The 72089-nt window shown below is 47.0% G+C and overlaps 2 long non-coding RNA genes across 3 annotated transcripts; both read right to left on the reverse strand.

The window, feature by feature from the left end:
• Window positions 1-23393: 23393 nt before the first annotated feature.
• On the reverse strand, window positions 23394-31927 carry LOC132022287 (uncharacterized). 2 transcript variants are annotated; one of them, XR_009405576.1, is made up of 3 exons: window positions 31839-31927; window positions 26945-27054; window positions 23394-25208 (listed from the first exon to the last, which is right to left on the reverse strand). It is a non-coding gene; the product is annotated as an uncharacterized LOC132022287 (long non-coding RNA). The 2 variants fall into 2 exon arrangements; XR_009405577.1 differs by lacking the exon at window positions 31839-31927 and adding an exon at window positions 27152-27507.
• Window positions 31928-50688: 18761 nt separating this feature from the next.
• On the reverse strand, window positions 50689-57422 carry LOC132022288 (uncharacterized). Its single transcript, XR_009405578.1, has 2 exons — window positions 57145-57422; window positions 50689-51216 (listed from the first exon to the last, which is right to left on the reverse strand). It is a non-coding gene; the product is annotated as an uncharacterized LOC132022288 (long non-coding RNA).
• Window positions 57423-72089: the final 14667 nt, after the last annotated feature.

The following is a 72089-nucleotide window of genomic DNA, read 5'->3' on the forward strand; positions in this document are numbered from 1 at the left end:
ACATTCACTTTTTCTCCTCTGTGAGACCCCATGAAACCAAATTTTTTAAAGATATAAATGCTTAATAAAGAAAAAAACAGGAGGGGTCCTTCAGTGGTTGAAGAATTTCAGCCCATCCCTGGAAATGTTAACAACAACAGAAAGGAATTCACTGATGAAGCAAAGCAGGTGGCAGTGTAGGAGTTCTGACCTCTAGAGCCTTCCTGGCCACATTCTGGGAAGGGTCAAGACTTGGAAACATCAGAGAAGGTGGGTGATTAAAATAAAAAGTGAGAAATTAACTTATATCCGTCTACAGAATGGTGACTGACACGCGGCTGACAGAATGGCCTGCAACCAAGGCCAGAGAGAGGGGAAAGGGGGAGGGGCCGGGGGTTGCGGGTGAAGAACAGAGGAGAGAAGAGTTGAGGAGAGCTCTTCTCTAGGGAAATTTCACTGTCTAGGAGAATAAGAGTAGCAAGGGTTGTTGGTGATACCTCAGAGTAAAGAAAGTTCCACTGTCCTAGGATTTCAGAAACCCACAGCATAATGGCCGGCGCCCATCCCCAGCCTCTATTCTCACTCTGACTAAAGCCTTCCAGTGGCCTCAGGCATACTGCTTAGTCCCTCATTCTGTGATTAAGTGACAACCAAGGATCCCCAGATACTGAGGAAAGCCTGCAACATGAAAGAAAATTAATAGACAGCTAGATCCTCATCCACCATAACCAGAAGTCAAAAGATAATGTCTGAAGTTGATAAATCAAGGAAGAACGGTATAAGCATATTATTTAGAACTAAAAGCAGAAACAGATAAAAGTAGTTTTCTCAGTAGCAGGAAGGAGATAGGGCAGTGAAGTGGGAAGGTTAGGCATCTGTTGCTTTTTATCATAAGCCCTTTGATACTATTTGGCTTGGTTTTTTTTTTTTTTTTAACTTTTAAAATATTTTTAAGAAAGGGTCAGATTGTGAAGCTATTACCATAAAAGGAACCATCAAAATAATTCATCGCTATGTAACTTAACTTTTTGCTCCTAAAGTTTTCATTTTTGCTCGTGAATTTATTTTAAGCAACCAATGCAAATGGAGATTCTCCAGCAGTTATTTCATACACTGTCCATATCAGGTAGTAAGTACTTTAGGTTTCAGGGAATTGTTACAGAGAAGGAACCAGATTATATTACCCCTAAGTAATTTAATGGAGGGATTTTGTTTGCTGGTTTGTTTGCCAATTAAATCAAGAAGAAAGAAGAAATAAAGATTTAAAGAATCAGGTCAGAGTCTTCAACCACTCCCAATATTTCTTGAGCACATACTATGTGCCAGGCAATGCTCTAGATGATAGATATGGCATAATGACTGGACAGACAAGGTACTGTCCTAAAACTAACATCCTAGTAGGAGATGGGAGACAAACCACAAAGAAACAAATAAATAAATGGAGATCTCATTAGATACTGTGTAGAACTATGAAGAGGATTCAAATGGTTTGATGATAAAAAGTGGTTCAGTAGCTACCTTACTGTGGATGATCAGAATGTCATTACCCATATTTGAGGGATGACATTTAAGCTGAAATCTAAATAAAAAGCCTTGTAAAGACTGGGGTTGGGGATGGAGGAAAGGAGAACAACATTCCAAGTAGAAAAGCTCTAAGTGGGAAAGGGACAGAGCTTTAAGATGGCATATGTATACATTCTAAGAACAGAGAGAAGGCCATTCTAGCTGAACTTCGTAGACAAGAAGGATGAGAAGAAAATAACAGGATGATGTAGGAAATGCAGGAACCAGATCATGTTGGCTTTCTAAGCCATAGTAAGGAGTTAGGATGTTACTATAGTGATAACATTGCATAAGGAGAGCCTTAAGCAAAGAGAGACTTGATCTGATCCCGGTTTTCAAACCACTTCTGGACCCTAACTGCCCAGCCTACCCACAGAATAGTGAGAAAGAATACTTCGTTATTTTTAAATAAGTCAGGAGGCTTTGGGAGTGGTTTGTTATACAGCAAAAGCTAGCTGATACAAGAATACAGGAAAATCAGTCTACCTCTCACAAGGAAAATATTCTCAAATCACATACTTCAAGGCTCAGGGCTGTCTCCCTCACTAACTTCTGAAAAGTTTCCATCTTTTTCTGCCTAACACATCATACATCTGTTGATTCTCCCTTTGGACCCTCACCTATCCCAGGAGACAAAATATTAATGGCCCTGTTCAAGGTAAGAGCTGATCCTGTCAGAGGTGTGTAAAAGGGATCTGAGCAGGCGACAACGGAACCCAAGTTAAGCACGGGATGACAAAAAGTAGATGCATTGCAAATGCTGGGTGAGACGGACAGGAGTATTAGCTCAGAAGACACCAGGGAGGAAATCTTGAGCAGCTCTGCTCTGAACCCTGCCCTATCCAAGAACTCTTCACCCAGCCAAGAGATCCACCACCCAGTGGAGAGTCCATGGGCTTGGTAAGAAAGAGTTTACAGCTTCCTTCCTCAAAAGTCTCCAAGATAAACAGAACAAACACCAGTTGGTCTCAGCTGGTCGCATGTTGGCCTGCCTGGAGGAGGGGGATGCCAGAGATAGCTTCTTGAGGTTGCTTCCAGCCCTGCGTTTCTAGGAAATAGACAATTATGAACAACATGGATTTTATTATCGTGACATCTCTAAGGTCTCTGCATAAAGCCTATATTTAAAAATATAAACATGTAAGTGAAAAAAAAAATGTCAGGGGAATAAATATTTGTCTTAAAAGAGACCATCTGTTTCAAATTTTTATTTAAAAAAAAAAGCAACATGTGTTTTATTTTAAATTTGTATGTGTGTTGTTATCCTTGGGTTAAGTATTAGGTAAATAGACAGAAGCATTGAGAATCCATTTTCCAGCAAATTTTGGTTAGAAATCCTTGCACACGTGATGCAGGAGATAATTTGGGGGCTAATTGGAGCTTTGTGGGCAGCCAACCCTTTGCAGCCCTCTCTCCCACTCAGTCCCTGTATGATGGGGACGAGGGTTTCTCTGGCACGGCTGTTTGTTTTGGACAAAATGACATTTTACACCTCAGCTGACACAACACATTGCTGGCTGCTCCGGGGACAGCCGGGAGCTTCCAAATGTGGGTGCGGCCGGCATGGCAGAACCGCACAGCTCACTTTTGTTTGGACCTCAGATGCAGCCTCAAATCTCAGTCAATTTGGACGCAAATCCTTTTTGGTTGCTGTAACCAGGCTGGCTTGGTGGGAGAGTGGAGTGTCAAAATGACTGACAGCCAGTCCTGCCAGGCAGATGGGTGGAAACACGAGAGAGGTCATTTCAGAAAGGGGGTACAGCATAGACCTGTGATGGAGTCTGGTATGGCATCCATTTGGGGGTGGGGGGTGCTGCAGGGTAAGGAGTGCAGGGAGATGAAACTGGAGTGGTGGCTGGCAACCGTGAATGTTCACTTTTTGTCCGTGCCTCGTTAGGAGCTTCCCCTTCCCCCGTTCATTCCGGATGGTTCTGGGGATGCTGCCGAGGTCTCCATTCAGAAGATACCATCACCACCACCATTCCCGGACACAGCCATTTGCTGTAGAGTGCTCATGGGACCCAGTGAGGGCCAAACAAGGTCCTTTTCGGGGGAAATCATATAGGTCCATGAGAAAAAGCTCTTTCCTCCTAAGATGCTGGGCCGAAAGGAAGCAAGGCATCTTTCTCGTTTCCCTTGTACAGAGACCTCCTGCTCCTGAATTGAGACCAGCAGAGTGAAAAGGAAAGAGGAGAGAGAGGAAGTTGATTGATGTTATTTCAGCTCCTGGATTGTTTCCATTTTTACTAAGAGTGGTCAGTGTTGTGTTTCTGTCTCCTGAAACTAAGAAATTATTGGCTAATCCAGTTGGAATCAGAAGCAAAAATTAAACTGGCAACAAGAAGCAGACAACCCCACCTGATAAAGTCAGGAGTCCAGTGGTTCCCTATGGTAGAGAAAGCCAGCTGCCTACCAAAACATTCACTCCCACTCCACCATAGAGGGCTGTTCCTAGGAACGGAATGCCCAGCTAAGGATTACATTTCCCAGCTCTTGCTCCGGCCTTGTATCTAGACATGGTGTAAGAGGCCCCGGGGGGCTGAAGGCACCACAGCACAGAGGGAGTGTGTACCTCTGACACATCACCCTGAGAACAGTCACCACCAAAAAGGAGCATCCACTCTGGACAGCTAAAGTCAGTGAGAAATAAATTTCCGAATTTGAGCCACTAAGTCGATTGGGATCCTGTTGTTACAGCAGCTCACGTTCCCCTAATTAACATGTCTCCTTCAACATTCTGGAAGTTGCTTGCAGTCCTCAAAGTCTGTGCCCCATTGCTTTACTCAGTGCTACCCAGATCAGCGACTACTGCTGGTGGAATCTGTCACCACCACATCTGTTAGTTTCACAGATTTGCAGAGCACCTACTATGTGCCAGGCCACATACCAGCTGTTCAGAGTTACAAAGGTAAATTAGGCCACATTTCATTGACTCCGAGTCTCCCCTGATTGTGAGACTCATCATTTTTCTAGATACCGCTAAAAGAAAGTCTCCACCACAGAGAAAATACATTGCCAATAAAAATATGACATGTCATCAAAAACTACTCTAATTGCAGAAATGTGATTGATGGAATCACAATCACAGAAATGCGATTGAGTTTTAATGTGCATCTTTAAACTGAAGAAATGCAGTATTTCTCACCTTCGCAAATAGAAGTTTTTGTGGGGGTGGGGGGCAGATAAGTAAATAAACAGGTACCACGTGATACAAATGCATGAACTGGCATGTAGACCACTCAAGTGGAACTCGGAGAAGCAGGTGACGGTAGCCACAGAAATGGGGAAATCTTCACAGAGATGACATTTGAGCTGCATCTTGAAAGAAGAGGAAGGGAAGAGAGTGCCAGGAAAGAGTGTCCCCTGGGCCAGCCGGGCCAGCAGGTCTTCCTTATCCAAGCCTTTGGAGAGGTTTTCATGATTCTTCAGAGACTACAATGGTTTAGCAGAACCTCAAAATACTGTAGCAGTAAATTCCAATCTGACAGCTTTATTTTCTGGATAAATGGAGGCTAATCCTTGAGGTGCCACGGCATAATTTTAAATGGATATTTTTTAGTGGAAATCCTTCCAAAATGTACCATAGTAAACCCCTGGAGTCTGCAAGGGGTACCACAAGGGGTCTTGGTGAATCTCCAAATTCACAAATGCAGCTAAGTCTGGACAGACTCCTGGCTGCTCGAGACTCACATTTATATGAAAAGCCCCAGGCTGTCGTGCAGCCTGGCACAGCACATCACCCACGGGCTCAACCAGGTTTCCTCTTGCTTGATGAGCAATTATATGTAACCAGTACATGGGGCACGCATGACTTATGATGTAATCAAAACACAATCTTATTCTCGTTTCCCATTATCCCTTTAAACCCGATTCCATGTGGGTAATCTTCCTCTACAGCCAAATAAAAACTCCTGTGGGTCCATGACTTTTTAGTTCAGCCTTGGGTGGTTGACACACGAAGTCACTTGAAATGACAGACAAGGTCCTAATTCAATAACTCCAGTTCCCATTTCTATATAATAATTAAAGTTAAGAATGTGCCTTCCTCCTTCCCCCCTTGTTCTACTTTGCTTTAGGCCAGAAGCTGTCTTTGGAAGGAAGGAAGTAGATGGTGTCTCCGTCTGCTTTGTGTGTCTTTTACAGACACACACACACACACACACACACACACACACACACTCTGTGTGGAAAGAGTCCGAGCACTGTAACCACTCTCTCCAGAGAAATCTGCTTCCTGATCCATTCTTCTCTTCACTGCCTCAACCATTTTACATTCTCAAGATGGACAAGATGGTGGCAGCAGTCCTGTTCGCTTTGCACATTCTGCCAGTGATGAGCTAAATAGGTCATTGTGCATCTATTGTTCCTTGATGTCTCTCATTTTTATTTTTAACACCCTATGGGATATATTATTGTTATGGACTGAATGTTTGTGTTTGCCCTCCAAAATTCATGGTTTGAAGCATTACGCTCCAACATAATGGTATTTGGAGATGTGGACTTGGAGAGATAATTAAGGTTTGATGAGGTCATGAAGGCCCTCCCTTCATGGGATTAGTGGCTTTATAAAAAGAGGAAGACCTTTCTCTCTCGTTCTCACTCTCTCGTTGTCCCTCCTCCTCCTCTCTCACTCTTTCCTTCCCCACCCCCCAACAACCACACTCTGCTAGGAGAGGACACAGCAAGATGGTAGCTGTCTACAAACCTGGAAGAGGGTTCTCACCAGAACCCAACCCTGTCAGCACCCTGATCTCAGGTTCCAGCCTCCGGTGAGAAAATAGGTTCCTGTTGTTGAAGCTGCTAGTCTGTGATATTTTGTTACGGTGGCCCAAGATGACCAAAACAGTTACTAATCAGAGGGCTCACTGAAATCATTTTACAGACTGCTTTCTCTAGTTTCTGTGTCAGACACTTAATAGAGCTCAAAAATATTTATAAATGAATGAGTGACAGTCCAGAAGAATAACAGAATCCCTCACTCCAGATGTCCAAGCCACTGTGTCATGTCACATTCCATTCTACAGGTGTGTGATTTTTTTGTCTTTTAAATACACAAATAATACAGGAACACATTCTTGTGTGTGTGTGTGTGTGTGTGTGTGTGCGCGCGCTAAACAACATACAAATAAGTAGAGGAGAAAGTAGACACTGCTCCTCACCAGTCTCAGCCCCTGCCCAGCGCTCTTCCCCACTAAGGCAGCGCGTGCACACCGTCAGCGTGACCGGTCTCTTACGGACCTGCCTCTGTGTCCAACTGCCAGGAAACCCGTATGGCGTGTGGCGTAGTATCACGCACGCAGTGGTGCTGCAACTTTCTTGTGTATCCAGCAGGCCTCCCTCTGCCAGCATATTCCTCACCCTTTTAAATGGTGCATCATGTTCCATAGACATATCCATGAAAGGTCATTTCAGGTGATTCTAAGTCTTTCCTCTTACAATGTTGCCAAATCCATCCTCTGACATGCTCTTTAGGCTCATGTACAAGTGCTTATGTGGGTTAGAGGATTTATGCACTGAAAGTCTGGATTGCCTCTGCCACACTGCTCTCCTCTGGACAGAGTTGACACCCTGGGCCACCAAAAATTTCCCCCACTCTCCCAATGCGGAATATTTTAAGCCCGCCCAAGTTTTTATCAATCTGATGTTAGAAAAAACATCTCGTTGTTAACCTTTTAATGCAAATTGCCTATTCTTATTCTGTGCCCATTTCTCTATAGGGTGGTTTGCCTTTCAATTGTTATTTTGTGGTTATTAACCCTTTGTTATATATTTATATATACAAACCCTCTTTCCTAGGCTGTCATTTGCCCTTTAATTTTGTTCATGGTGTCTTTTTTTTTTTTTTTGACAAAATCTTTTATTTTTAGGGAGTCAAATATAAAAATATCCCTTTTGGCTTTCTTTGCTACTTCCAAGATAAGCAAAATGTTCACTGATATTTTCCTCAAATATTTTGAAAGTTTTTGTTGTTGTTCTTCGGGTTTTTATTTTGCTTAGCTCCTTATTCCATCTAGAATAGATTTTTATATATGATGGGAAAAGGGGGAGCTAATTTTTTCCTAAATTTGCAATGGTCCCAATCTCATTCATTAAGCAATCTGGCCATTCTCCCCATATTGGCAATGTCACATTCCACTGTTCACTAAATTACTACCCAGGGACATGCACACGTGTGTATGACTGATACTCCACACTAACTTTTCCCAAATATCTCTTTTCCTAAACTTCTTCAGTTCCTTCGCTAGCATCAGGAGTGGGCTTTGGGAAACAGCTCCTTGGCTTTTTCTCATGAATACACATACATCAAAGATTTTTTTCATGTCCATGATGAAAAACACAATACAAATGTGTGAGACCATTAGGAAGAGGCTCCTTCCCCAGACCAGGTGTGCACGGTCAGCACACCAAATGCATATTTTGGCAAATACTAAATTCTAACATGTCAGGGAGCATGCAAGCTATGCAAGCCTCAGACACAGTTATTCTGTCCCTGCCCACTGTCACACTGCATCCCTAGGGCAGATCAGATTGTGTTCCACTGTTGTTGACCTGGAGTGTACCCTGGTCTAGGCGGCTATTTAGGATTTGGACTGTTGATACCAATCTAGAACACCTCTGAACAATGAGAATGACCATCCATAGCAGTGGGATTCTATTTCTGGCTGTAGAAAGTACGCAGACATGTCACAGAAGGATGTGCTCTGGAATTGTCTTTTTCTTACTTGTTTCCTAGGGATCTCCTAGATATCCAAGATGCCAATCCCAAACTCCCCTGCTTCCATGCCGAGCAATAAGAGGCATTCTTGTAACTTAAATGACGTTTCACTGTCTCAAATTAGAGGCAACCTGAAAATAAATTTGCCATGCCAGGCAATGATTTCCAGAAAACCCTCAGATCAGCTGTCCTAAAAATTAAACATGTTATCTCTATGAAGCATTCCACATTGTAACCGATTCCCAAATAACAACCCAGTACAAGTTACCTCATTTAGTTACCTTGGCACTAACATAGCATTTGTCTTGGATAGGGTCCTGACAGTAGCGTTGCCCAAAGCCAGGCATGCTCTGGTGTTTTGCCAAGATTCTATTTGGCTGTGGCAAGAGTCTGGTTATACCGGTCTTAAACATTCTTAGCTATGAGCACTACTTCAGCCATGTTCAATGAGGTAGGTTTTGGGGGCCCAGTTTGGCCATTTATTTATGCCCAGGAATGGGCTTAAGGCAACTCCAGAACAGAGTCCTGGTCTTGCTGGTGGCTCGGTTTTCCCAACGGATGCCAACCTCCCCCGACCCATACTCAACTATCAGTTAGGACATGTGGCTAGGTACTCAGAGGATGGCAGAAAGTGCTGCCCTTTAGGTCCAGCTGGGAAGTACAGTGAGGACACCTCACCACTGAATATTTATTTAAAAGCCCTGCTGAGAAAAAACACTATCCAGAGAGGATTGCTGGGAGGATAAGCAGCTCATCCATGCTTCCAGATTTAATAAACCAATCCCAGGATCCCTCCAGAGCAACCGCAAGGCAGAGACCTGGAGCCCATCACACTGGCCCCAGCAGAATTGCCTCTACTGACCTTTCTTGGTGTAATGCCATCTGCATTTCTTAATGTAATTACAAGAGCTGGTCCCATGAAAAGCACCATTATATCTGGGGTAACAAGGCTGCTGAAGACATTGTTCATTACCTCACATGGGTGTTTTCCTTATTAAGTATCCTCAGGGGTAATTCCATCTGAATCTAGTACTCAGAATAGTGTTTCTCCCAAGCAACTGGTTCACTTGTATGTGGCATGATTTTCTAGAGGGTGCTGTCAGGGATACTAGGGCAAGGGGCAGTTAACTAGTATTCCAGGAAAAGAGGGCTCCATAGTTGAAAAAAAAAAAAAAAAGTACAAATTTCTAGGACAAAATTAGTTGTTTTGTCTTTACCACAGAACTCCTCTGAGTCCCTAATAAGCTAATGTGCTTTATATAATGTTACAAAGCATAACATTCACTTGGTGACTGGAGATGATCATAATAACAGGCCAGTCTTGGGTTGGGCTTTGACCATAGAAGCCAATATAGATGTTTAGACACCACAATTACCTTCCCTCACCCACCCCAAGACTTTTGACTCACACTGCCCAGCGTCTTTTCAGCCTGGTAAGTGGTTCTGATGTGTGACATGATGACTCTTGGGGCCTATCTCTTGCTCTCTCTCCCTCCACCCCTCCCCACACCTGACTCCACCCCAACACAGGCACACACGCTGGAGAAACTTCTGGGTCCTTGGACATTCCACTGATGACCTGCAGGGTGGCTGTTTCTCTGCATTCTCACAGATGGTCTCGGTTCTCATGTCACAGGCTGTCTGCTCCTCTCTCCAGTCTCCCCTGCTCTGGCTTGTCAGGGTCTCTCTGTTTCTTTCTTTTCTCTGGTGTCACCCAGCTATTTCTGGCAAATTTAGCAAGACTTTGAGGGAAAATGCTGACATGTTATAGACATCACTAGGTAGTTAAGATTCTGCTGTCCTTCTGTGCAAGCAATAGACTCATCAGAGGACGTAGTTTCCTCTTGGGATACTTTGTCAGTAATTTGTGCTCATGTTTGTTGGAGCTCCAAGGCTACCACTTTGCAAAGAGGTTGTCTGTTCCTCTCTCCACCACTGCCCATGACCTACCCGCTTTCTGGATTCAAGATTAAGGAAATGCCTCAAGATTCTAGAAAATTACATTCTGATTATGGCAAACAGTCACTTATCAATTCCCCTCTCCCTTAGCAATAGAACCCCCAATTTTTAGGTAGCACCTGGCCACCTAGAATAAATAACACATTTCCCAGCCACTTTTGCAACTAGAAGTGAGCATGTGACTAAGTTCTAGGCAGTGAGATCTAAGTAGAAGTGACATTTGTAACTTTTAGGACATCTTAAAGGTTTGCCTTTCCTAATCTATCTCTTCTTTCTGGTAGTTTGAATGTGAATGTGATGGCTGGAACTTTTGCAGCCATCTTAAACTTTGAGGTGACCCACCAAGGAAAACAGAGCAGCAAAATGTAAGAAGACTAGGTCCCTGACAATTATGGACCCACCATACAGCCCTACATTCCCTAATTCTAGATTCTTTATGTGGGTGACAAATATTCACTGAGTTTAAGCTTCAGTTATTTGGGGTTTTTCTCTTCTTAAGCCATACTCTGTCCTAATTAAAACACTGGGTAAGTGCAGTTTTACCAGAATAGGAAAGAGCCTGGGATTCATAGCCAAAACTTAAAAGGACTCTCAAGAAGGAACTTTCCAGTTTTAAAAAACAGAGAGCATATGAACAAAGAGTGAGAGGTAAAGCCACTTTGTCCAGAGAGGTAACTGACCAGAGTTGTGCTGGGGGTCTCTGTTACTTCAAGCATAGTTCCTGAATCAGCACCATCAGTATTTTCCAGGAATTTATTACAAATGTAGACTCTCAGGCCCACCCCAGACCTATTAAATCCAAATCTGGAGAAGTTCTCCAGGTGGATTCATCTGCACACAGAAGCATGCAGGGGGGACTTTGATTTCACATAGAGACAAAAATCAAGACCACAGTTCCTATTCATCACAAGGAGCTGAAATTGGAGACACTAGCTGGCCACCCCAGGGTGTGCCCAAGGGGAAAGAAAAAAGAGTTTATGAATGAAATTGGAGCACTTAGTCTGTAAATGCTAGGATAAAACCTAAAGTCTTACACTTCTTAGTAAGAATAACCAAAGTCAACAAAATAAAGTTAGACTGGTCTAGAAAAGAGAATTCTATCATGCAGAAACTACCCCAGAGGGATATCTCCAAGTCCCAGAGAATACATAGAAGCGGTAGAAGATATTTCCTGCTGAGGATGAGTCAAAAGTTACAAAGCCACAGGGAGATGCAAATGTTAAAAGTGAGAAAAATCAATCCAAATGAATTCCTAAATATAGAGCATTGTGAAAAGGAATTTAAAATAAGTTTGCCTAAAACATTCTAAAGCTAGAAGAAGAATGTAATCTATAGAACAAGCAAAGAGCAGTATGGTTGGAAAAAGAACTGAAATGAAGTTCTAAAAATGAAAAACATAATCATTCAAATTAGAAAACAACAATTTCTAGAGGCAGGTTACATTGTCCATGGACACAGCTGTGGAGAAAATCAGTGACTTGAAACACAGATCCGAGAAAATCATCCAGAATACAACACAAACATAATAAGGACATTTTTAACATTTGAAAAAGAAAAAATATATGGAAAAGAAATTGAGAAACATAGAGAATGTGTGGCTCAGTCTGTTAGAAGTCTGCCTTCGGCTTAGGTCATGATCCCAGGATCCTGGGATTGAGTTCCATGTCTAGCTCCCTGCTCAGCATGGAGTCTGCTTTTCTGCCCCTCCCCAGGCTCATGCACTCTCTCTCTCTCTCTCTCTCTCACTCTCTCACTCACTCCCACTCACTCCCTCAAATAAATAAAGAAAATCTTAAAAAATAATAATAATATTCTGTAACTGTCAATTGGTGCCATAGACAAAGAGACAACACAGAATAGAGTGAAAGGTAAAAGATTTTAAGACATGATGGTGAAGAATCTTCCAGATTTGCAAAAGAGGTTCTTAGCCTTGAGTCGGAAAAGCACACAGAGTAAGTAAAAACAAATACACGCTTAAACACGTGCTTATGAAACCGCAGAACATCAAGGGAAAAAATAAGACTTTTATAGATACCAGAGAGTAGAACAAGATTATCTTCAAAGGAATGTCTATCAGATTGATATCATTCTTCCTATTGCCAACAATAGCTGCCAGAGACAGGGGAATAATATCTTAAAAGTGCTAAGGGGAGAAAAGGTCCATCTGCAGCTCTACATTCAGTTAACCCACATCTGAGACGAGGGACAAAGGGAAGATACTTTCAGAAAAAGATTAAGAGTTAACTAAACGCAGATCTTCACAGAAGGACTACTAAAGGAGGACTTCTAAAAATGAAAAGTGAGATGGCATCATAAGAAACAATTGTGTACAAAAGAAATAATAAGCACATAGGTAAATCTAAATAGGGACAGATTCTAAAAATAGTAATAAAGACTAATGGTGAGTAAAAATATGGTGAAACAAAATACTAGACCAGGAAATTTGGGGGCAAATTTAAAGAATCTTAAGTTCTATGTCTTACTAAGGAAGAGAATAGAGATATCAATTAACCTAAAATTTGTTCACAAAATATGAAGTAAGTATGGGTGTTAATAATATTAGGGAAACAACAAAAATAATAGAAATACAATGTGTAGTTCCCACAGTGAAAGAAATACACAGACTTGACTTGGATACATACTCATAAAGTGAGTGCAAGATCATGGATTGAGGAATGCACATTGATTTCATGATAAAGCTTGTCTCCAGATGAGATTGAAAGGCAATTCAAAGAAGATTTTTTTATCATCAGTACCATTTTTTTTCCTTGAAAAACAAAATCTGAGCAAATATCCAAGGCAAAATGTTAACATTCACTTAAACTTAGCAGTGAAATGGTGTCGTCTTGTTCTCTATACCTCTCTGGAATTTAAAATTATTTTTCTCAATTTAAAAAAAAAAGTGTTTAAAAGAAGGACATACAAATCCAAAGGGTTTCTTGTATTTGCTTAAGGATGATGAAGGAGGGACTATAGAGAGCCCACCTCTGCACTAGAAGAATGATATCCTCTGGGGAGCATCCAGGTGTTACAGGGGTGGGAGAGGTTCCTGGGCCCTGTCCCTACTATGCCTTGGTCTTTGCATCTGCTTGGTTTTATATAACTTCCCACAACAGCCTGTGCACACCCTGCATGAAACCAACAGACCTATAGGGCTTACTTCTGGCCCCTATAAATGGTGTTCAGGGACCTCATGAGATGCAGCAAACTCAGTAGGGGGCAAGAGTTTGTTGGTGTCATTGGAAGGTGGGGTCAGAGAAAGAGGCCTATGCTATGTGCCACAAACACCTTTGTATCAATTATCTCATTTCATTAGAACTCATAAACAGCTCTTTAAGACAAGTATTATTATCTTCACAGAATTAGTATTCTCTTGTGGCCTCTCTTCCCCATGAACTGTAGAATTGGATCTGCAAATAATAACAACAGCAACAACACCAATAATAATAACAAAACAGCAATAATAACGAACCATGTGCTCTCACTAAGGCCTCCAACTCTGCTGTCAAAGCTTGCTCATGTTCCCTCTGCCTCCCCAATACCCCTGTCCTCTACTTCTAATTCTGAAGGACTTCCTGTCCCCTGCACCCATGTGGCTTGCCGGCCTGAGTCTTCACAGTTGAGCTGTATAACTCAGCCCTGGCTGGGCCACTGACCCTTCACCAGCTCAATTTACCTACAACCACCAAGTTGCTTATGTCACCTTGCAATTTACCCAGGCTAGGAGTGGAGCAAGAGAGGTGAAGCCAGGAGGTCCCACATTTATCACTTCAGTGTGAGAGCAAGTATCTGTAGGACAGAGATGGGACCTAATATCTGCAGCATGTCTGCTCCATGCACTGCACTGGCTGCTTGGCACATATTTGCTCATATGACCTTCCCAACAAGCCCACAGAGTATCATTAGCCCCATTTTAGATGTGGAAAGAGAGGCTCATAGAGGAAGGCAACTTCCCAGAATTTAGGAGTTGTTTCCCTGCTGGGAAGAGATGAAGAGACATGGGCTCCAGGATCCTAAATACATGACTCGTAACCTTCCATGGCCACCCTTGGGAAGTCCTCCAAGGGTTACAGATGTCCCAGGATGATGATGACAATGATGAAGACAATGATGATGACGATGACAACAACATAACAGAAACATTTACTGAGTACTGAACACATATTATGCACATTATATACATTATATCGTGTTAATATCTATAACAGAGTTACCACGTAAGTACCATAATGACCCTCATTTCACAGTCAAGAAAACTGGAGACTGTAATCTTAAGGGTTAAGTCATTTGCCTACACTGAAGCCTATACAATTATGGGGTGGGATTTCAACCCAGGTTATCTGACTCTAAAAACCAAATGTGTGACCACTGAAATAGTTTGGGTTAGGTCCCGTATGTGAGAGAAAATTCCCAACATAACAGTGACTTAAACAAAACAGCTTATTTCTTTCTAAATTAAAAGAATGCTAGAAACTAATGCTCCAAGGCTACTTGGCATTTCCTATCCTCTGGACCCAACTTATCACTCTGCAATGCTATAGTATGTCCCCCCCCCCCGCCCCGTCCTCATGTTCTAAAGAGGCTGCTAGAGCCCCAGCCATCACATCTGCATTAGCAAGATAGAGGGGGGAAAACAAAAATCAAATACCATCTGTCTTTTAAGGATGTTTCCTAAAACTCAACCATAGTAGGCTTAGGACAACTTTATTCTAGCTAGGCCTCTAGCCCAACACTTATTTTGGTGAGCTGGGTGGGACCTAATATAAGCCCCTTTACCAATAGGCTTAATGCCTAGGTTAGGATACAACAGTCCAGTGGCCTCCGCTCATCCTTCTTACATGCCTTATCTTGCCACAGCTGCCACATACAAAACAGTGACAGAAAATACACCAGTAAACATCCTTGGTTTTATCCTGCCTTGGGGGAAGAGTGAGGAAGAACAGGGTTTAAATGTATCTTCTAGCAAAGGTGGCATCACTTTTGGATTTGAGCAAGGATTGAGTGATTCCAACTGCCATGTTCCTTCCACTGTATACCACTTCTTAAAAAAAAAAAAAAAATACTATCCTACAGTAATTATTCAAACAAATAAGTGGGGCCCATAAGGTTAAGTGGCACAGATGTTTCAAAAGCTAGGGAATCATTCTGAGGGTCTCTGACACTGGAGCCAGGAGCTCCCTGGTACTGCAGGGAGAGCAAGTATCCTCAGTCACGTGATGATGGAAGGAACTCTACAGGATGTGACAGACAAAGATGATTCTATGATATGTCCTACCAAGGTCTCACTAGGGTGATGGAACGAAGGAGCCTGCTCACAGGGATCTTTCAAATTCACTGATGTCTACATTTTCCTACTGACTGTGTCCTTCCTGGTAAAGAAATCCCTGACCATGGGATGGTGGCAAATTCTTTCCACTCTTTAGGGGTCTTGTTGCCTCCTGCTCCTGGACCTCGCAGAGACACTGAAATAGGATATTTTGACCCCGCTGCTTGACTCCATTTGTCCAAGGACATTTGCAGTCAAATGTTCTACCTCTGAGCTATATCCCTGTCCAAGGACATTTGAACTCACTCTCATAAAGATGCCTTTCAGGTTTTGTCCCTCTTTACCCTCTATCTGTCACTCTGTGTTCTCTTTATATCATAGACACCAGAGAAAATCCCCTATGGCAGGAACAGTAACTGATTGTTCCATAGTGATAAAAAAAGAAACTGAGTAATGAACTCCCTCTTCTGTACCTCTGTAGGTACAGAGAGCTGACTTGATCCAGGTAGGAATCATTTCAATAAAATGAAAATGGAATAAATTAGAAACGCATTAATGGTGGCAGGTATAGAAAAACAATTACAGGAGGCAAGAACGTATCAGCTCCTTCAGAGCAAGCAAAACTTGTCCCAGCACTTAGCTCTAAGATAAATTTTTCACATGGAAGTGTCACATTCACCTCTGGGGCCCCTTAAACCATTTGAAGTCACTGACACTGAATCTGATCACATTTATGAACCCACTCCCCAGGAAAAAAGCACACGCAACAATATGATCACATTTTTCTTTCAATTTCTGGAAGGTCACTGTCTGCAGATGCTCATCCATGGACTCGTTCAGGAACCCCGGCCTAGGTTCAGGGCATGACAGGGACACCTGCCTCAAGCACTTTCCAGGTGAGGAGGAGGCAAAGAAGGGAAGGAGGGGAAGGATTTCCTGTAGCCGGAAGGGAGCCACGCTGGAAGATTCTCAAGATGTGGCCACGTTGAAATATGGCACTGTGTGCCTTTAAGTCTTACCAAACGTTGAGAATTCAAAATTTATAAATTCTTCCAGTGGTTTCTTTTTGTACTTCTCTCCCTTCCTCTACCTTTTTTAAATTAAAGGCTCATTTTAATATAATTCCCAAAAACCCAGCGGTGAGGACAAAGAGAATTTTGCTTTGATTTAGTTCATAGCAAGAGCATTCCCGCTGGCTTTGAGCTGGGGAATGAGGTGAGACCAGAAGGATGAGGCTGGGGGCAGGGCGATAACCCCACAACCAACGCACTCTGCTCCCTGCTTTTCCTGAGCTCACAAACCCCTTGTGCAGAGGAATGAGGAAGGGCTTTGACATTAGACAGACAAGGATTTAAATGTCTCTTTGTCACTGTGTCACTTATGGCTTATATAGCTTGGGCAAGTCTATAATACATAATTATATCCAGACCACAAAGTCAGTGCCTGGCACACTGTAGATCCCAAATAAGCAAGGGTTCCTTGAGAGAACTTAGGCTTTAGAGATAGGTCTTAGTCCATTTGGGCTGCTGTAACAAAAATAATGCAGTCTATGTGTTTTAAAAACAAACACATTTCTGACAATTCTGAAGGCTAGAATTCCAGTATCATAGCTACATAGATTCAGTATCTGGTGAGAGCTCCCTTCCTGGTTCATACATGGCTATCTTCTTGACCTAATCACCTCCTGAAGGCCCCACCACCTAGTACCATCATAGTGGGGGGGTTTGGGGTAGGCAGGGGCATAAACAAACATTCAGTCCATAGCAGAGTCCCACACACAGGAAGGCCTCAGAGTCCCAGGGTAATAAGGAGGCAGAATGCCTATCTCCTGCCTGGGGCTGCTAGCTGCCCCTTTCCCACGTCTTGCCCACATCTTGACCGACCATCCAGGAGCAGTATCGTCTGGTCTGCATACACAGCAATGACAACAACTGCCACCCAAGGTGAAAAGAGACCAGCCCAGACTTTTTCCCAGATGAGATTACTTCCAGAAAGGAAATCTGCCAAAAGACGAGAGCTACCGAGAATGGGGAGGGGGCATGGCATATTGGGGCCATGTGGGGAAAGCTGATTTCTGGCACTGCCCACACCCAAAAATAGCAGAGAACTCAAATGTACCAGGAAGGGGCATCTTCCTTCATAGCTTCCATCCCCAAGCATTTATTTAGAGAGAGAATATCCGTGTCCTCTGGAACCCCGAGGTACTGTACTCAGCTGCACGAGTCTCCCTGTGAGGACCCCTAGGAGACAAGGCTAGCCCCAGGCCCACCCTACCTCCTTTGCGCACACCTCTCTCCACACATCGAATCAGCCTGAGTGTCCAATCCAAAAAAAAAAGGAAAGACCATGCAAGCAAGGATTCCCAGAGACTCTCCACACTGATTCCCAGCCACCCCAGTACTCTTCCCAGGCTGGCCCTCTCCTTGGCAAGGCTCAAGGCAAGCTTATTTCCCCCAAGGTTGTCACAGAGCAATTTTCTAAACTGCATGAAAATAGAAAACAAACAGAAAACCAAATCCACCAAAGCCTGCATCTCGAGAACAGCTTGGCAGGCAGGAGCAACGTGCTAACAATTTCATGCTGTTTTAAGAGTTTCTAACGAAGCAACATGCACCAACAACCAGATGTGCCCTGATACCAGAAGGGAACACGGGCTTCTAGACACAGACAAAGATTCATAAAACAGGAAAACACTCATCAAGAAATGTAGCTTCCAAGCGTGCTAGGCCTGGGGTGGCTGGTGGGGAGGCTGTCTCGGTCCGTCTGCCCCTCAGACTCATTCACACAACCATTCATTCAGTCCTGCCAAAGAATTGTGGTCAGCACCTTTGCACCAGTGGACATGCTGGGTACCTGGGATCCCGAGCAAGGGCTTGTAGCCTGCACAGAACAAAATCAAGGAAACAAATATAATGACAGCATAGCATCCTATGTCTGAAATGGACAACAGAAGCCCAGAAAAAAAGGTCCTCTTCAGTCTGGGTGGGAATCAGGACACTTCTTAGAAGGGCGCTTGGGTGGCTCAGTGGGTTAAGCATCTGCCTTTGGCTCAGGTCATGATCTCAGGGTCCCAGGATCAAGTTCTGCATTGGGCTCTCTGCTCAGCAAGGAGCCTGCTTTCCCCTCTCTCTGCCTACCTCTCTGCCTACTTATGATCTCTCTATCAAATAAATAGGTAAAATATTTTTTTTTAAATAAAGGACAATTTTTAGAGATTTTGATTCAGTATATTTCAATATAATCCATGAAGCCCTTATACATGGAGGACACAGGAGGGGTAAAAATCATGCAGTTTCTGTTTTCTTGGTACTTGCCCTCCAATGGGGAAAGCAGCGGTTGTCCAAGAAGTGAGAGGAAGCACGTTGACTGTGCTTGCAGCAGGTGATCTGAGAGTATTTATTTGGTGCCCACTGTATGCAGCATGGACACACACGGTCCACCAGCCCCACAGGGAAGGAAGCTGGCCTGGCCTCTTATTTACAGGGTCTGTGGCTTGTGAATGGGTCTCAGTTTCCCAGGGGAATGAGGTCATCTCTGAGTCTCTGTCACCAGAGCTCCACCAACTCCAAGATGACCACAGAGCCTACCATTGTCCAGGACCCTGGGCTCCAGGCTGCCCCATGGGACCAGAGCCTTGGAAGTATGGTGGGGGCTGACCTGGAGACAGACAAATGTCCATCAGGCGACTTTCAGTTTCTATCCCATTAGCTTATCTTATCACCTGCCTGCTTGTAGTACACAATGATTAATATTTTTGTTACTGAAATTATTGTGAAATGACCATCATATTGCATTTGGGGTTTAAACTTGCTCATCAGATGAATGGAAACATGTAAGTTATAACATGATTTTTGTAATATTGCATTTTGACATTTCTTCTTCATTAAAAAAAAAAAATCTTCCTTTTTCTCAAAAAGTAGCTGCTGGCCCTGGCCTCTCCTGGCCTGAGAGGTCACCCCAGGTCAGAAGTCCTCCTGCGCCCTGGGCAGTCCTTGCTCCCTGGCAAAGTCCATTAGCTCAGGCTGAATCCGCCCTAAAGTCAGTGGCCCTCTTTATTAGGGCTGTGTGTCACCTGGTAACTTGTTTATTGCAGCAGCTGGGGGGGGGGGGGGGGGTAGGGGTACCCAGCCCTCCTTGAGCTAACACAGAACAAGCCAGCACAAAAGAACTGCAAACAGGCCCCTAATTAATGGGTTTGCTTAGAGCTATTTCCCCATTTAGGGACTTCATCCCGATAATTGCAGGCTCCATAATCATTAATCAGTCACTACTACTTTTCTGGGTGCCGACCACAAGCCCAGCTCTGTTCCAACAACCGTGGGGAGAGAAGAGTGAAGAACAAAACCTTGGGCCTGTGCCAGCTGCTTCATTTGCATGAGCCCTCGGGGTCTCACAAGGAGCCGGAGAGAAGTACGTTTCGCCCTCTTTTCAGATAAGGAGACTGAGTCACAAAGAAATCAACTCGCTGGAGCTTAGCAGCTTGGCAGCAAGTGAGACAGAATTTGAACCTGGAGCTGGCTGACTCCAAAGCCTGGGCTCTGGGAGGAGGGAACAGATTAACTGCTCAAAACCAGACCAGCGCAGAAGAGCTCACGGCTGAGTGGGGCCAGGCACACTCTGGGTCCTAGGCGCCCAAAGAAGGGGAGAGACACAGGGCCTAGGTCCTGGGAGAAGGCCTTCCAAAGAGCGGCATCAGAGGCTGGGTCTGAAGGATGTTTATAATAAACTGTGCTCAGGCACCTTCTCCAACCACTAAGTCCAGGGTTGGAAAGGACTGTGGAATCTGTGCCTCACTTGGGGCCAATAAATGATCAGTCAAATGTCCAAGGAGGCCATGTACACATACACACACATAACACCACCTCAGCAGTGCCAAACAGTGCCCAGAACAGTCATGAGAAAAGAGGACCTCACTGGGCAGCCAGACGCTGGCATCAGGCACCAATGGGGATTAGGACAAGGGCCAAGCTGAGAGGAGATGAGGAGCCAGTAAGTCCTGGGATCACCCTGGACCTGGAAGGTTGGCAGCTCCAGAATGTCTCAATTTAGACCTTGCCCCAGAACATGAGAAGGACTAGGGACAGAGGAGAGGCACCAGGAGCTGAGGAAGAGCAGGGGCTAACCAGGAGTTGGGCACTTTCTCCTTTATCAGTCATCCCAGCCGTGCCCCCACTTCTGAACACTCCCTACTTGAGCCTGGAAATACACACATGAGCCAGGTGTTCAGACCCCTGGCTCCATGGGAAGTGCACACCACAGTCCCAGTCGCATTCTCCCATGAGTCTCTCCTGGGCCCTGGCTCTTTGCACACTGATGTCTCCACCAGGCAGAAAGAGCCCTCGGGCCAAGCCCGTGTCTGCCAGAGATGGACAAATGGGAGCCAGCTGGCTTTTGACCAGCGAGGCCTGTACCAGCCCATCCCCTGAATGCCAGCCCCATAGGAATCCCATGGGACAAACCATTCTTCCATTCAGCTGAGATGAGAATGTGAGCCTGGCCTCAGTGGTCATCCAGGCCCAATTTCCATGGCTCCACATGGCGCCACAGTCCACAGTGTGTCCAACAGTCCACAACACACAGGATTTTGCCAACAGTCTGTTTCTGAATTAGATGCAGAGTGAGATGGCCCATAGGAGCAAGCCAACGCTTCCTCCAGTGGCCAGGCCTCTCAGTCTCCAAGGAAAGTACACTCTGGTCCTAGAAAACAGGCTTGGAGCTAGGAGCCAGACCCTGGCCAAGATCTGATAAGCCAAACCCCAAGTAGTCAGCAAGAACCCAGGCCCAGCTCCACTTACCAGTCAGCACAGTTTATCTGGAAAACTACTTCTTGCTCAGATGCCCAGCTCTCAGCAAAACTGGAACTAGGACCAAACCTACATGAGGAGTGGTCCCCACAAATGTGAGCTAAGGAGACCTGTCCAATTCTGAAGCAGCTCCTTCCTCTTTCCCTCCCTTCCTTTGGCTTCTCTCTTGATCTTCCACAGACCCTCTGGCTGTTCTGTCCTCAACTAAGTGCCAGGGAGGGGAATTTAAAAAAAAAAAAATTATCATCTTAATTTGCCGTTAGCCACTGAGGTTTCCCTGGATAGTCTTCCCCATGCCATGTCCCAGGTGCCTATGGGAGATGTGCTAGAAAGCCCAGCTCTCCACACCGGAGCCCATCCAGTAGGAGACAAAAGAACAGCCCAGACTTCCCATGACTTGAATCCCAGAAGAAACACAAAACCAAGTCTGTGACCTTCATTTATACTACAGTTATTTATTATTCTAGGAAGAAGGTGGCGTCGGCAGGGAGATAGAGAGGATTTCCAACAGAAGTTATTTTATGGGAGCCCTCCTGGGGGGGCGTACCAGCTCTCCAGCCTCAGCAACATCTGCAGAGTCTCATCGGGGGGTGAGCCTCACCAAGGGGCACCCGCCTTCTGAAGCCCCCAGAGAAAGTGAGCCACGGCCTCCAAACTCGGCCCAGCTTGTTCTGAAGCACGCAGGAGCCCTCCTGGGCTTCTCTTGGGGGCTAACTGATGGAGAGTCTCAGCTTCAGGGAAGAGACCAGCACCAGCTTAGGTCTGCAGTGGAGCAGGAAAGAGGAGCAAACAGAGGGCACCCTTCCTGATCATCCTGCATCTGGCTGAACGTCCCCAGCGACCTGACCGGTTCTGTCCTTCCATCCCACCCTCCCTCTCCTCTCTCTCTGGCCCCTCATCCTCCCCCCCAGGCCCTCCCCTTCTCCCTCCGCACCCCCCATCTCTAGCTCTCATACTGGACATCTCTTGCATGTGTGTGTCTCTTGCTGGCAGCTGGCTCTTTTCCACTCTGTCTCCCTTAGCCCCCAGTCAAGCCTCAAAGGCCTGGAAGCCAGCAGGGGAGAGGCTGTTTCACAGCTGAATGGAACAGAAAACTCTACTGTTGGCTCTGAATGTGTTTCAGTGGAGCTGCTTCTGCTGAAGCAGACGTGGAAGGGCTCAGACGTGGAAGGGCAGCTTCAGGGACGAGAGCTCTGGCTGGACCCGGAAATGTACTGCTTTCACCCTGCATGTGTCTGAGGCACCTACGTACCACGCTGTCACCTCCAGCCCAAGATGTCTTCCAACTCCCTTCTCTTGGCGTGGGTAGCCTCACTTGGGGAGGTCAAGTGACTGGGAGAAGAGGGGTACCTCTGAGGGCCTCCCAGGAACCACCTCAACAGCAAAAATTGCAGAGAAGCGGTCTGGAGAAGTGAAGTCCGAGGGTACTATCCCCAGAACAGGTCATCCCCACATATCCTCGCCAGTGCTAGCTTTGGGGCATCAAGCCCTGTAGATCCCGGGAGGGTGGACCTCCTAGGGACAGGGCTCAAACACACAAACGTGGACCTCATCTCAGAAGGCAAGACCCCTCCAGGCCTAGAGGAAAACCTGCCATTCACGAGGGCAGATTTTCCAACATGAGAATTTAGGGTTGCCGATCAAGTAGGATTGTCAGACAAAATTCACAATACCCAATTAAAATTGGTTTTCAGGTAAGCAACAGATCATTTTTGAGTATAAGTCTTTTTCAAAGTGCCAGGGACATACTTATGTTCAAAAATAATTCATTGCTAATCTGAAATTCAAGTTTAGCTGGGCACCCCTTTTTTATTTGCTAACTCTGGCAAGCCTACTCTAGAACTGTCTGACTCCATAGTCATGGTGGAAGTGGAGAGGGGGTACCATAGGGCCAAAGGGACAAGAAGCCCCAATTATCTCAACTCTTTCTTGTCCCCAGTGGCATTCCCTCACTCTTCAGCTGGGCCCTGGCCGTCCTGAGGTCTCCATCTCAACCTCTCTTGCCACCATCCCACCTGATTCCTCAGCTCCTTGCTGAGCTCCTAGCTCCTGCGGCCCAGATGCAGACCAATGCTTTGGCCCCTTCGTTTGGCTGAATGCAAGTTGAATTTTTCAAAACTTTATTAGAAAACTTTCTAAAACTTTCTAAACTTTATTAGAAAAGTAAAGGTAAAAAAATAGAAGTAAAACATACAAATATTTGAACTCATAAAAAAGCATAGTCATTGTCACACGTAAGGAGATCGAATATCAAAGCCCTGAGATCAGGTAAGTCCAGACATGGTCTGGTCGCTCTTTCCCTTCAACTCTTCTTGAATCCACTGACTTGCAGCAAAGGTTTTTTGACCTGACTGGCCCTTCGGTGAAGATGGCAGAACATTCTGGAACAGAGGCTCTGGTTGGCTGCATATTAAAATCACCTAGGAAGTTTTTTACAGCCTCCCCCAGACCAATTAAATCAAAATTTCTGAAAATAGGGCTCAAGTATCTGGAGCTTTAAAAGCTCCCCAGATGATTCTAATATGCAGCCAGGGTTGAGAACCCATGCACATCAGAAATCACCTGAGAACCAATAAAAAGCTACCGATGCTTGCAACCCACCCTCAGAAATTCTGATTTAATTGGTACGAGTTGGGGTGGGAGGGCAGCCTGGGCACTGGGGTTTTTTAAAAGCTCCCTAGGTGATTTTAACGTGCAGCAAAGTTTGAGAATCACAGCTCCTCATACTTTAATAGACTTCAGATCTCCCAAAGACCATGCTAAAACGCAGATGCTGACTCAGTAGGTCTGGGGTGGGACCTGAGACTCTGCATGTCTAACAAGTCCCAGGGTGACACCATCATGCTGGTCCCCAGGTGGTACTTTGATTCACAAAGTCCTAGATGTATGATCATTGAGGCTAGATGTCCCTTGGAATCATCTGGGCCACCTTGTCAATTACCTCGGCCCGAGTCCCACCCCTGTGATTCTGATGTAATTGCTATATGAGCTGGGCCCCCGACACTGGGATTGTAAAACCCTCGCAGGTGATTCTGATGTACAGCCAAGGTTGAGAACCTTGGATGGGGACCAACATCTAGACATCATTTTACAAGTGGCCCTGTGACCCACAGAGGGGAATACCACGCTCTGCAAGCTGTTCTGACTCACCTCTGTTCCCTGCCCTAGCTGGCAGAAGATCCTTTCTTCCTTTGCCTCAGAAGGCCATACCCTCTAGTAAAAATTCCCTTTCTCCCACTTAAGCCTAAGAAAACCTTGAATTCCCAGCTCCATGGCAAAAGAGAAATGATTGACACAGGACCTTGAAACCAATGACTGGCCAGAACCCGCCCACCCGCCTTGCTCTGTCACCAATCCTTCCCTTTGCTCAGGGAGGGGGTCTTCTATCATGATGCCTCTGCCAGAAGAACCCTGGGCCGCCCGCCGAAGAGTACACTTCAGCCTTCCAGTAACACACGAAGAAGAGCAGCTCTGCTTTGACCGGACATAATCAATCATGGGTGCTGAGCGGTTTTCATTACGTGGTAGTTCCCAGGCCAGGTTAACACACGGCCTCTACCCCTGTCCCACTTCATGCTTTTGAAGTGAAGCCGTGGTGACTTGTGGGACTGGAAGTGGCCCACAGAGAACCAAAGGACAACGTGGACTTGAGAAAATTATTACTCTCTTTTTGGTGTGACTTCCACGAAATTATTCATGAATCATTTTTGTTTTCCTAGGGGGCTAACCATAAATAGCATCTGTAATGCATCTTCATTAGGAGCTTTCGTCCTCTGACAGGGTCTATGTCTTCTGCTGGGAGCTGGATGCTGCTGGGAGGAATGCAAGCCCATGGCTTGGGGATCCGGCGTTTGTGTAAAATATGAACTCTAATGTGTAGAATTTGCAGGTCGCCGAAGTGTCACAGTCTACTGAAATGGGTCTGGAATCAATAAGGTACACATCAAACTCAATTGTGTTTAATTTTCATTGCTACCTAGAGGAAAGCCTCGCATAGCCCTACACAAGTGAAATTAAACATGAAAGCCCGTCTGAAGTGTAGAAGCAGTACTTAAAATGACCTGTAAATAGGGTAAAACATGGCAGCCCAACCCATCACAACATTATCGTTCATTTTTCTTTCCATAGTGGAGGTGACAGCCGCCACAAGAAAATCAAAAGAGACATGAGCACATTGGCGATCTAAAGGAGAACAAAGTGTTTTCAGTTACACACCAGCAGGACTTCCCTCTTTGCACACCCTTGGAGTCTCTTCCAAATGGAAAATCACACTCTGTCCTTCAGGGGAGAGCAAAGGAGGAAGGCAAGTAAAACAAGGCCCTCCTGCACTTGGCCAGCTCCCAGCCCCCCATGCCGCCCCATCCTTGGCCAGTGAGATAATGCAAGTTTCAGCTCTCCCAGTGGACATGGGTGGGGGGCAGACACCCACACTGGGCACTTTCAGCTGACACTGACCTTTCAGTCATGGAAACATTCCCTAGACCGACACTAATCAGGGGCACATCTGGCGCTTGGACGGCGTCCAGATAGGGGTTATGTTAGTCGAGTCAGCATGATAACCCGCTGGGGAGGCGGGGGAGGGGGAGCAGAGCCCTGCAGAGAGCAATCAACATCGCTGGCCGGGTGTGTAAGACACGGTCATGCTGCGGGCCCAGTGAGTCATAGAATAGAAACCCCCTCATCCCTGTCCACCCACTTTCCCAACCCCCATCAACAGGGGAGAAAACTGGGGAGACCCCAAGAGCCAAAACAACTTCCCCAGGCTCCCACCACTGGTCAGGAGCAGTCTAAAACGCCAAGGTCCTGACTCCCACTATCATGCACTTCCCATATTTCTACACTCTCTCAAAGTGTAGTGTAGCGCACGCTATCTCAAGATAATATGCGGGCCAAAGTGATGAAAAGAACCCAGCTGTTTTTCCTCTACTAACTTCCCGTGACTTGCAAATGTCTAGGACAATTTTCAAAGGCAAGGACAAATCCCCTTGGTCTCCATCTCCTTTGCACATCATATCACCCCAATTCTTCCACTGTAGCTTCTTTTGGGGATATGGAAGGAGAGGCTGTTCTTCCAGACTGGTTGCTGGACTTCTACCAGAAAGAAACACAATACCCTCTCTCTCATCCCCAGGACAAGGGACTACAATGGTGACTAAGACCTCATGGTATTGAAGGTTCAGCCGTACAGGTCAGAAATGACCGAAGATATTGGCCAGTTCTCAACATCTGCCTTACACAGCCTGACACCTGTCGCAGCCATGAACAGCACTGCTAAAGAGGTAATTAAGCAAACCAAAGCCAGGATAAAAGGGATTATGTCCCCACCCACCCACACAGAAGGCTGTCTCCAGCTGTCAGAAGGAAGTTCTTTCCATGGCCACTGGAGTAAAATCTCCACTCATGTGTACCACGTTTCAAGTCTACCCTGAATGATCCTTCCCTGTATAAACCTCCAGGCACAGATAATTATGGAAATCGGGAATCTCTCATCCACCTGCTTAAATCACAAAGAGATTAACACGATTTTCCAGTATAAAAACTGCAGAGATCTGTTTATCCTTCTCCTCCTCTTTGTTATAAATGCCTAAAGACAGGGAAATAACTCAGGTAAAAACAAGACCCATATCAATGATCAGCTTCCCAAAGTAAATTTCTTACCCAGTAACGAATCAGCTTGCAGAACTCCCAAGCACGGGTCTCCTCCTTCAACAGCCAGCCTCCGTTACAAGGGCAGCTATCATCCACCAACCAGCCAGCTTTGTCCTCTTCTAGAATAATCAGAAAAGAAAATTTTCTTCACCCCAATTAATTATGTACCCCTCCCCCACCAACCTGAAAATCACCTCTCACTCTCAGACCCCTCACTTCTATTGTCCTGAGAAATAGACTTTATCCACAGGTCACTGAGACAGAAAAATGAGCCTCCTCCTTCTGTATGGGACAGCTTCTGAGTTGCTCCCTCCTCGGGAGGATTTTGTAAGACTCTGCAGGCTCTCCAGGTCTCTGAGAAGAAGCTCACAGACACTGTCACTCTACCTAAGCCAGTGGGGGTCTCTGCCCGTATCAGCCCTTTTCTCCTTGCCAACGGTTTGGTACAAAGCCATTTCGTGTTTCACGCCAAACCAGTAATTCACAACACTCATCAAAATCTGCCTCCATCAACTGACTCAGCATTCCTGCTTTGCAAGCATAGCCAACCTCCCTAACACCCTGACATCCTAGCCTCCAGCTTCACTATTTACATCCCATGAGAGCTTTGGGCTTAGAAAGCCCAGTTCCCTTGGGTAAAGTATGCAGATGATTCATCCTCTCATTCTGAGCCTTGATATCCATGCCAAAAAGCTTCTGAGGTGGGGTTCAGAGAGGACAGAGTGGGGGAGTCCTGCTGCTATGGAAACCAGTGTGCCAGTTTCTAGAGGAGGAAGACTAGCTGTTCTTGGGACACTGCTTTGCCAGGCTGCCCTGGAGAAACTGAGGAAGCTTCTGGCCTGAAGTGGCTGTGGACACAGCCTGGGATCACCATGGAGCCTCAGGCCAACACTGACACTTGCCTGTCCCTTCCTTCTCACCTCCTCTCACACCGAGGGGTCCAACCCACCACAGACACCCCATCTGGCCTCCTGGGCAGTAGCACAGCTCCAAGTGAAAAGTCCACTCTATGTCTGTGGACAAAAGGGTTTTGACTAAATTCTGTGTTTCAGGGAGTGAGTTAAATTCCGTTAACGGGGGGCGGAGGGGGGGGTTGGGGAGGAGGATGAGAGGGATGACAAATAACAACTTGTCTGAACGTTTTACATTTCTCCTCAGCGCCTCAGTGAGGTTCACAACACAGTCATCAATGATAGGGAGGGAGACCTCCCAGCTGGGCTGTCCCTCAGTGCCTCAGACAAGCTGACGGGACTCAGAGACTGATTCACACGCTAGGAGGAGCATGGAGTGGGGATGTGGGGAGAAGGGGTCAACATGCCAGAGACAGAATATCCAGGAGGGAGATTGATGGAAGGGTCATCAGATGCCCCCAATGGAAGGGAGGTAGGCAGACAGAGACAGTCTCTATCAGTATAACAGGCATGATAACTTCCAAAAATGGAGGCTTCAACCATTGGAAGGTCCTGGACCAAGATAATAAAACTAAAAAAAGGCTTTGAGAGCTCACTATGTGGGCCACCTGGGTGGCTTAGTTGGTTAGTGTGTGTCTTTGGCTCAGGTCACAATCCCAGAACTCTGGACGGAGCCCTTCCTCAGGCTCCCTACTCAGCAGGGAGTCTGCTTCTCCCTCTCCCTCTTCCCTCCCCCCCCCCCCGTTCATTCTCTCTTTCTCGCAAATAAATAAAATCTTAAAAGAAAAAAAGAGGAGGGGGGTGCCTGGGTGGCTCATTCGTTAAGCGTCTGATTTTGGCTCAGGTCATGATCCCAGGGTCCTGGGATCGAGCCCCACATCAGGCTCCCTGCTCCATGGGAAGCCTGCTTCTCCCTCTCCCACTCCCCCTGCTTGTGTTCCCTCTCTCGCTGTCTTTCTCTGACAAATAAACAAATCTTAAAAAGAAAGAAAGAAGGAAGGAAAAGAAAAAGAGAAAAGAGCTTACTATACACCAGGCACTCTGTTACATATATTATTATATTTATTACTTTGTATAATTTTCATTATCAGCCCTATGAGAATGAAACCATCACATGCCCATTTTACAGGGGTCAAAACTGAGACTTAGAGAAGCTAGCTAAGGTTACAGAGCTAATAAGTGAAGGAACTAAGATTCAAACCAAGGCCCATCTGGGCAGAGTGCATACCCTTGACCACTACACTAGGGCAAGAGGTCCTAGAAATGTCAACCATGTCTATTAACCAATTAGAGACTAGTGTGTGAATAGTGCTGGAAGGATTTTTTAAGATCCCAGAAGACAGCTGTTGGCCTCATTTTGACTAGGATATTAGCCATCTCCTCCACACAGCACCATTTTCAGACAGGGCATATTATGACACTTGTCATAAGTGTTTATAATATTCTATGGCCAGAGAGCCCAATGTATACCACTGCCTTGCCAACACTCCTTCCAACAAAAATACAGCAGAACATGGTAAGAGGCTGAGCTGAGGCTCCTGAACAGAAGCCCTTCGTGTCCCATCTGTCAAGTAGAATACCAGTCCTTGATTTCACCACCTTCTAGAGGTCTCCAGGGAGACTGCAGGCTCTCTGAGACAGTTGGGGATACAAAGCCAGGAGGGAATGAAGAGGCTCCACCCACCTCTTTCTAGCTCAGGAATTTCCTCTACCTTCCCATATTCTGCCCTGCCCAAATTATCCACCAGAATTAAGCTAAAGGCCTCAGGAGTCAGTCAAGGGACAGGATTGGGGTAGGGGTCAGATTCTCTCTTTCACTTGATTGTTCTCTGATAACTCTTGGCCAGATTTAGTCGAGCTGAATCCATCACTCTCAGGGGGCCATGGATGTGGAGAGAGGTACACCTTAGAAGTGTATCTAGGATGTTTAAAACCTTGGTACAAAAAGAAAGGCACAAGAAGCTAAACCAAAGAAGGAGACACGGTTGCACAAAGTTAGGGGATCTAAAGAGCTCCCTAGGGGACCAGAAGGACCAACACAGTAAGATTTTTAAGAGGTGATAAAGGTAACTTGTGTCAAAGGAGGCAGATACGGCTCAAGAGACAAGTGAAATTAATTCCTTTCTCAAGCCATCATAAAGGTGAATGGCTACCAGATGGTCAGATCAAAATACCTGTCCACAAGCTGCCAGAGGGGAAAAAATAAACACAAGAAGAAATCAGATCCTCACGGAGCAGGTGAGCAGGAAATTAAAATATCTGTACACTGACCACAATGCAAGACCACACACGGTCACAAAGAGGCTGGTAGAAGACAGTGTGCGTGTGAGAAAGCATCTATCCTCTGTCTGCCAGCTCACACCCAGAGACAGAGTCACAAACCTCACAGCACCTCAGAGGAAAAGTCCTCTGAGAAAACCCAATCATTCCAAGAGGGATGAAGATGAGAGAACAGAGGTTGGGCCACTAAAAGGAAAGTAACACACCTCACAGGAGAGTGTCACTGGACCCAGTACCAACATCTTTTCCTGAGCACTTACTATGTACCAGGCCCTGGGTCCCAGGCAGCTTCTGAAATGACTCTCACTGATTTCTTGCCTCCTGTGTGATCCCTTCCCTTCAGTGTGGCCTGGACCTGGTGACTTGCTTCTAACGAACAGAATACAGCAAAAGTGATGGGATGTCACTTATTTCAAAAAAAAATCTCCCTGAATGGGTGCTGCCCAGACTCTACTCCAACTGTCAGTGACTTCATCCCCATTCTCTCGTTCAATTATCCTTTCTGTGTCCCTGTTGCTACATTCCTTCTAGAAGATAGACACACACACACACACACACACACGCACGCACGCACACACACCAAGACTCCAGAAGTTGGAGGGAGCTCAGCCTCCTCCTGCCATTGTTCAGCTTCTTCCCAATCAATCTCCTGCCAACCACAAATTAGCATTACACAGGCATTTACAGTGCAACCCCCAGGGACAGATAGAAGCTAATCCTTAAGAAGGGGCACTGGTGCAATAGCAGGAGGCCGAAAGCTTCACCCCCACCCATGGGGTGCTCCTTTGCAGCCCTTCCAGCTCTTTTGTGAGCTGTCCAAGTCAACCACAGATGACGAAGTTATGGGGTCCTTGAACAAAGAGAAGACAGTTGGGGTCCCAGGAGCAACATGTTTGGAAACAGCTGCATGACACATTCCTGAGACTCCATCCCCAGCAGAGGACTACCTCTCAGAGCCTCTAGCTTGATCCTTGTGGATGCACTCTTCCATTTTCCATTTTTATTGATTAATATTAATGAATGGCTCCAGGTGGGACCAACCCAGAGCAGGAGATGTCCTGGGGCCAGGAGTTAGACCTGCTCTGCCCTCTGGGCAACTTGCGTTTAAAAAGCCCTGGGCATTTTTCTTTTCTTTCTCTTAAGGGATTTATTTGGCCTTAAGAAGTATGATTGAACTTCCTAATCCCAAAAGAAGGCAGCCCTGGCTGGGTTCCCAGGATCATTTTTATCTCCCAGTGCTGCCTTTTGGGGGGCCCTGAAGGCCCCCAGCAAATGTAGCCCCTTCCTCCAGCAGTCCCAACGGCTGGATCTTGCAGCCGCCGGGTCTGACAGCTCCCTGCCCTTATCCCACAGCTGGGTCTGGATTTAAGGGGAACATGCAAGAGGGGAAGCCTCTTATCACAAACATTTCCTGCCTATTCGCTTCCGACCGTGCATACCACAGTCCTTCGCTGTCTGGTTGGGCCACCAAGGATGGCCACAGCAACCTCTTCACAAAAGACCTGCAACGCAGGGTCCCCAGACCTGTTTCTGGTCCAGATCCTTCCCCGTCCACACCTGTCTCCCTTCTGTGGGGAGCTCATAGGTTCTGACAAGCCACCCAAAACGGCCCGGGCACTGAAAAAATGGAAGGAATTCAGGTGGAACCAGAAAGAAAGAAAGAGGACAAAAGCAGATAAGGTTTTTTAGTTCAAATAGAAAATGTCACTCACAGCTGGAGTTCTGCCCACCTTCTATGGGCCAGCTGCCTGTCTCCCAAAAGGAGAAAAACAGAAACGCAAGTACCCTCGAGTCCGGCCTGCGCCATTCTCGTCCCTACGTTGACTGCGCGTGCGCGTGCGTGTGACGTTGAGGCCTTAGGGACGATCGCGGGTTTAGATACTGAAGGATTCAGAGCTGGGGGTCAGGGGGTCTAGGTCCAGCCCAGCCCAGCCGGGCTCAGCAGAGCGCTGAGTTCCTAGGTCCCTCTCCCCGCCCAACACCTGAGCCACCCTAGTCCCACCCCTCTCCGTGGCCTCCCCTGCCTCCTGTCCCCAGCTTGCTGTGTGGTCTGAGCCCTCTGCCATGAGAAGCGGGAGGGAGGGAGGGGTGGGCCAGCATGTTTACAGTCAAGCATAACAATCTTTATTTTAAATAAATAAAAGTTTTAGCCAGTTTTCACTTCCCTTTTCTTCCAAAATGTTTTCTCCCTCCTCCTCGTCCTTCTCCTCCTCCTCCTTCTCATCATGCCTGAGCCTTTATCTGTGGGGCCACCCAGGGAGGGGCTGTGGGAGTGGGGAGGAGCAGAGGCCAGGCCGACCCTAGTGCTTAGAGTCTTCTCAGGTCATGTGACACGCCCCTGTCGAATGCCCACGGAGCCCCTGGGGTTCTTGTGAATTCAGGGATGTCTAGGCCTGGGGAATAGAGACTAAACAGGAAGCCTGGGGCCCATTGGCTGCATGTGTCCATCTGTTCTCCCCAGTCACAGGGTTGCCCACCCCATCCCCCACTCCACTATGAAATTGCCATCCATCTGTCTTCCACTGTGGCCTGTCATCTCTGTCTCCCCCATTGGACTCTCATCCATCTGTCCTTCCCACAGGACAACCGTCTCTCAGTGTCTCCTTTGGGTTGCCATAAATCTGCTTCTCCCATGAGATGGTCCATCTGTCCATCACTCTATCGACCTGTCATTCCATCCCACACCCTTGATCATCCCTTTTTGTCCATCTGTCTCCCCTCATTGGATATATTTTTGCCCATCTGTCTCCCTGAATGGGACCAGCAATGGTGGCTCTCTGAGATATGGGAACCATCAGGATTCTGCCCTGATTTTTATTCAGGCAACAATAATAGTAGCAACCATTAATCAAGCATCTACTGTGTGCCATATATTCTGTGTCTATTATGTCCTTTAACCCTCAACAGCCCTAGGAGTATGTGTTTATTTCCCCCATCTTACCAGTAAGGAAGCGGAGGCTCAGAGAAGTTAAATGTCTTGCCCAAGGTCACACAGATCCTGGTGCAGACACCGGGTCCAGAAACAGTCCTGTCCATACTGAGTGGGAACAAGGACACAATCTCTTTACTCCTCCACCCCCAGGATGTAAGACTCCCCCCACCCCTGGCCTCTCTGCACATTTAATTTACACTTTGCTGCTGGATGTTTTCAGACTGATGAAGTTTCCTCCCTGCCCTGGCTTTGCACAAAAAAGTAAAGGAAAAAAAGCAACCAGATGTGAGAGTGATTCGGAGGTCTTTGTGGGGGTAGGAGGTGGGGGGGTGGAGAGTGATGTTAAATAAACAACCAATGATATTCTTTCTGCAAAATGATCCATTTTCATGGCACCCAGGAGTTCGTCCAGGGGTCTCTGGGTCACTGGGGAAAAGTGTTTCGTGTGTTTTGGCTCCATATTCTTCCATTGGCCACAAAGAGCTAATTCTTCCAATTAATGAAATCAGCACTGCTGATGGAGATGTACTGACAAATTATTTTCAAGACAAATACATTCTCACCGATGGTGGGGCTGATAGGCCTGAAGGATTTGGAGGATATGGAGGGAAGTTCGTCCCCCACCAGCCAGAGACACTGAGGTCATTCATGATGTCCGGGATGTTGGCCACCACCTCAAGGGACACCTTTCTGTGCCCGGAGCCATGGAGGCTGGGCTGGATTGTCTGTGTGGAGGGGCTGCCTATCAATGGGCTTCTGTATGGCCCTGGCAGGTTCCCGGCACCCCTCCCCGCCTCCCCAGTGCTCCAGCCAAGTCCCCTTCAGGGCCGGGTCTGAAGGGCCTATTCAGCATTTCGGATTCCCTGATGGGAAGTGAAAAGGAGACAGACAGATGCTTCCGTGGAGCTGAGGAAAAGCTGGAGGCCTGGAGACAGGAAGGGCAGGCTGAAGCCACAAAGGAGGAGCTCAGTGAGAAGAAAGAAGGAGGCTAGAGGTCCTGTGGGATGAGAAAGAAGGAAGGAAAGGAAGGAGGGGAGGCTGGGGGAGGGGAACCAGAGGTGGGAGGACCAGCTAGGGAGGGGAGGAGGCCGGAAGGAGGCCCCCAGGCAGAGGGAGAGCTCCCTGTTGGGAGACTGAGCAGCGCCAGAAAGCAGTGTGGGATTTTTTTTAAAGCCACAGATTTAATTTCCTGATGTTTTTGTCAGGCTGATATTAGCAGCATTTCTCATTCCCTGAGCAAATCTGCCGATTGTGGAAAAGTGATGCAGAATATAGTGGGTGATGAGGCCCAGCCTCTCCCTGAATGGGCCCACAGGACCGCCCAAGACCAAACTGACATCTCATCTCCTTTTTGAAGCCATAGAGAATAGGACAGATTTTTGCTTCGGGCCAGTCCTCAAGGAGGGCAGGGAACAGCTCCAGGCAGCCTCAGCAAACCAGTTCTATAATCGAAAGCCAGAGTGAAATTCCCTCCATTAAACTAGCTAGGGTGGTTTCTGTTTTCCTGCCTGAGCCCTGACTGAATCGCTGTTGTGCATTTTGAGGGTTACAAGTTAGGGGCAAAAGGAAGCAGAGCCCAGAGTATTCTGCAGTCCCACCAAACATCTTTCTAAAGCTTTCTTTCCCTGCTTAGAATCTGTCTGTGCGGTCATGGCTTTACCCAATAAAGTCCACAACCACGGAGCCAGGAAAGCAAGGCCCTCAAGAGCCCAGATGCTGGGTGCGGTCAAAGCCAGCCACCTTGGCATCCTGGGGGCCAGCAGCACAGACTGTTAAAGCAGACGCTGCATTTAACCAGACCCATAGGCTGCCTGTGTGCCCGTGACAGTAGGAGAACCCCTGCTCCTCGACTACAAACCACTCCAGCTCATCAGCTGCCACCTTGGAAAACCACTCCCCCAACAAACTGGAACTATAAAATTCTGCAAGCAAACCTTTCATTTTCCCAGTTCAGAGTGCAAGTTCATGCTATCTCTTTCATCTTAAAGATGCTTTCCTTTATACCCATGTGTGGAAAGCTGGCCAACATTTTGAGAGCCAACTCAAATGCTACCCCTCCAGGGAAAACTTCCCACCATCCCCTGCCCTTGCCAGAGGTTAGACCTTCCCTGTAGCTTGTTTGGATCACACATGGAGTGCTTTCCACTTGCTGCCTTGCATTTTGGTTACTCAGCTACTTCTCAAGGGGCAGTTTCGCGTAGTCGTGGTTTACAGGACCTTTTAGGCTTAAATCCTTGTCTTACTGTTTCCTAACTTTGACATGCAGCAAGTCCGTGATTTCTTTGGACCTTAGCTTCCTCCTCTGTAAAATGACGGTAATAGTTATACTCAATCATAGAAGTGTTATAAGGATTTTAAAAATATATTTATTGCTTCGCCAAACAACATGGCCCAATAAATGATTGTCGACCAAATGTAATGATCCAAAGAAGAATGTTCTTAACCACACTGGAAATAAGAGATACTATCCATAAAACTCACAGCCTGTCCAAATGGTACGGTCTTCCCAAGACTGACTGTTTTGTGTTGCTCTGCCTAGAGCCGTCATTTGTTCCTCAAAAGAATCAGTAAGTGTTGGGGTGCCTGGGTGGCTCAGTGGGTTAAAGCACCTGCCTTTGGCTCAGGTCATGATCCCAGGGTGCTGGGATTGAGCCCCAGCATCAAGCTCTCTGCTCAATGGGGAGCCTGCTTCCTCCTCTCTCTCTGCCTGCCTCTCTGCCTACTTGTGATCTCTGTCTGTCAAATAAATAAATCTTTAAAAAAAAATCAATAACTGTTGTTGTTATTTTTCTAATAATCACTGGTTAAAAGTCCTGCTTCCTCAGTTTGGTTTCCACATTGTCTCCTTATTGAATTCTTCCTGCCCCATTCCCTGCTTCCCTTCTGAAAGCTCAGTATTTTCTTTCTTTTTTTTTTTTTTAAACATATCAACTGCTCATAAGAATTTATTTTATTTTCAACTTCTTCGTATAACTTCATTAACTGTCTCATTAACATTCTTCTGACTCCTCCCAAGTGTTTCTTAAAACTCTTATTTTGTGTTTTTATCTCCAAGGGAATATTTTGGCTGGGTTTTCTACCCGGAATGACACAATTTTTTCCACAGCTACGCAGAGGGAGAATTTAAAAACCAAGAGAGTCACATTGCCTTGATCCTATACTCAAAAAATTCCTCAGACACACAAGTCTCCAACTGGCCATATTTCTCCATGCTGTCTCTACCAAAAATGTTCTTTCTGGTTAAACCCTAATGGAAAGTGAAATAAATACTGTAAAAGAATCTCACTCAAGATGGGGGTCATACCAGAGTCCAGTTGCCTTGGATTACAATGGTTCTTAATATGTAATACCAGACTCAAGTATGGTATTTTTTATTTCAATCAATAAGTATTTTCAATTTCCTTTGAAAGTCCTATATGGTGACCTGATTTGGTTGAGATGCAATTCATATACCATCTGTCTCCCATGGTGCTTCCCATCTACAATTTTCATGTCTTGATCTTTCTTAATATTACCCAGGGGCAAAATATTGATCAATGCAACCAAGTTCTTTCCACTCTAATAGAAAAGGATTTTCCCTCTTCTTGCCACACTTTCCTTATCCCTAAGAAAGGGGGAAAGAGCCAAGCAAAGCCATTTGTTTGAGAGTTCAAGGAACTGGGGAGAAATGGGAACTCTGGCAAGTTGGAATGTGATCTACATGGGAAATCTCTGAGAGGACACCTGCTCATTCAGAGGTCATTGTCTTCAAGCTCCTGAGGGTCAGTCCCATGGGAGGGGCTTCTTGTCAGAAAAGGAGCAAATAAGCATAGCACAGGCAGGGACCAAGGGCTCTGTCTGTGGGAAAAAGACATCCAGGGAACTTTCAAGCCCAGGCAGTGGAGGTAAGGTTTACAATTTGAGCTAGATGTCTGGAAACTCAATATGGCCAGGAATATCCATTACCTTGCAGACTCAGATCCTCTCCTGCTCCAGAGGGCAGGGGTAGCCGGATGGGTCTCTGACATGAAACTCTTTATGCAGCTTTTAATTAACTCTAAGAAATGTGCATCAGAGTCTCCCAGAAAGGGAGATTATTATGTCTGGGAGAAGGACAGAGAAGTCATCAAGATAGGAATTTGAGTATGATAACAAGAGTTTCCCATGTCTGCCTCAGGCTGGGGAATTAAACAACAGTACGTTCACTCTTTAAATCATTGGGTTGGAACCATTGCTCCACACCAAATTCCTGCTCAGGGCCCTGTTTCCAAAGGGAGTCATAAGAACGTCACCCATCCTGCCTGTCTTTTAAGTACCAAATGGTCTTTGGTACTCAGGCAGCAAATTATGGAACCATGTTATTGATTCTATATAGGTTGGTAATTCCAGATACATGACTGAGTTACAAAATTCTACTTAACATCTGGGTGTGGACTCTCTCTAATCAATCTGAACTTGCCACTCAACAAACCTTCTCCAAGAATTTATTCGAGTATTCTCCAACAACACTTAGTATGTGCCTACCAATATGCTGCTCTAAGTACTTGGGATACAAATAGCCCAGACATGGTCACTGTCCCCAAAGGCTTAACTTTCTAGTAGAGAATACAGAGTGTGAGTTAATAATAGTAGCAGCTACTATTTATTGAACCCTTCTGATATCCCTTTAAAATGTTTGTTATTTATTTTTGACAAACAAAAATTGAGTATATTTAAAGTATACAGTGTAATGTTTTGACATATGTACACATTGTGAAGTGATAATCATAAATTAGTTTATATAACCATCACCTCCCTTGTTACCTTTTTTTTTTTTTAAGATTTTATTTATTTGAGAGAGGGAGAGAGAGCATGAGTATGGGTAAGGGCCAGAGACAAGCAGACTCCATGCTGAGCCCAGAGTCAAACTCAGGGCTCCATCTCATGACCCTGAGATCATGCCCTGAACGGAAACCAAGAGTCAGACGCTTAACCGACTGAGCCACTCAGGCGCTCCTAGTTACCACTTTCTGTACGTAGTGACACTTTACTCTCTTAGCAAATTTCAAATTATAATACATTATTATTAACTACAGTCACCATGCTGTACATCAGGTTTCTAGAACTTAGTCATCCTGTAACTGAAAATTTATACCCTTTGATCAACATCTCCTCTTTTCCCGCACCCCCCTCCTCCAGCCTCTGGTAACCACCGTTCTATTCCCTACCATGCAGCTGACTCTTCGTCCCCCTTTTTCTTAGATTCTATGTGTAATTCAGATCATGTGATATTTGCCTTTCTGTGTCTGGCTTATTTCGTTTAGCACGTGTGTCTTCCAGTTTGATCCATGTTGTTGCAAATGGCAGAATTTGCCTTTTTTTTTTAAAGCTGAATAATATTCTGTTGTATATGTCCCATTTTCTTTATCCATCTGTCAGTGGACACATAGGTTGTTTCCACCTTATGATATGTTTTGATAAACATAAGACTAATAGACTTCAAGATGGTCCCCAATGACCCTCGCCTCCCAGTGTTCCTGTGCTCATATAGTCTCCTTCTACATTGCTTCAGGCTTACATGTGGAACCGATAGAATTCGTGGGGGAAGTGGTGTGTGACTTCTGAGGCTAGGCCAAAAATGACATAGCAGCTTCCGCCTTGCTTTCTCTTGGCTCAGTCACCTTCAGGAAATCCAGCCACCATGTAGTGAAGACACTCAAGAAATCCTCTGGAGAGGTCCACATGGAGAAGAACCGAGGCCTCTCACCAATAACTGGTGAGGAACGGAAACCTGCCAACAGCTGTGTGAGTCAGCCATCTTGGAAGTAGAGCCTCCAGTTTCAGACAAATCTTCAGATTACCACAACCTCATGAAAAACCACAAGCCAGACCCACTCAGCTAAGCCATTCTCTAATTCCTGACCCACAGAAAGTGTGTGAAACAACATCTATTGTTGGTTTAAGCCACTAAATTTGGCATAATTTGTTATGTAGCCATAGAGAGCCAATCCAGTGTTTTGTGTTCGTGATCTTCTGAGGCCATGAAGATGCCGGTCCTATTAAATATTTATTCTTGCCCCAACTTTACAGATGAGGAACTGGGACTTAGAGAGGATGAAGCAAGAAGAAAAGTCAGAGGTGAAACCTAACTCCACTGGACATCAAGGTCTGTGTTTTTGTTTTTGTTTTTGTTTTTTTAAGATTTTATTTATTTATTTGACAGAGAAAGAAAGATCACAAACAGGCAGAGAGGCAGGCAGAAAGAGAGGGGGGATGCAGGCTCCCCACTGAGCCTTTAAAGAGTCGGATGTGGGGCTCGATCTCAGGACCCTGAGATCATGACCTAAGCCAAAGGCAGAGGCTTAACCCACTGAGCCACCCAAGTGCCCCTCAGAGTCTGTGTTCTTAACTGTGCGCAGTGAAATGGGTTTTGTGCAAATGCAAACATCTATACAGAGTGACAGGGGGAGAGGTACTGAATTCTACCCGGAAAGTCTGGAATTGGAGGTAAAGCGGTGGCAGGCAAGACTAGTTAGAAGATGTAAGGCTTGCCGTGGAAATGAAGGATGAGCGGATGTTCACCAGGTGGCAATTGGAGGAGAAATTCCAGAGGGAACATCACTGGGAGAGGCACGAGGCTCCAACACTGTGGGGTGTTCAGAACCTGCCTGCCGCTTCTAGACCCAGAAGAATCAAGGTCTTTGTGGCCAGTTTTCCAGGGGAAAATCTTGGTTCTAGCCCAAGATCTACTCTTGCAGTCCAGGACCCCCAAAATCACTGGAACTATTGCCTCCCCCAAGACTGCTGCCTCAGTCACTGCTTTTCATTAACTCAAATTCCCTTTAGGTCCCCATTTCTTCTCTGGGTCACTTCTCTCTTACAGACTCAGCTCCCTACCACGACTGAAACACATACCATTTCTTCCTGGCAAGCAACTCTTGCTCCTTAAAAAATCGTACTTAGGATGTTTACATTTGCATTCATAACATATCTCCTGTCGACTGCAAAATATCACATAAACCTGACTTCCTTCATCAGCAGGGTTACTAGAATGGCAACTCAGGGAGATTTGGAGGACCAACTGGGTTGGATTTCGGAAAGGCATGTACCTTTTCTCATGGCAGGATTCTAGATGCATTGGTAGATTATAAGTTAGGGAAGCTCCATGTGGGAAATTAGTAGCTGTTTTAATAACCAAAGGTCACTGACTCCGGGTCGATGTCAAGGTCTAGGGGAAAACCTGTGTTGGTGGGACGGGCGACTCTGCCCTCAGCCCTCTCCCAGGCAACATCTTTCTAGAAAGCAAGCTTCTGAAATTTCTTAATGGCTGAAACTCAGATAGTTAGTAAATTGGTAGGATGGAGGAAATGAAAACTGTATGCCTCTCCAAAGGCTAGCTAGCCTAGCTCAGATCTGCCAGGGCGACTTTTACCCAAAATGAAAGGTCCTTTACCTTGAATCTCAAGAGTCACACAAATACACAAGGGAGATTTCTGAGTTGGTGGTAACTGTAAAAGGAAAAATCGCTGAAGGTTTTTTGCCAAATGGTGAGTTGAATGGGAGCAAAGACCAGCCTGCACTAATCTGGCCTTCTGATGGGGGGGGAGGGGCAGTTTGACGGGAAGGTTTACTGCTGAGACTCCACAGCTTCCACCACCCCAGGGCTGTATTTAGTAACTCACACTCTACTCCATTAAATGTGTTTGGGTTCCCAGCCTCCACCCACCGCACTCCCCCTGGACTGAACGAGGGAGCCCTTAGAAGGTAATAAGAATGCCGAGAGCTTGGAGAGTCTGGGAAGAGGTTGGAAAGCTCTCGGAGCCTCTCCCTGCGAGGCCCTATCCCTGCTGATAAGGATGGGAGCGAAGCTGGCTGACAAGTGATTGGAAACAGGAGTTCCCAAAGCCTTTAACCCCTCCCTAGCCTGCCTGGGTGTCTGGAGTCTCTAAATGCTGAGGCCCATCTCCTTGTGGCTTCCTGCTTTCTGTATTAAGGCTCTCTAGCTCCCCTTCCCACCCCAAACCTCTCCAGCTGCCTCTCCCTTTGTCCCGATGGGTCACTGAATGCCGTCCTTCTGCCTGGAAGGCGACTACCACCACTGAATGTTATGACATAGCCCCTCCACCTTCAGGCGGCTGGGACACGTCAGCCAGAGAATCTCCCTCTGGTCTGGACCCCACCCACCCGCCACCAGACTCCGCACACTGAGCCCACGTGCCTCTCCCAGTCCGGGGCTGCCGTTCAGCAGCAGGAACCTACCAGAAGAATATCAGTTCTGTTTGGTGTTTAGAGGTCCAGGAGCAGAAAGCCCAGTCCCAGCAGCCTGGTCGCAGACCCATTCTCTGCTGCCCTGGCTGGCTGTAGAGCCCTATGGGACCTTGGCGGGTCACCCCCAAACCAGACCTGATTTTTCTGAGTCATCCCAAAGGCCTTCCACCCACCTAGGTGTTGCCTGGTGCATGGGCAGGCCTCATACTGGGACAGATGACTAGAGATCTGTTCCTGGCAGTGGCCAGCAGGGCTCACTCAGAGAGGAAGCTGTCCCTTACCGTGGCTGGGAATAGGCCTTCAGGAGAAGCCAGGTCCCCGGGCCACAGTAATTAAGTGTAAAAGAGCTTCCTTCAGTAGAATGGAATTCAGATAAACTGCCATTATCATGCGAAGCAGCTTTGCACCTTAAAGTCCTTACCCAAACAGGCAATTTAATTAAATCCCTAATCTCCCCTGGCCTGTTGTGACCCCTTCCCTACCCGCTCCCCCACCCTCCCAATGACTTGAGAGCTTCAAGATTCCATTTAAAACACTTAATCTGTAAAGAAGCAAAACATACCCCCAAATAGTGGGTCTCACTATGGGGTCCCCTTTGAGGATCTGGTCCCCGTGTCTTAAGGTGTTGTTAGTTCCCTGGGGTGCTGGGTGTGGGTGGCCAGGATGAGCATGATGATGGGAATACTGGCCAGGACTGCGGTCAACGTGATAGGAGTGGGCATGGCCTTGAACAGGAGGGTGTGTGCATCACACAGCCCCACCAGCCCCCACTCACCCCCCACCCCGGAGACTGGTGCCCATTTAGGATCCAATCTCTGCGATGAAATGTCTGCAGCCTCACCACCCAGAGCAAGTGTGTAGCGGCCCTATTAGACTTGCTGTAAGGCCCCTGGTGTTAAGCCCAGAAGAGGCAGGAATGAACAAACTGACGTGATGGAGGGTGTCCCCATTTGTGAGGCTGCAAAGGCCTCTGCTGGGAACCACAGGGGGGATGACAAGCGCCTCAGTGAGAGCCAAATCCTTTGAGGGGAAGCTTAACGGAATAGTTTGGAGTTTAGGTTATAGGTTGGGGGTGAGATTAGGATAAAGCAAGAATGGAATGGGGCAGGAGGAGGGTAAGGGTAGGGAAAAGGGTTGGCCCAAGAGCACGGATAGAGAACAACCCAATAGTACCTTCTAGTATCTGCAGAATGCTTTAGGATTCTGTGTCTTCGTGTGGGGAAAGAAGGAAAGGAAATCACAAATCACATATCAAACCCACAGCATATGTTATCTCTTCAGTTTCAACCTACAAAGGTAAATCTTATTCTCCACCATCACCACCGCCACCAGAGAAGACGAATGTCCAGTGGGAAGGGGCCGGCCGAACCAGGGTTCCGACGCTGGCCAGCCATACTGAGAAGTTGATGCTCTCCTGGTAAACCACAGATCAGCCGCAGGGATTACCATGTTGGAGGGGGGGTTAACCACCCAAGAATCCTCATGTCTCCCCTCCCTCCTGAAGCAAGAATGTTTCCTTCCTGAAATAATCCGTTTCCTCTGAGCAAGAGCAGGAAGGCCTCAGCAGAGAGGAGGAAATCAGCTCACAGCCCCGAGAAGGTAGCGCAAGGGAGCTGGGCTCGTCAGGGGCTACTTGGGGCTCAAACTCAAGAGGAAGAGGAACCCCAGAGGAGTTTTCTTTGCAGGAAAGAAGCATCAGAGGCTGTGGTAGGGGAAGGGGCATAGGTAAGTCATATAAGAACCACCAGACCTTACCATTTTATACCTCATTCCTTTGGTGGGGATGAGCAGAGGAACCGTCTCTATCTGGGAAACAGTGAAACTCACATCACCCTGAACCCTGCACTTTTTCTGTTAATTGCATAGACTGCACTGTGCCTGGAGAATGTGTGAACCTTCTTTTGAGGAAGTTTTATTTCTGGAAATAGGACTCTCTGGATTCATGAAACGTCCCTCTTTCTTGGGGGATCCCCTACTTCCTTGTATGGTGGGTTTCTGCATGAAGAGCAGGAGCTCTTTAGGGAGGTTCCAAGAAATCTTATGAATAAAGGAGTGAAGCTGGGGTGAAGGGAGTTGGGGCAACCCAACAGCCAGCCCCTGAGGGAGGGCCCCTGCCCTTCGATCCTTTAGTCCTGAGCAGGGTCTGCCCAGCCACCCTGGTGTTGGTCGCCTTGCCTCCAAGCCAGGTGTTTCCAAAGGCCATCCACATGGAAAAGCAGGTGCAGCCGTTTTGACTCCAGCAAGACAGCCCAGGACAGAGGAAGCCGCCTTGGCTCCAGGGCTGATGTGGGTGGGTCAAGAAAGTGGGATTTTGGACAAGATCTGTTACAGAGTCCTTTGTCTCTCTAACAGCAAAGACAGCAGAGAAGAATGTTAAAAGGCTGTCTTGGTCTCCAGAACCCCTCTGGAAGCAGATGGCTTGTCAGCAGGTTCCAGGGCAGGCCCCAGAGGCCTGGGAGCCTTATTGGAATGCAATTACCCTAAGTGCTAGCTGTTAGGGTGAGGAGGCAGGAATGCAATTAGGGAAGGAGCGCCTAGTGAGCTTTCATTGATTAACCTGCCCTGTCTGCTTCCATTCCCCGCTGGGGTGACTTTGGGGCCCTGAGGGTTGCCCTGTGCCCCAGGGTTATGAGAAAGAAAAACAGTCGCTGCAGAAAGCGAATGCCAAAAGCAGGGTTCCTAGGCCTCAGGAGGGCTTGTGGACTGGGAAATTGCCTGGGAAATATACTTGCACAACATGCAAAATGTCCATTTTCTAAGGAAGAGTTACTCCACTCCTCACATGCTTTGAGGGCTCTGCAGCCCTCCTAGGTTAAGGACGGGGCCAGAGGAGAGAGAGATCAGCTTGGGGGTTGGAAGGGTCTTCAGTTTTCAATTCCCAGGGGCCGTGATCCATCTGGGTGCGATTCTGGGACCCCCACTTATCAGCAAGTTACTGAGCCTCTCTCTGGACCTGAGTGCCATCTCTAAAATGAAGGTAAAAATACCTACATCCTGAGGTTGGTGAGAGAATTAGATGACATAAAGAATGCAAAGCTTTAGCCCGACATCTAACCCTTAGGAAGCTTTCAATAAACAGGAGTCATTTTTATTAAGACTATCTACTATATATTGTTACTACTAAAAAAAAATACTAAAAAAAAAAAAAAAAAGACTATCTACTAACGTTCGGAAAATAAGGTGGGGCATACACGTGTCCTCTTTTGACTGGTCTTTTGACCCCCAGCTCATCGTCCAGATTCCAAAGAAAGCCTTGGGCAAGACCTTCCTCCGAAATAGAGTGGGCCCATGAGACCCAGGTTCTCCAGACACTGCCTCCTTGAATAAAACACTTGTGCCCTGGAGGGCGGCAGGATGCAGCCACCCTGGGAGAGGCGAGCTTCTGGAAGTGGGGGCACATCTGACGTCTGTGTGATGTCATTGCAGTGGCGGGGTTTCTAGGCCTGAGTTGAAGTTATCACTGGCCTGCCTCATTGAGAGAAGTTTCTGGAAATCACAGTCAGGGTCATCGTGCTGCCTGTTGGGTTGATACAATCACATACTCAGCCAAAATGGACTTCTCTATCCTAACAGGTCCGAGAATGAGACAGATCCAGGGCCTAACATCTGCAGAATGTAGTCTGGTTGTGGGACTAGGAAAGGAAAAACAAATCTCTCCACTTTCTTTCTGTAATACGCATGTCTTTTTGTTTGCTGTATTTTTGATGCTTTGATGTGGCCTGCTGACACTGGAGGGACCCCCCCCCCCCCCCGCCAAGGTTAACCAGTTTCTAGAGATAATAAAAAACTCACCTTCCAGTACGCCCCCCTCCCATACAAACCAACCCATCCAGAGTCCATAATCCTAACCATCTCCTTTATTGAGTTCTTGTGCTCCAAACCAGTATCCCCCTGCCTTCATCCTCCAGGGCCATGGACGAGGGAGGGCCCCTGGGCCCCAGACCTGCTGAAAATCCTAAACCTGCCTACCCCTTCTCTTGGGATCTCTGCATATGACACAGATGCAAGTGTCTTTTTAATGGCAAGTGTCTCCTCGACTGACCTCACCACATCTGAATAAAACCTACGCTTTAGAGATGCCTGGGTGGCTCAGTCAGAGAAGCGTCTGCCTTCAGTTTTGGTCATAATCTCAGGGTCCTGGGATTGAGTCCCACATCAGGCTTCCTGCTCAGTGGGGAGCCTGCTTCTCGCTCTGTCTGCTGCTCTCTCTCTGACAAATAAATAAAATCTTGAAAAAAAATTAAAAAATAAAAACTACCCTTTAAAAATACCTTCCTCCCCCTACACATTTCCCTCCTCTGAGGTCCTCAGAGCTCTCCTCCCTCAAAACCTACAGACCCCCCCACCCCCTGCAGCCACAGGGCCCTGCTCCTCAGTCAAAGCCGGCTCTGCCTGTGGGGTCAGAAGCCATGTGGTCTCAACTCCCTCAGGCAATCCTAGGGTCGAGGGCCATGGGAGGATCTTGACTCCATGGTTCCCAGGAGAGAAGACACCAAAAGAGCACAGGAGGTGGAGCTGGCCGTACACTTGTTTGTTCTTCAATCATTCATTTATTCATTCATCATTCGTCTCCCTCCCCATCAATCATTCATCTGCTTATTTATTCATGCAGCGTGTTTGTACTACTTCCTGGCTCTGTTTCCCGCAGATGTTGGTCCTCTCCTGCTTTGATCTGTCCCCTGTTCCTGCAGCATCTGCACCGTGGAGGCCTTCTGATGTCCCTTTGTCAGTCATGTGGCAGGGAGGGTGGCTCGCTCTCAAAGGAGCCTACGACAATCCAAGGGACAGTGCAGGTTGTCCCCGGCCTGGAAGTCCCCTTTCGTGTCAGGATCTGACCTTTTGATGCATGGGTCCATGGGGGGCGGTAGGGAGGTTACAGAGGGGTGTCCCAGGTCTGGCAAAGTATGATGTCTCTGAACATGCCTCCCAGGTGCTAACAAACCACTCTCCCGGGAGCCAGGAGGTTCCAGCAGACTCTAAAGCTCCAGGCCTAGTTGTAAAGCCTAGGCTCAGCACTTTGGGGGGTATGGAGAACATAACATGGAGAAACTGGTGCTAGAACGTTAGAGGCCTGAGCTGACAGGTCTCCCGGCTTCTATCCACTCCACCACACCTCAGACCGGAAAGTCTTCTGTCAGTCAGCAATCAGAGATCCTTCTATGTATGTCAGACCAGATAAACCACTTCTGCTCAAATCCCTGCCATGACTTCCCCTTCACTCAGAGCAGATGCCCAGGCCCAGGACAATTGGGTCCCATGCACTGCCCTATACTCTCTCTTTCCAGATGCCATTGGCCTTGACCTCAACTCACCATCCATACTCTTGCCTGTATCCCAAGGGTATACCCACAACTGCCTGATATGGAGCAGGAGGAGCTCAGTAAAAACCTTCCTTGGGGGGGCACCTGGGTGGCTTAGTGGGTTAAAGACTTTGCCTTCGGCTCAGGTCATGAACCCAGGGTCCTGGGATCAAGCCCCGCATCGGGTTCTCTGGGAAGCCTGCTTCCACGGGAAACCTGCTTCCTCCTCTCTCTCCCTGCCTGCCTCTCTGCCTACTTGTGATCTCTGTCTTTCAAATAAATAAATAAAATCGTTTTAAAAAGAAACAAAAAACAAAAAAACCTTCCTTGGGTGAAGATAGGAATGAGCTCTCGGAAGTTCTGAGGGTGAAGCCGGCGGAGCCACGGGCCATGAAGTCTGGGGTTTCCTGAGGTGGAGCTGAAGGTGCGCCCAGTGGCCTCCACAGGCTGTGTCTGCCGAGCCAGGAGCCAGGCAGAATCACCGGCTGCCCGCCTTCTCAGGGAGGGAAGGTAGGCAGCCGTGTTGGCGGGGATCGCGCTAACTCAAGATGCCAGCTCCGTGCCGCTCTGGGGCTGGCCAGCGCTCTGGATGTCATTAGCTGATTTGTTCTGCTCTGCAGAATGTACTTTTCATATTTAGGCAGAAAAAACAGCTTTCGGTCCTCGTGCCCTTTCTTCTGTGAGCTATAGCACATGGCCTGCTTATTATGAATTAATCCTCTAAAGAGCATGTTCATTATTCTAATTTAATTGTGCTTCGTTTCAGAAAATAACTAAACCCAGTGCGGAATAAACTCCAATGCTGATCGGTTTTCAAGAAGTTAACCTAAGACAAAATACTGCTAGAGGGGCAGCAGCAATTTGGAATCATTAAAGGCAACCCATGTAAATAATAAAAACAAAACTAAAATGCAGAATTAAATTAAGGAATAGGAAATTAAATTTGTGAATCTGATCTGAAATTGAGGCCCTATATGCACAGACTTACCCTGGCTTGGCTCTTTGCTCAGGAGTGCTGGGGTGGGAAGGTTCTGCAGAGGTTCCCATTCCCAGGACGCGGCAGGCAGGAGGAAGCTCCCAGGAGGATGCCCAGGAAATGTGGCAGAATGTGGCCGAGCTGCTGGGAGTGGTCAGCCCCAGGCAGAACAGACCCTTCTGCCTTGCTCCCCACTGTGTCCCCGATGCCCTCCCACAGGTGCCCCAGCCCAGGACAGGGACTGACACCAACCTCGCTCAGGACCTCTCTACCAACACCGTGGGAACCCCGTTCTAGAAGCCGAAGACCCAGATTCCAACATCAAGATGGGTAGACCTGTAACAGGCAAGAAGAGGAAGGCTTCCCAGCTTTAAGGTGAGTGAGAGTTCAGGGAACCAGAGACAGAGTTCGACCATAACTCAGAGACCTCCTTCTGTACTTTCCCAGGAGGTTTAGACCCTGTCCCTGGGGCGTCTTATCTCCATACCTACCCCCTCCCTATCTGGGCTCTCCGCCTCTCTTCCTCTGCATCCCCCCAGCCTGCACATGTCTTCCTCCTACCTGGTGCTAGGGAAATTCTATTGCCTTCCTGACCTCAGTGTCCCCATGAGGAGGAGTAGATGCAGTAAATGACCTGGGGAGGAGCTGGAGCTCGGCCATCGCTGCTGGTGCAGTTTCTGCTCCCCAGGCAGGGGCTCATACACACACGCTCTATGTGCAAATACACACTCGTGAACACCTGGGCACATCCAGGCTCCTTCCTCTTTGAAGTCCTTACTTAGGCTGTGTTTCTAGAGCACCACAATTAGTTGAAAAAGAAAACTCCTGTCAATGGACTGCTTGCCTGGATTCCCAAAGGCAAACATTCAAAGAGATGGCCATATCCCAGCATCTGAGTGAAGCTTTCCATTTATTTTTTTTTAAGCTTTATTTATTTATTTGAGAGAGAGAGACCATGAGCCGGGAAGGGGCAGAGGAAGAGACACTCTCAAGCAGACTCTGCACTGAGCTCAGTGCCCCACATGGGGATCCCAGGACCCCGAGATCATGACCTGAGTGGAAACCAAGGGTCGATGCTTCACCGGCTGTGCCACCCAGGCGCTCCTGAAATTTTCCATTTTTATCTTCATTTCGGGTTTTACACAGACAGAATAATGACCTTAGACCCTTTTTTTTTTTTTAAGCTTTTATTTATTTACTTGACAGACAGAGATCACAAGTAGGCAGAGAGTCAGGCAGAGAGAGAAGGTAGGGAAGGGGGAAGCAGGCTCCCTGCTGAGCAGAGAGCCTGATGTGGGGGTGGGGGGGGCTCAATCCCAGGACCCTGGGATCAAGACCTGAGCCAAAGGCAGAGGCTTTAACCCACTGAGCCATCCAGGCGCCCCCTTAGACCCTTTTTTGAAACAAAGTGGGAGTAGAAGCAAGGAAAAATAAAGCAAAAACAACAGAATGACTTTCTAATTTCTCTTTTCATTCTGAAGTCCCAATGAAAGAAATTATGCCCATAAATTAGGCCACGGTGTTGTGGATTGATCAGTTACTTAGCGATTGCTCCTAAAAATATCAATTGTGGACATAAAAAGGACAAAGAGGTCTGAGTTCCCTTGAATTCCTCACCACTTCCCGTGATCTCACTTGACAAACTGCCCCAGGGAGTTAGTGCGGGATTTCTTGTCCCTCCCGCGATCTGTACCTATGAATCAGGGCACGTTGATATACAGCTTATCTCGGCTCTCCCAGGATGAACCCCGAATTCTCTACTAAAATCAAGTTATTCACAACACTTGTTAAAGAGAGTAAAGCAGACTCATTCAGGGAGGGCTACTACCACAGTGGGGTTTTGTAGCAGGGGAGAGAGATTGCACTAAACTCTGAATTCAACAAGGAAATATAGCTAAGGAGCACAGTGGTGGGTGTGTGTGGGGGGGGTCAGTCAGTGGGGGGAAAATGACTAAGAGGAAGCATCAGGGGTCAGGGGGATTCTGGCTAAACCAATCTCACAAGATTCTTGTTGAAGGTAGGCCTGGATGATCAGACATTCCCTGGTGGTGGGGGATGGGGGGTGGGGGGAAGCCAAGGGACCAGGTCAAATCTGAGAGTGAACGGATTTCAAGAATAGGGGATTCTGGGGCACCTGGGTGGCTCAGTGGGTTAAAGCCTCTGCCTTCGGCTCAGGTCATGATCCTAGGGTCCTGGGATCGTGCCCCACATCGGGCTCTCTGCTCAGCGGGGAACCTGCTTCCTCCTCTCTCTCCCTCTGCCTGCCTCTGCCTACTTGTGATCTCTGTCTGTCGAATAAATAAATAAAATCTTTAAAAAAAAAAAAAAAAAGAGTAGGGGATTCTGACCAAACTGACTTAGCAGGATTCTTGCTAAAGTTGGAAAGACAACTATAGAAGCCCAAAAGTCAAGTCCTGGTTGAGAAGAGTTCAGGGGAGCCTGAGTAGCATTTGGTCAAGGAGAGAATCCTTTGTCACCCTAGACCGCTACATGGCACAGAGTCAAAACTGTCTGAAGATCTACCATTGGTGTCAATGAAAAGGTAAGGACAAGGGATGGGAAGGTCAGGGGGGTGGCCTACTGCCTTCCAATCTAGAGGGTAAGTGCTGCAGGATGGCTCCTGGCCCTTAAGAGTTTGTATAAGAAAAAGCCACCAAATCCCTAGGCACACAAAATGCATGACATAAGAAAGCTTTCAAAGGAGCTTTGCCCCACAGGACCCACCTGAGAGGACTCATTTCTAGGAAGCTGGAGTGAGCTTGGTCAGTTCCAAGTGGTTTCTGTATTTTTGCTCCTGAATGACAACCTGGTATCCAGAGGATGAACTTGTCTGCCCGGGAGAGCATCTGGATGGGGACCACCTTGCCATCTGACCATAAGAACTCAAATCACATCTACCCAGCAGAAGAGCTTTCAAAGTGGCAGCACCTTATGGTGCCAGCCTGGTTCCTTTCAACCGACCCACCCTTCCATAGAGACTCCATGTTGTTCAGGCTCACACAACCCACCCACACAAAATCACCCATCAATCCCTTTCTCCATTGGGTAATGTTAAGGTGATGGATAATACTAGCAATGATAGCCAACAGTCATTGAGAACTTAACCATTACCAAACATTTGTTCTAAGTGCTTTGTAAGCTAATTTGTAAGAATTAGCTCATTTATTATGCACAACAGCCATTTGAGACAGAATGCCCCCATTCTATGGATGAGGAAATTGAAGTATGGAGAAAGTGAGCAACTTGCTTGTTACAACAACAAAACATAGCAGCCCTGGAGTGTGAACCCAGACAGTGTGTCAGACTTTGGAGCCTCTTAAGCATGAGAGAGCCCTTCCTGTTGGTCTTCAGCTCCCCTGTCTGCAAATCTATCCAGTGGCCCCAAATCTAGGCCGCATGAGAAGGAGAGTTCACAAGGCCTTTGGTGACTGGCGTCTGGAAAGGAGGTCCATGTTTTCAAGATGCCTTCACACCACGTTCTCCCCCCGGTCCTGAGGGCTGGGTCATTGCGATCATTCTTGCCTTTCGGGTACTGCTGTGGCCCAGGCTGAGTGGGATGTGTGCTTTTATAGACAAGACATGCTTCATTCTGTTGCATGGGTCGGCTTCTTACGGCCTGTGAGGGCAACACAGGCATGGCATCCCAGAGAACCTTCCTGGAGGAAACAACCTTGTCAGTATGCAGGCACTTGTTCAAATTCCAGACCCTGGTTTTTTAAGACGCACATCTGCAGTGGGCACATGTATTGCGATAGATGAAAACAGAAATGGCTTTCTATTGTATCTGTATTATTAGATTTGACCCACCATCGAAACAGCAAAGAAAGAGTGGAAAATTAAAGGTGATTTGATATTAGCCTCCTATTCATATTAGAAAAAGTAACTGCTCTTGTGGTTTTCCTCACAGAGGTGTCTTTATTCATTTGACATGCCTTTAATAACTAATTCTAGTTGTCTGGTTGCCAAGAAAGATTTCCTACGGGCAGACTTGAAAGTGACTCGGAACTCTTTGCATGCCCGGCTTCAAATGATCCCAGAACAGCAAACATTCAGCTTCCCTCCAGACTTCTGAAGTGTGGGAATAACATGAAAGAATGGACAAGAATCATTCTTCAGCCCGCGTGTGCTTGGAGCGCAGCTGTCTGGCAGAGGTTGTGGCTAGGTCTACATGGACCAGGCATAGTGAGATTTGGAAATAATCTCATGAATTCGATCCATGGAGTCAGCCAAACCAAACGATTTATTTCAAGAAAATAAATCGACTTTGGGGCCAGCAGGATCCAGGTCAGTCAGAAAACAGACTGAGGTTTCCTCTGTCTGTGTAGACCTGGAGTGAGAAGAGAAAGACCGGGGAAACCGCCACAACCGCTCTCCTAGGGTCACAACCAAAAAGCACACACTACAAATATGTATAAATATTCATGGTAGTGATTATTTGTCTCCCTAAATCAGGTTAAGTGGAAGACATATGTGATATCATAATCCTCATAATGATCCTACCTAGGAGGTGATGACTCTCATTTTACAGATGTAAAAACTGAGCCTCTGAGATATTAAACAACTTGTTCAGGACACACACTTATGGGGGCAGAGGCTGGCTAGTTGTTTACGAAGCACTTCCCTTTTCCTCCTGGGCACACAGTTGGCTGCCATTCCCAGGCTCCCTTGCAGTTAGCTACAACCCTAGGACTCAACTCTGACCTATAGAAAGTAGGTGACAGTGGCCTAAGTCCTTTCCAGTGCTGACCTGCAAAGCCTGCCTATACACAGTTCTCTCTTTTCCTACTCAGGGGGTGAATGGGAAGGATGTGGAGCATCTCCAAGAGGGTAGACTCTGAATATGGAATTAACTAGGATCCTCATACCTGCTTTGATCAGAGCCCCTTCCTCACCAGTGTTCCCACAGTGGATACTGATGCAAGCTAGAAATAATCTATAGGGTTAAACCGCTGAAATTTGGCAACTGTTGGTCCTACCAGGAAGCCTAAACTAACACAGTCATAAGCTGCTCTAAACTCCAAGACTCCAAATCTGGTAGTCTTTGCCCCTTTTCTTGTGTGAAACTGCCCTGAGTCTTGTGTGAAACTCCACAGGGGGAGCATTAGGACCTTCTAACTTTCTTTGAGTCTTATCCTTCTCCAAGCCCTCCCAAGCCTGAGGTGGTGATTTCTTAGCTTTCTGCTTTCCTCTCTACACAGACACATTCCTGGTTTTTAAGAATCTGATCAAAGCTACTCCTTCTATCTCTTGGTTAATCCCTCCCCACATGGGGCTCTGGGCCTCTGATTGTCTTTGATTTCTCCTTTCCCATATGGACACATCTAATCAGTTACTAGTGTCTCTTCCACACGTGCCCTTCTCTCCCTTTCCTCAGCCGGCGCTCTGCTCTGGCCCTCATGATACTTCACCTGGTGCGATCACAACACCCTCCACACTTGTCTCTTTCCTCCTTCGCCTCATCCTGGTGCCTCCAAGCGGATCTTCCTAAAACAGATCTGGTCCCAGCATCCCCTGCGTTGAATTCCCCCCATGAAGCCTATCAATGTGCAAAATGCAAATGCCCTTTGAGCAAGCAATTCCATGTCCATGTCACAATACAAGCACAAAGTGACTTACACACTAGGGTATCCGCTGCATCGTTGTTGGAAGTAACAAAAGAAGTGCAAATGCTGAATGTCCCCTGGAAGAGTCTTACTAAATAGACTACGGGACACGGTGTGCTTCCATCGAAAAATCTCCAAGATCTATGGTTGAGTATAATGAGCAAGGCACAAGTAAGTGTGTACAACATGTGAATATTTGCACTTAAAAAGCATTGGGAAGATAGATTCACATACGAATTTGCAAAGACGTGGACTATCGGGAAGAATGCACCAGATGCTGATACTCCCCGTTGCTTCTGGAAAGGGAACTGAATGACTGGCATTCAGGAATGGAAGGGAGACTTTTTGCTGAGTACACGTTTGTATTGTTTGAGGATTTTACTCTATGCATCTATTACTTTAAAACATTAAAATAAAACCTGACTTTCTATTATTTGTCTGATAAAGTGGACTTTCCCAGTATGAAAAGAAAGGTTCTCCAGGTCCTGGCTCCAGCATGTTCTCCTGCGAGCTCTGTCGCCCTTGTGCGCCCTCTCTGAACATTCCTGTACTCCCTTACCTCCGTGCCTTTGTTTTGGTCTCTCTCCTGGAAAGTCCTGTCCCTGCTCCACAGGAATTCGCCTCATCTGTTATCTCCTTGTTTTCTTTATAACTCTCTACTGTGGCCCTTTATCTCAGTCTGGTCTGTGTGAGAGGCAGGTGTCTTTCTTCCCTATAAGATGGTATGATGTCTTACACAAAGGAAGTGTTCAAAGTACGGGAGTTCTTTGAACCAGATTTCTGTTTCTGTGTCTCAGCCATGGCTTGTGAGAAAGGCAGAAAAGGCGGTAAGGGATGGCTCACCCTCCCTGCCCCCATGTATGGAGCAAGATCTGGAATCTGCCTCATCAGGCTGGGGGCCTGGATGAGTCAGCAATACATCTCAGCCTGGGACATTCTATGAGAATGGACCTCCTTCCTCTGGTTCATTCTCAAGGTCACTGCCCTCCCCATCCAAGCCCCAAAACCCACCCAGTCGATGGTGTAGCAATGCTCAGGACTGAGCATTGGGTCTGTAGAAACAGGCCAGGTGGGGAAGGGGGGAGAAAGAGAGAGAGAGAAAGAAAGAAAGCGAGAGGGAAGTCCATTACCCTGGGCTTAAACTCAGCTGTCACAATTATTTGGAGCCTATTAAGTTTATTTATGTTCCAAAGCAGGTCCACTAGAGAAGGACCATCATAGTCGTAAATATCAGGGCTGCTGTTCTCCAGACACAGCTGGAGCCATAGGCCCCTCCCCTTCTAAGTTCCGCAGGCCCTGCCTATAGGCCTAAGCCATGCACTGGGATTCAGTGCAATACCCACACCGTGACCGATTCTGTTCATCCAGCCAGCATAACACATGCTTCTACATGTTTTGTGTGGCAGGAGTGTATCTGAGCAAGATGCTCTGTAGGACGGATGGTGTCTTCCAGTTCTGCTCAAATCAAACAAACAGGGTTCAGGAGTCCAGGCTCTCTCCTCAAAGAACCCTGGGGGCCCTCAGTACAGGCATTGAGCCTGGGCACATCTGGAGACCCTTCTAACCCAATCTACAAGTCTTTAAGAGAACAAAGGACTGCTGGAGATAGCCTCTGGGTTCTCAGCTGTGCAAGGGTTTCACCCATCAGTGTGGGTTAGGAGAGCATGCAGTCCTAAGGGCCAGTGTTTTCTGAAGCATATCCCGCTGTACACTGGCCTTGTCGGATTTGCTGTAAAAAAGTAAAGGATATTCTGTGGTCAAAAAAGTTTAAAAAACACTGAATAGTAAATCTTCCTCTGGGAGATTAACAATGTACATTTGCATATTAAAGCCCCTGAGAAGTCCTGCAGTGAAGAAGTTTGTTTAACCCAGTGTGCTCTAAACAGACTTGACAAAAGAATCTTCCTTTTGGTGATACCTATAAAGTTCTCTCTTGAAAGCAGGGTTACATGGAGTACATTCTGGGAAAAGCTGTCTAGATGTGTATGGCTTCCCTTCCCAGTGAGTGCTTCATAAGGATTAGCATAGTCTGGGGTAGGGGGCAGGGAGGAACACTTCTATAACTTTCCCCTCCCTGACTTCAAGCTGTCAAGTCTAGCCCACACACCTGCCTTGTATGTATGCTCTCCCTCTCTACTTGGTCTCTCGAGACCCTGTCCCAGACCAGGATGCTGGGGGAAGGAAGGCCAGTGACAGTTTCAACTTCAGCCAATAGAACCATTCCCCTACCTGTCTGTAGTCTGGCCCTCTCTCTGTGCCCACTGGCTTTAATTTAATTTTCACTGCACTTATTTTAAAGAGTCAAGTTGAAAAATTGTGATTTGTTCTTTTTCTCAAACTTTTCTCAGAGTTGACCCCTTCCAGGAAGCCCCACCTCATCAAGAAGCACATGGTCTGTGGGTTTAGGGCAGTAGTTGTTAAAGTGTGATCTCTGGATTAGGAGGACCTGAGAACTTGCTAGAATCGTGGCCAGCAAGCTGTGTTTCACCAAACCCTCCAGGAATTCAGATGCAAATCATTAATCTAGGGGGTCTTAGAAATCTCTTCTCTGAACAGATCTGTTCTACCTCATTCATTTTCTGTGCATGTCTTTCTTTATACCTCACCCAGCTCCAAAAAGGAAAGGCTAGGTGACAGCCTGTACTAAAATGCTCACGTACCAGCGCAATTAAAACACATTTCCAGATAAACACTCTTTTCTCCAGTAAGTGCACTCACTTCTTCCTGGGCTCAGAGGCCCTCCCTGACTCTTTCCAAAATGTCAGTCTCTTCCCCCTGCTCCTCTTACTCCCTTTCCTCCCCTACTTTATTTTTTTCTTAGCCCTTACTATCGTGTAATATGTTATATAATTTATAGCAGGTTTTTTAATATATTATTTTTCTCATTCCCTCTAAGAATATGAGATCCCTAGGTACAGGGCTTTTCATTTATTTTGTTCCCTGTTTTATCCCCAGCACTAGAGAGGCTCCTGCCTTACTACCTATTTGTTCAATAAATTAGCTTTATAAGGAGGCATGAGAGGGCCAGTGCCATGATTCAACATAGAGCTTCACCTGGAGCTTCCTGGCAGACAAGGAGTTAAAAGATCTCTTTGCCTACTAACAGGGCATCTGACACTGGGAGAAAGAACCTAAGCAGCAGACACCCTCCTTTTGCCCTGAGGGCTCCTTGGGTGGTTCTAGAGCCAGTCCCCATTACCAGACCCTGGGGTCTCTGCCCAGGGAAACCCAGACCAGCTTCCAATCCCCAGGATTCAGTCCTCAGTCCCAGGAAAGTTTCTCTTTTCTCTCTGCAGTGAGAAAGGGGCAGACTCTTGCCCAGAGATGTCTGTGCTGAACTCATCTCCTGGCAAGAGAAGCAAAAGGGCACGAATTATGGGAAAATGTCTGCTGTTTCGTCAGTTTTGTGGGTTAAATGTGGCGGGACATGGGGCGTGGGGGGCGGGGGTGGAGAGCCTGTGAGTTCTTTTTCCAAGAGGCTGGAAGGGTGGCCCCCACCTCGGAAGAATGTATCTAGCACTGATAAATTTATAAAGTATTTGACCTTGAATCAATCCTAATATTTTCAGTCCACGGAGCCCTCCTTAAACGTCTGCAGCCCTGCCCCTGGACCCCTATTCATCACAATTACTGCTCCGACTGTCGGAGGCAGTGCGGGAACCGCCACACGCTGACGTCCAATATTTTATCACTAATAAAGAGAAACATCCCAAGTATTTGCACAGTTCTGATCCTTTCCAGCCCGAACCCAGGAAAAGGGGGAGCGCGGTGATTTACACTCACTGCCCGGCATTGTTAACCGGCCTTCTCCGCTGGAGCCCGTGGGCACCACGGCTTCGCTGGGCTGCACAGCCTCGGCCAAGGACGCGCAGCGGGCAGGGCCAGCCCAGCGCAAAGTAGGGTCTCACAGGGCCTCTGGGAAGTAGAGGGGGAGCGCTATAAAGGGCAATTTTTCTTTAAAAAAAAAAAAAAAGAAATCACCATGTGTCCAGTGTGTGCCTTCGCTGGTGACTCTATAAACAGATCCGCTGTTTATGGGGAATCTTGTTCGCGTCGTTGCCGCGGCTGTGATCCGCCTCCGGCGCCGGGTCTCGCCTTCCTGCCTCCCTCCCACCATCCGCAGGCAGTGTCCGCCGTCCGGCCCTGCTCAGCTCCAGGGCCCTCCCTCCCGGCCTCCGCGCTCCGAGAGAGGCAAGCTCAGTTTGCAGCCACAGCGCTCAGACGGCCCACAGGCTGCGTCTACATGGCACCCAAACATCCGGATGAAATGTAAATAACACAAGCAGATGTTTCTCCTTCGTTACAGCAGGTGCCTTGGCAGAGTCCTCCGCTTTGAGCTCTAAGGGAAGGGTTCTCTGGGGGTCCCGGTCCGGGACCAGGGGGAGTGGGGGAGGTGGGACGGCCGCGCACCACTGCCCTTATCAAGGGCCTCACAGAGAGGAAGGAGCGAAGAAAGCCAGACACCCCTGGAAAAAAGGTGCTGGCAATGGATGATGGCGTCTGTGTGGACAAGATGAGAGGTTTGGGAACCGAGGCAGGAGGAGGGTTAGAGGAAAAGAGGTCCTAATGCAAATCGGGAGAAAAGAATCAACGCTAAACCCTTCTTGAATTTCGTTGTGACAAAGGGTTTTCTGAGCCTCCAATTCCACACCACCGCCTTCCAGGAAAAGGGACTGTCATGAAGAAACAAGGAGAAGTCTCCTTCTTACCCCCGAAGCTAAGTGCAGGTGGGGGTGGGGGGATGGGCTCCAGGGACAGAGATTGTCCTGGGGTTTAGAAATGGCACAGAACCCCCCCTCTCTCCTCACCTTCCGTCTAACCACCCAACTGGAGACCAGGGGCCAGTCGTATTTGACGGATAAAGAGGGGTTGAGATACTTGTGAAAGGAACATTGAGGAAGGACAAGGGGCTCAGAGGACCAGAGGCAAAAGGAAATTCCTGGTTACCGCTTGCCTGCCCTTTATTCCTTCCATCCTCTGTACCCTGATGCCACGTGTCCCACTGACACATTCCCCCCAGTCCCGTCCTGCATTCCCCCAGCCTTTTAGGTGACCCTGAACACAGTCCCCTAGCCCCATGTGTCACCCTGACACACTCCCCTGGTCCGAAGTGTGACCCTGACACACCCCTCCAGTCTTCTCCACTCCCCAGCCTGTGCAGGACGCTAAAACCACTCCTCCACTCCCCTGCCCTCTCCTCCAGTCCTGGGTGTCACACGGACCCACCCTCCTTGTCCTGTCCCCCACTCCCTCAGTCCCTCTGTGCAACACTAAGCACACCCCTTCAGCCCTCTCCCTCAAGCCCCCCAGCTCTGTGCGTGACACTAAACACATCCCCCGATCCTGCCTCCCACTTCCTCAGCCTCTGGGTGTAGCACTAAACACACTGCCTTGGTCCTGACCCCCATTCTCTCAGCCCTCTGGTGAAGCATTGCCTGTGCCCTTCCTCGACACCCCCAGAGCCCCGGTGTGTCAAACCAAACACACTCCCCAGAGCCACCTGCCTCGGAAGCAGCTTTTTTACCCCACTACCTCCAAAGACACTTTCAGGACCCTACAGGGATCCGTCAGTACCCACCGCCCAGCACCAAACAAGCATTGTTGGGTGTGGACGTGTGAGCACGTGTGTGTTGGAGACAGCAGCCCTCAGAAGGTTACCGGCTTCCCCCCAAGCACCCACCATTATTGCATTTTGCACCCAAAGCAAATAATTTCCTTTGACCTCCATGTTCTGATCTATGAAACTGAGCTACAGCTCAACCTCAAGCTATTCAGGACCCGTGGGAAAGGGTCCAGTTCCCACCAGGAGTTGAACATTTAACAAGTGGCCTGTGGTAGAACCAGGCGAGGCACGGTTTGGGGGGAGGAAATTATACTTTGATAAAGAAGTAACTTTTGGGGGCGCCTGGGTGGCTCAGTGGGTTAAGCCGCTGCCTTCGGCTCAGGTCATGATCTCAGGGTCCTGGGATCGAGTCCCGCATAGGGCTCTCTGCTCACCAGGGAGCCTGCTTCTCTCTCTCTCTCTCTCTGCCTGCCTCTCTGTCTACTTGTGATCTCTCTGTCAAATAAATAAATAAATAAATCTTAAAAAAAAAAAAAAAAAAAAAAAAAAAGAAGTAACTTTTTAGTTTTTTTTTTTTTGCTTTTTTTCCCCCCTTTTTTTTTCCTTTTCTTTTTACAAAACAGGAAGAGCCAAGCAATGCCCCAAGGCTCCAGGTTTTCCAAGCAAAGACTCTCACCCCTGATAACTACCCCTATGAGAAGTGGAGGGCTTCCTTTCTCATTTTGGGGAGAGAGAATCAGACACAAAGGAAACTGGAGTGCATGGGTGATCCAACTCCCCTTCCCCCAAGTAGCCTTGCTTTTTAGCATCATGGGTTAGAAGTTTATAGGAATTCTGGATCCATGGTTTCCTATGGTCGCTTTTACAGATCTTGTTAATTTATTACCCGTGGTTACACTTTTAATGGAAATCATGAAGAAATGGCAAAGGAAACATGAGCTAATTTTTTTCCAGTGACACATTTCACTGCTATTTAAATAGCCGTTTTGCCAAACCAAACACAGCTCTTACAGCCAGCGGTGACACATGAAGGAGATCACTGTGGCCGATCCTGCCTGCGGCATCCAGAACAGGCGAGACTTTCTCTCAGCTTCCCCAAGGGCCGGAGGCCAAGGAGGGTGGATTGGGGGGGAGCTGGAGCCTGGGGCGCAGCTGGAGCCCCAGAGCCCTGGTGACTTGCAGCTCCCACCCTCTCCCAGGCAAGGCTACTTCGTTCCTCCTGCCTTGAGCCTCCACCCTGGCTGAGGGGCCCTGGGGGTGACCGTTGGCCCCCAGCAGCCTGGGAGGCCCCCCAGAGCGGGCCACAACCAGGCCACAGGCAGGTACGGCCGGCTCTCCCTGCCAGATGATATGCTCAAGCCTCTAGCTGGGAACACTACCGGGCTGTGTAAAACCAGAGATCGACTTTGGGGGAAGCCTGGCCAGCTTTGTTCCAGCTCTGTGGTGGCTGTCGCCGTTACGTGACCACACTTGCACAGGGCGCCTTTGTTGGGCAAACCCTGAGCCTCTGGCTTCTTCTCAGAAACATTAGCCCTCTGACGTTCTCTTGCTCTCTGGCTCTGGGGCTGTGATGTCACCAAGCATTTATTAACTTCTCAAGAAGCCAATTGAGAGCTGTGGCACTTGGCAAGCAAGAAGCCAGGGCCTGGATGTTGGTGAAGGGGAAACAAGCCCACAGAGACGCCGGCAAGGACTGCTGCAGGGAGGCAGTGGAGGGGGAAGCTCGGTCAGAACCCCGCCTGGATTCAACCGTGCAGGGGAATTGAGAGGAGCGAGGCTCTTCGGGGCCAACAACCTCCAGGGCTTGGACACCTTGGATCGGTTGTCAACCTCTAGGGGCCCTGTAAGAGTTCCCTGGCCCTGACATTCCCATGGTGAGCTCCTCTGACCAACACCAGGGTGGGTGATTCCAGAAGGGGGCACGAAATGGGGAGAGAACATCCTGGAGAGAGGAGACCTAGCCAGCAGAAGTTGGGGATTAGGTCCCACCCAGGCCCCCCGCTGGGTCTTCAGCGAGCCTGGCTCTGCTTCCATTCCCCTCAGTGGGCTGCTCTCTGGCCCCCAGAGCCCCCTGCGAGTGTCAAGGTGGGCAGAGCAGAGGGGGCTCTGACAGAATTCGGGCAGCAGGCCTGCTGGCACACTGGGAGAAACCACTCTCCCTCCTCCACTTTCCAGAAAGACAACCCACTTTAGTGAGGCTCCGGAGAGAAGTTAACTGTCGTCTTCCCTTTGCCAAAAAGTATATTAAATTCACTGACCACATTTTTCCAAACCCAAGTGCAGAGGACATTAGATACAATGCACACTGGCTGGGCTCTGGTGCACTGGGCACCCCACACATTTCATTTTGCGTTATTAATATTTAAACCAAAGCAGCTGTTCTCTGCATACGAGCCCAGAGCCTGCCCGAAGCTCCCATGGAGACTTCTCCCTGGAGCCAGATGCACCAGCTAAGAAGGCCTTTGTTGACCCCCCAAGGCCTTGGGCCACCTGGGGCAAATTTCCCCAGAGCGGCCCATTCATTGCTCTGTGATGACTTTTCTGGGACATTTCTGGGCAAGAGGCTTGGTGGTTTTGTTGGCAGGAGCAGATTCTATTGATAAGGCTTAGCAGAGATTCAGTGGGGCCCACCCAGAGCAGATTTTTTTGAGAGGTGTAGAAGGAGTTCTTTGAAACACCAGCCTCCTCTTCTGAGCCCTCCCCATCAGGGTTAGGTACCTGGAGCTTTCAGGTGCTCCCCTAACTTTTTCTCTTTCAACACTACAACTCTCAGACCAAGCTTCCACATCTTGGAGCCTGGGGTCCTCCTGCTGGACGTTTGCACATGAAAGCCTCGTCCCTAAGCCTTGGTGGGGAGTCTCTTGCCTGAGTCTGTGGGCCTGCATGGTGGACCCTACCCTGCAGTCAGAGGCACAGAGCCCGCTTGCAGCCTGCCTTCGCACCTCCACCCTCAGGACCCCGTGCTCCAGCCACCTGGGCCTGCTGTTTCCCTGACGCACTAAATACTATCCTTCCATAGACCACCTGCTACTCCCACTTGCCTTTGATGGCCCAGACCAAATGCCATTTCCTCTCTGGCACCAGCCTTCGCTGTCACCCCAGAATGAACTAATTCCTCACTCCTCTCTCCTCCCGTAAGATTTTACGTCTCCCTGTATTTGGGCATATATCTCATTATATTGTAAACTTTTCTTTCTATACTAATAAAAATGAATATTTGTTGAGCACTTTCTACATGCATCATGCTTTAAATAGAATTACATACCATACGATTTTCACATTAACCATATGAGATAGGTTCTCTAATTAGCCCCATTTTACAGATGGCATAACTGAGGTTTGGAGATGGTCAGTAACCTGCCCAAGGTGACATAACCAGGAAGTAGTCTGTTTCCCCCCAGAGACTACAAGCTACTCAATAACGGGACCGTGTGTTAGGCATCCAGTTCCTACCTAACACACGGTCCCGTTATAGGTGCTCAATCCGTGCTTGTTGAAATGCAAATAAAATTAAATAAAGCCAGCAGTGGGGCACCTGGCTGGCTCACTCCATAGAGCACGTGACTCTTGATCTCTGTTTGGTGCAGAGATTACATGAAAAAAATTTTTTTGATTTTTAAAAATTAAGTAAAGCCAGCAGAAGGATTTTTCCAGGTCAGGATCTGCTGAGATGTCCTAGTGTCCCCATATTCCTCAGGGAACTGCCGAGCTCTAGCTCCTAGGGAAAGAGGAGTAACAACTTAGCAGTAAATGAGACCCAGATTCAAATTCCAGTTCCTCCTGAACTTGACCTAGCTGTGTCTCTGTTTGCCCATTTGCAAATTGGTGAAAATAATAATGCCAATGTCATTTAATCCTTACACCAACCAATTCAGTCCTGCCTGAGCTAGACTAGAGAGGGGAGTTGTCAGGATTATAGGAAGGAATCTGTGGAGACCTCTGCCACATTCCACACACACACACACACACACACACACACACACACATACTGGCATCTCCTTCACACACGGAAGTGCTCAGACAGCAGAGACGTGGACAAGGAGCTGTATTTATATAGGGCTTCACAAGGCACTGCCGAATGCATCTCTTTACCTAACCCTCATGACGACTGTAAGCCAGACATCACTATTATGATCCTATATGCAGACATCTAGCCCTGCCTGAGTGAGTGACTTCAACCAACAGCATTACTTCTGTTCACAAATTTGCAAGATGGGCAGGGATCAGTGAGTCTGGCCTTCGATGCTGGCTGTCAGGGGAGACCTCAGCTGGGATGCTCAGCCAGAACAGATACATGCGCTCTCCATGTGGCCTGAGCTGCCTCACAGCCTGGAGGTCAAGTTCCAGCATGAGAGAGACAGTCTAGACAGAGACAGAGACAGAGAGAGCAAGAGTGCATGCATCAGCCAGTAGAAGCCACATGCCTTTTATGACCAGCCTAGGAAGTCACGCAATGTCATTTCTAACAGCTCCCATTTGTTGTGGCTGTCACAGAGACCTGCCTCGGTTCAAGAGGGAGGGACAGAGACTCTGCCTCTTAATGGAAAGTGGTCAGGTTTTGGAAGGCCATGTGGCCCTGGAAATTCTGCCTTGGCCTTTTTCAGAAAATACCCAGAGCCCCGGTTTACAGAGGGGAGCACGGAGATGAGAAGGCCACGTGGTCCCAGCAAGAGCACAGAACATTTGAGTTGCAGAATCAGAACTTGAACCCAGGCCTTCTGACTCCAAACCCTGGGCTTTCTCCACTGTAACAGTGTGCCTTCCAAGCCAGAAAGCCCTAGCCCATTTCCACATAATAAGGCCTCTCAGAGACAACCTGCCCCCACTCCCCCCACACACACAGCCACAGCCCATAGTCTGCTTCTTCCTGTAGTCTGCTTATCCCACAGGACCTGGTGACGGGATCTCTGTGGGTCAGATCCCACCTTGCTCCTTCACTGCCAGGCCATGCTGAGCCAGGGGACCTAGGCCAGCTGGGGACCAGAGCTGGGGAGTCCTGGTGCTCAGGGGTGACAATGGGAGGAATGACACGGGGCAGTCTGGGATGTGGGATTCCAGACGACGGCAGGAACTAAGAAGACTGTGGGTAATTTGGGGAATTTTTGGAGAATGTTAAGTGTGATGTCAGCCTCAGTGAAAGGGAGAGGAAAGCTGGGGGTGGGGAAGGGGTGATTGGCCAGGAAAGGCAAGGGCCAGTCAAGTTATAATGGGAGTAACAGTTTATTAGTCTAGAAAACTTTAACTTGAAGCTCCTAGCCTACCTCCACGCCTCCGCCCAGCTTAGGCAAATAGCACGGATGTGATTATAACCCATGTTGGTTGGATCCAGAGGAAGAGGTGGGAATGCATTGATTTCTTCACAGATTATTAAACAACTGAGCATAAAGCCAGATCTTTGCCCAGCCCAGGGCCAGGGGCATCATGAATCAGCAGCAGCCCTGAAAAATCCTTGCCTGGGTCAGGAGCAGATGGGAGGAGCCCGCAGAGGTCAGGGTTGGGGCAGTCCCCCTCTCAAAAGTCCTGGGGAATTTGGCTGATGCCTCTGGGAGTGCTTTGATGGATTCGTTAAGGTTCCATTCCCCAGAACTAGGTCCCCTGCTATCCTTCCCGGAGGTGACCAGAGGCCTGAAGAGTCCTGGCCTTTATGCACTGAGCCAAGAAGCATCCAGAACACACTAGGGCAGCACTGTTGTAATGGCAGGGTGCCCTCCCTCTGTAGCCAGACACAGCCAGCCTCATCCGCTGCTACAAGCTGTGTGACCTTGGGCAAGTCACTCAACCTTAGAAGACTCGATGAAAGGGGAGTAACAGTGTCTACTCCAAAGAGCTGTTGGGAGCCTCAGATCAGCTTTCTTGGCTCCCTCCTACCCCAGGGCCTGACCCATAGGATTCGATACCTGGGCACTCTCATCCCTCACCCGTCTTCTCTTCCATTCTTTTCTGAAGAGAAAACCCAAAACCGTGATTCATCCTAAACCTCAACTCGTGCAGCCAAATAGAGCTGAACAGAGACAAAGCTGATCAAGTGTTGGGGCAGGGGGAGGGGCTGGCCAGAGATTCAGGGCTTTGAATGGGCACTTTCTGCCTTTAGGAGTCCTGGTGGAGGAGACTTTTCAGGACACTGGGAGCTAAAGCTGAGGTCCCAGGCCCCACTATGGGGAGAGCGCCCTCTGCCATCTCAAACCGCATATTCCTCAAACCCCACATTCCATCAGACCCCAGCCAGGGACCACTGAGAACAAGCAGAGCCCAGGAACCAGGAGAGGGGCTGCTTCATTGCTGTCATGGAGACATGACACAGCGGCATCTTCCTGGGCATCGCCATGCCTCTCTTTTTTCACCGGGAAAATAGAGTCAGACTGATGGTGTCCTACTGGCCTCCTCCATTGCCTCCTCTCCGTCCTCACCGCCCCTCCCACTCCTTCCCTTCGGGGCTCAGCCCAACAAACCACACTCGGCAAAAGGGAGGAACAAAGGGAGGAACAAGGCTCTAGGCTCCGCCTTCTGTGCCCCCCCCCCCCCCCCCACCGAATTCCACTTTTCTGAGCCAGCACTGGGATTGGATAGGAGGACCACAGCCCTTGACTTCCCTGGAGGGAAGTCTGATGTCATTCACACTCTGGCCCCTCGTGGGTTTCTGTCCCTCTGGGATTCTTGGAAGATCTTAGGCCACCTCTCAAAGTTCCTGGGTTAAAAATACTTTCTCTCGAACCTTAGGAATGACTGAAAAATAAGCAGCTTCCAAACTTGTCTTGCAGCTTTATTCTGAGACCACTAAAAGCCTGGGAAAATCCTCCCTTCCCTTTCTCCTCTCCTGGCAGCTCCAGCATCCCCTGATGCAGTCCTGCCTAGGCCGGATTAGGGAGGGGAGGAGGTTATGGTCCATGGAGGAGTCATACCTTGAACTTTATGGGGTTTGCAATGGCCAGGTGCAGAGCTGGATCCCTCCTTCTCTTGAAAACAGCCAGAGAAATGAAATGCAGGCTCCTGAGAGCACCCGGTTCTGCCAAGGGGCAAATAAAAGGAAGGGGGTTGGGAACACAAACGGGTTTATGAAGATAAAAGGGAGTTTTTGTACAGGCACAGGGGGCAGCCTGTGGGTAAGGGGAAGTAAAGGGGTTGTGGAGAGGTTGGTCATGTCATAACCAACAAGGGACCAGGGATAGAAGTTTCCATGGATTGACAGAAGGTTACCCACCGTGAAAGTAGTTTCCAGGCAGGTATCAGGAAGGAACTGGGTTGAATTTGAGACGAACCCATGGTCACCTTTCAGGGTTCACAGCTCACGATCCCCGGAGGACTCTGCCCATGATATTCGCTCAGGAATATCTCCCCTAACCTCAGACCTTCCCGAGGGAGCCTCGGGGCAACAGGAGCCTAACATTCCCTTGGCTCTTCCAGCCCCGACATTTATCTTAGGGTTATTTTCACTCCTAAGAACAAAGAAGCTTTCTATTCAGCAAGTGCCGAGAACCCACACCTCTGACAAGCCATAGATCACCCTCAGGGAGAGCGGGCCTGGGACTGGTGGCCAGCACGTGGGGCTGCTTCTCCCTCCTACCCAGACCCTCAGAGGGGCCGTCTGGCTTGTGGCCTGCTGTAGGGTCCTGAGCAGAAGGCAGAAACTGTGCAGGACAAACTAGTTCTGTGAGCCAGAGGCCAAGTCAGATGGGAAGAGAGGGAAGGGAAGGGCACAATTGACTCTCAGGAAGGAGCTCTGAGCAATTCTTGCTTGGGCCCAAACGCTCTGGGCTCAGTCTCCTCACATGAGAGATACAAAGACCATCCAGATCACCTGGAGAGCTCTAAAAAAAGAAAGTAGCATGTGCCCGTGGTATATAAAAGCTAACAATATAGAAAAGTTATATATTGGATTCAACACCCCCAGTGGCTGTCACTGTGGCTGAATTTTTTATTCAATGTTTGAAGGGGAGTTTTAATTTTTATTTTTGTAGCTGAGTTTCTTGTTTCCTTCAGTAAATATATTCGAATACACTAGGACATATAGGTATAGACCCAGACACATACACACACACATATATATACACATATGCTTACAAACTATGCATTTTCACACATTTGGTAAGAAATTGAACAGTGCTCTTCAAAATTTCTTTCACATTTAGCCATACAACTTATTAATCACTCCATGTTTGTGCTATAGACTTATTTCCTTTTTACTGACACACAGACACAGACAGCATGCACACAAACACTACTGTACACAGTATGTTGTACAACTTTGGGATTTACATGAATGTAATAGATGGGAGAAATAACATTTCATCCTGGTTATAACATGCATTTCACTCAATACAAATAAGGTTGACAAACTTTTAATGCGTTTCAAAGCCATCTGCACTTACAGGAACTTTAAAATATACACAACCCCTGTATCCCATGCTCAACAATCTGATTCAGTGGGCCCCAAAACTGTATTTTAAAAAGTGATTGGGATAAATGATGATTTCTTAAAGAGAACATTAAAAAAAAAAACATTATCTATGAAAGAGAGGATTGACACATTTACTTTGAAAGTCTTCATTCAAAGAGAATGAAATGGTTGAGCAACAGAGTGGATAAAGACATTGCAACATACATATTCTACAAAGAACCCAGGCCAAAATATATAAAGAACTCCTAAAAATCACCAAGCAAAATTAGAAATCAACAGCCTAATTTTTTTAGGTGGTAAAAGACATAGATACTTCACAAATGAAGATAAGAATGACCAAGAGACACATGAAAAGATGTTTACTCATAACTCATCAGGAAAGGTAAATTAAAACCACAATGAGATATCATCACCAGTCATACACTTGTAAATATTTAACAACCAAATTTCCAGGAATGAAAGAATTTCTTTGGTGTAAATATTCCCACCAGGGCCGATTGAAGCTGCCCAGGTGACTTGGCTGATTGCTTGCATAATCAGTTGACTCTCAGGAGCCACGCAAGCTGGCTCCAACACACCACTGAGACCACAGCACACCTGCCACAAAGGCTAAACCGAAAAACATCGACCATACCAAGTGCTGGAGGAATGTAGCATAAGTAGAACACTAGCAGCTGGCTAGCAGGATCATAAATTGGTACGATCACAGGGGGAAACTGACAGTATCTCCCCCGGCTAAACCATATTCTGATGCTGTATGTCTACCCCATAAAAACGCATAACCTGCAGAAATGAGTATGTATGTGGTGGCTAAGTTTCGGTGTCAACTTGATCAGGCTAAGGGGTTCCCAGACATTTGGTCACATATTTTTCCAAGTGTGTCCATGAGAATGTTTCTGGATAAGATTAACTTTTTAATCAGTAGGTTGAGTAAAGCAGATTGCCCTCGCTAATGTGGTTGAGCCTCATCCAATCAGTCAAAGATCTGAATTAGAATTAAAAGGGTGAATAAGAATTAAAAGGGAGCTCTTCCTGCCTGATTGCCTTGAATTGGGACATTGGCTCTTTTGGGCCTCCCGACTCAAACTGAAATACAGTTCTTTCTGGGTCTTGAGCCTGCGAGCATTCAGACTAGAACTTACACCACCAGGTTCCCACACGTTAGGACTCTGAGCTCACTACTGGTTTACTTTTCCTGGGTCTCCAGCTTGCAAAACACAGCTCCTGGGACTTTTCAACTATAATCACATGAGATGATTCCTTATAATAAATCTCTTCTCTCTCTTTCCACACACACACACACACACAGAGAGAGACAGCATGCACACAAACACTGCTGGTTCTTTTTTTTCCAGGGAACTCTGAATAATACAGCATATGTCCACCAAAGAAATGTATATGAATGTTCCTAGCAGTTTTATCTGTAATAGTCAAAAACTGGAAACAATCCAAATTATCCATCCAAAATCCAAATTATCTATCCAAAATCCAGGTCCATCAATAGTGGCATGGATAAGTACCTGGTGCTAGATTTATACTATGGAGTACTATATCACAATTAAAAAGAACACACTGCAGAGATACACAGCCAAACATGTGAATCTCACAGATAAAATGTTGACATAAAAGAGACAGATACCAAAAAATAATACATATATTTTTTATTATTTATGTATATTTTAAGAAGAGGCAAAATTAATTTATTATGAGATAAATCAAAATACCAGTTACCTTTGTGGAGGTTGATATTGATTTGAAGCAGTTGTGGGGAAGTACTTTGAATATTCAAAATACTCTATATTTCAATAGATGGATGGTAGTTACAAGAGCATGAAAATTTACCCAGCTGTACACTTAAGCTTTGTACCCTTTACTCTTCATGTGATATGTGCCAATATAATTTTTTTAAATAAAAACTGTTTCTTATAGCTACCAGGTATTTTTGATGATCAGCCTAGTATACGAAATTAGACTTAGAATCTGAAATTTCTCTTAAAGCCAGGGCTCTGTGAATTTGAGAAGAAACATGTAGAATGGGACCAGAGCAAAGGCAAGAAGAAGGAATTTGGGGTGCCTGGCTGGCTCAGTTGGTAGAGTGCATGGCTCTTGATCTCAGAGTCATGAGTTCAAGCCCCACGATGGATACAGAGCTTACTTGAAAAAAGAAAAAAAGAAGGAAGTAGAGTGTGGAAGCAAGGGTGGAAAATGGAAAGAAAGGGAGCTAATTTTATAAGTTGGTGGCAGCAGTGTGTGGATGTGAGAGCAGAGGCGTCAACTAGCTCCTTGGCAGCAAGAAGAAAGAGGCAGAAGTACAGACAGAAATGTCCTTGTTTGGTAGCAACCTGAACATGTATATGGGCCAGGGGAGAGGACAAGATGGGGGATACAAAAAGGCCAAAGGCTGGAGGATGAACCAAGACACTCAAAGTGAAGGGCTTGAAGCCAAGGGTGAGCCAGATGTCATGACACAGGCCTAAGATTGGTATAACTTGAGAAGCGGGACTCTTGAAGAAAAAGAAGACAAATTCATGAATACAAAATTAGACACAAAAATTTATGCTCACATAAGTGTTAGAATGAGAAAGTCATTCACAAGAAAAAATTTTAAAAATGTTTATTCCGAAAAGAAGTTCATCAGAGAAAGACAATTATCATATGATCTCTCTGATATGGGGGGTTTGGGGGGTAGGGAAGGAAAAAATGAAACAAGATGGGATCGGGAGGGAGGCAAACCATAAGAGACTTTCAGTCTTACAAAACAAACTGAGGGTTGCTGGGGAGAGGGAGATAGAGGGGGTTGTTGGGTTATGGACATGGGGGAGGGTATGTGCTATGGTGAGTGCTGTGAAGTGTATAAGCCTGATGATTCACAGACCTGCACCCCTGGGGCAAATAATACATTATATGTTAATAAAAATAATTAAAAAATAAAAACTGTTTATGCTGATAAATACCACAGTCACAAAACCCAGAAAAATAACATATGCTTATTAATTAACTACTTGATACATCCCTACAATACTTTTAAGAAAAGAGTGTTTCTTTTTTGTGTACTTTTTTAACTGATTTCTCTTATATCAAATCTTTTGCAATATTGTCTTCTGTAGAGAGTACAGAAAAGTAATTTAGTCGTTCCTCCAGCATGGCTAATCAAAATTTGTTTTTTATTATTGATGGTTTAGGAAAAATGTTTCAACTTCACAACTTTATGTTGGCAACGTCACATGAATTTTTAGGATGATTGTCATATTTGGGGAAACCCCTATCAAGATTCTTCCATATATAAGCTATTTCAGGACGTGTCAAGTTTTCTTATATAGTGACTCATCTTAAATGTCCTTTGAATCGATAATGTTAATGAGCCAGTTTGTTGATGTTCTTACTATAGAGGTTCATCATGAGTGTTGTATGAACTCACTGATGGCAGTATTAAACAAGAAATATGAATATTGTTTCTACGATTCAGTGATAAGAATCACAAACATATGACTTACAGACAAGCATTCTAGCTATTTGTAGCGTTGCTGCAAATGTGTGCTCTATAAACACAGGAATCCTGATTAAATCATATTCCTCATAAAAAAAAAGAAAAGAAAAATGTACAGTACGTTTATAACTGAGCATATTCCTGGCAGGAGAGAATTTTCACTATGACTTGGCCTTGATCATGAGAACCAAATTCTCACAGCGTTACCTTTCTGGTGAATAAAACAAAAACAAACAAACAAAAAAACCCCACTTCCTAGCCTAGCTTATGGTTCTGTAGCAAGTTGCCTGGTAGCACTTCAAAAGATATGCTCTAACCCTCTGAACCTGTGAATTTGACCTTATTTGAAGAAAAGGTCTTTGCAGGTGTGATTAGATTAAAGACCTAGATATCACTGTGGATTATCCTGGTGCACCCTAAGTCCAATGTAAAGTGTCCTTATCATCAACGGAAGAGGAGAAGACAGGGATGGACACCAAGAGGAAGGCCATGTGAAGACAGAGGCAGAGAGCAGAGTGATAGAGCCACATGCCAGAGAACACCAGGAGCTGAAAAAGACAAAGAAGGCAAAGAAGAATTCTTCCCTAGAGGCTTTGGAGGAAGGGCTAGACATCTGGCCCCCAGAGCTAGGAGAGAACATATTTCTTTTGTTTTAAACCATCCAGCTTGTGGTCATTTGTTACAGCAGCCCTAGAAAACTAATACAGGTTCCATACATTACAAACGTTTTTTTTTCTCCTCTACGGTGCAAATATTTCTTGTGGGGTTGCCATAAGGCATGTTCAGAGTCTCCAGCCGTGCACCTCAAGGTGCTGGTAAGGAACTGCAGAGAAACCCCCAGGGCCCTCCCCCTGCAGATGGCTGGCAATACTTCAGCTACACATGAGTGACTGGAAGCCTCATAAATACATCTCACTAAACCCAGACTAAACACATCCTGAACTCAGCTTCCCCTTAGCTAGGTCTCAAGAAACCCTCTCACCCCCTCCAAGGCTGCTCAACACAAGCGGAAATGTGAAGACAAGGAAATCAGAGTAGAAGGAGGTAGACATCTTAGCAGTCATGGTTAAAATACTTGACGCTTGTCACTTGACCAAAACACGTCACCCTGTGGAGGCACGAGTAAGTTTCCCACCCCTAGGTCCTTGGAAGGAGTTGCACAAGTAGTGGGCTCTGAGCTCAAGCATCTGTTTCCTGGTAATTGCCTCTTTTCATGGGATCTAAAAATGCACAGCCAACCAGAATACTTTCCAGTGGACTCAGTTTCTAGAAGGAAAGCAATTGTGACATAGTTGGAGAGTTTTAGGAAGGCAAGAGCACACAATCCCCAGGAGAGCACAAAGGGCCCCGTTAATCACACCAAGAACAGGAAGGAAGGTGTGGACCCACTCTTGAGGATATACTTAGGGCAGAGGAGTGATGTCGATGGCCATGGAAGAAACATGAGTACGGCAAATCCAAATTTACTTTATATTCTAGGC

This window comes from Mustela nigripes, chromosome 7 (genome assembly GCF_022355385.1).
Source record: "Mustela nigripes isolate SB6536 chromosome 7, MUSNIG.SB6536, whole genome shotgun sequence".
In the NCBI taxonomy this organism is placed as follows: Eukaryota; Metazoa; Chordata; class Mammalia; order Carnivora; family Mustelidae; genus Mustela; species Mustela nigripes.